Here is a 71,862-nt window from a genome sequence, read left to right on the forward strand (position 1 = left end):
GGCTCTCAGTTCCCAGCAGCACAACTTAGTGACAAGTGAGAATGGCAGAGCAAGGTTAGAAGCTGCTGTCACCCTCTAAATTCAGCCTGTGAGCATCCATCCCCTCCTTGCCCCTTCTCACTGGTGAGTTCAGGGTGCTGAGCACAGATGTGAGCAAAGCCACGTCCCAGCTCTGCCTGGAGCCCTCCTCTTCTGAGGATGGCAGGAGCAGCTCTGGGAGCTGATTTCTGGAGGGCAAGGCTTTCCTTGCAAACATGTTTTCGTGTAAAGAAACAAGAAGAGACTCCCAGTGTTAGTTCAGAGCAACCTCACCTCGTGGTTCCCCAAAACCTTGTGCTAAATGTTGTGTTTTCAGCTCAGGAAAGGCAACCAACTCCTTCAAATGCATTTGGAGAAATTCTGGGTACAAACAATGCTGAAACTTCTGAATAACCAGCCTAGGAAAACAACAGGTCAGCTAATTGCTGCAACATATACTCAACACAAGGAAAAAGTCTTCAACAAAAAATATTTTCATGGTTTGCAAAGGGATCCCTCTTGGATGGACTCTGCTGGGACAAATGATACCACAACACAACATTAACCCTCCCAAACAACAACAGCCACATTTGCACAAGGAGCAGCCCAGGTTCACCAGCTGAAAGGAGGCAACAACACTGGCTCCATTTACCTGTAATTCCACATGTTTTTAGCATGCTTACAGCAAATGTCATTACTGAGCTGAAGACAGGTCTGACTTTAGTCAAGGAATCAATCTGAGCAAGTAATCCTGTCTGAGCACAGAAATGTTTTGAAAGTGCCACAATTCTGCAGTCAGTAACAGCCATGAATGCAATTAGCTGAGCTTTTCTCTTGTTTACGTTGAGATAAACCATTGATTTGTTTTTGTGCCAACATTAAAGATGGGTATTTGGCATGGGAAATCCATAGCAGAGACAGGAAGAACTGGAAAGAGCAAGCCCAGCTGAGCAGAAGCACATGTTAGTGTTCCTATCTCCTCTATCATCTCTGCAGGAATCAATTAAAGGAGGCCTGAATGTAAATCACATATTTATAAATTGGAATCAGGCAAAAATACTCTGGAAATGCTCTGCTTCACACACTTCATTTAGCACTGATTTAGCATAAGAGAGACCACGTGAACATGCCTGAGTAACAATGAGCTATGTAAACCAGAGTTGTTTCATTTAAGGTAATGAAATAAGGTTTTAAAGTAATAAACTGCCTGGCCCATCTTGGGTGAAATCCAGATTAATAAGCAATTGTTGTTTTGTGAAGGTACTGAGTAACTAAATGAAGGCACTGGGAATGTGCTAAGGCTGTGTTTCTCCTGAGTACTTCATGTAGAGAAAAGTGTTATTTCAAGGTCTGCCTTTAGTGGTCAGTTTTGCATGCAGAAGAACACAAAGACTAACAAGGAATACAAAATAAAAATCCAGGCTTACATCAGTTCAGGTTCTATAAGCTGAGCTGCTTTGTTTCCCCATTTCAGAGAGATGGAAATACTCCTCAGCCCCCTCATTATCCCCATGGAACTGGTATCCATGGGCTGGCCCAGCAGTGGAGGACATATCTTCACCCAAATCAAAGCAGGAGAGTGAGGAGAAGTTGGTGTTTCTCAGGCAGAACAGCTCCCTAGAGGAACCAGAGCTGCATTAATCATACTGGTGTTTGTATTTCATAAACATAAATGTGTATGTATTTCTCAAGATGTAATGCTAATGTGAACCTCTTCTGGATAATCAGGTGAGCTCCTACCTTTGCTATGTGTGAAATCCAATTTACTGAGGCATGATGCTTCCATAAGGGCACCTCAGGCATTTGCAGCCACTTTTCCTCAGGTAGCAGCTGGCAAGACAATAATTCATTAAAAATGCAGAAATCAGTTAGATCAGGGAGCAGACCCAGATCCATCCTTCCCATTTTTTGGCAATAGTTGGTGTCTGGTCTATGCACTGGTTGCTGTTGGCTGTTGGGAAAGATTTCCCAGCTTTTTCAAGGCCAAAGTCTGGATTATTAGTCCTTGTTATTAGCAGTATTAGACAATTAAGGCCTGAGATGATTCAAAGGGATTGTATTTATCACCAGCCCCCAGTTTTTCCTGGCACTGAGGCTGCTCTCAGCTCCCCACACCCCTCCCACGTGGAGTCCATCAGATCAGTCACGAGTGGTGTTGAATCCTGTGGCCTTGACAAGTCTCATGTTGCCTCTTTGTCATTGCACCCATCATCTAGGGAGCTACAAACACAGTAAAACTGAGAAAGACATGCTTCAGAAGTGCCTAGAACTGGCTGCATTTGCTGCTGTGGGGGTGAGTGACCCCATGATTTCACCTCTGTGTTTGCCAGCCTTGGCCAGCCCTGCCTAAAGAGCCCCAGTGTGAGCCTGGTTAGGCTCAGTCTAACCTGTCCTACCCTGGAGAGGCTGCACAGCCCAGGGTCCAGGGCCCCTTTCTGGCCTTGCTGTGGCTCTGTGTCCTCCCCACTCGTTATCCACCCTGTTTGTTTTAGCCTGGATCCTGGCAGAGCAGGGGAACTGGAGCACAGCAGAGCTGGCACAGTGAAACTGGGATGTGAGACACAGCACAAACACAAGAGGCTTGGCCAGAAAAGCCTCATATACATACAGCTTATGACAAAACACCCAACAAGCTCAGGTTCTTCAAATCTAGCCATTTTTGAAGCCAATCCAGTCTTCCCTGTGCAGAATGACAGCCTGAAGGGAGGACAGGGAGCTGGGCTGGATCTCCCCGCTCCTGCTTTCATTCAGGATCCATCCTTGTCCTTGCCTCCAACACCTCCTGCCCTGGAGGAGGGTCCCTGCTAAAGGAAGAGCTGCTGGCTGATGCCCAGCTTGGATGTCTCTCCAGATTTCTGTTTCCTTGCATCCTGGTAAGTTCTTTACAACAACATGTTGTAAACATGCTGTCAACATCTTCCTTCCCTGGATAAAATATTGGCTGAGACTCCTTTCTCTGTACTCAGGAATCACAGTGCTCCTCAGCACAGCATAAATGCTCACTTTTACCTTTCCATGGGTGAGTTGCAAAGGTGCAGCTCAAAGGGAGAATTCTGTTTACAAGATTCCAGAAGGGTTTAAGATTACCTCCCCCTCATGAACATGGGTCATGCAAATTCCAAGCTCATCTAAAAAAAATGTTGCACGTGGGCAGCTGTCTCCATTGGAGCAGCTGGGAAATCACCACAGGCAAAGAGCCTCCCCAAACTCAGCCTTTCCTAGACCCATGTTAGCCAGGTATGAGCTGTACAGACAGCCTGGCTGTAAGAGAAGAAGGCAGTCATACCTTTGTAGCCAAAAGCTGTTTAAAAAGTAGCTACTTCCTGACTGCAGAAAGAGGCAAAATGTTCTGACCTTGATTCAGGACTGCCTTCACACCTAATTTAATTGCATTTTTATTTGCAAATGCACACACTGACCTCTGGATAGAGAGTGCAAACTTCTCCAAAATTAGGAACACCTTTGTTCCTAACCAGGTGCTCTGGGGCCAAACCAATGGAGACAGTGCTGAGGAAAAGGTAGGCTTTATTCTTTCCTGTAATCCTAGAAACTGCTGGTTGCATTTTGGAAATTGAAGAATACAAAAGGAGTCACAGTTGCCCCCAGTGTGACTTACAAAAGCTATTTCTCCACAGGATACTACTTTTAACATCATAGGAATAGCAGAACTAAACCTATAAATAAAGAAAAATCACCAATTATGCCCATAAAGTCAAATGAAAGCTTGTTCAGGCCAGGTCACACACTGCAACAGCAGAATTGGCAGCAGGGCAAGATCAGTGAGTTTTAGTGACTGTATAAAGCTGTGAGCTGGACATTTCCCCAAATGTTAACCAGAAACAGATGTACAGAAAACAAACAAGATTCACAGCAATCTATTGGGTCACAGGCTGCATCTACAGCAAGGAGAAATATTACTGCAACTTCCCCTTGCTTTGCTAAAATGTTTCCAGCAATCTTTGTTCCAGTTCCATCACTGGGGTAAGTCTGTGTCTGTACAACATATTTTTATTTTAAAATCACTTCTGCAAGAAGAAAGAGAAAAGCCCCTAGGCTGGCTGTAAACATTACTGCACAACAATCCCTGCCATCTCACTCCAATCTGAAAAAAAAGTGTATTTCTGTATCCTGTCTTTTTGGAAGGGCCAGAAGGAAAGTCTACTTTCAGCCAGATGTGGGACATTTTTCCCCACAAAGCTCCATGAATCTCTTCCTACAGCAGTGATTGTGGTACTGGCTTTGTTTGAAACATCTTCTTTATTTTAATCCCTCTGGTGCTGAATTTGGAGTTATCAAAGCTCCAGGAATGGAAGGAAGAGACTCAGCCACAGCTCAGAGCGACATCTCCAGGGCAGCATTCCAGCAGGGTGGGGCAGGCTGCTCCTGCAGATGCTGTTCCCATCCCCAGGCAGCTGCAGCCCTTGCTGAAACCTCACTGAGGGACAGCCTGAGAGGCAGAAGAACTGCACAAAGTCAGTGATTTTAAGAAACTTTAAGTGCTTTTATACTGGCTGACAACAGCTGCCCTCTGGGAGGGGAGGATTTCGTAGAGCTTCAGGAAAGAGGGCACAGCAAAATGTCTGAGCTCACTGGTAACAGACTGGTCACCCAGTTTAATTAAAGCCAACTACCCCCCTTTATTTTCCTATTTCTGGACAAGAGGAGCAGGACTGTCAATAAATGTATAAACAACCTTCTGGGTCTGTTCTGTGAACCTTCCAGGTGCTGTTCTGAGAACAGCCCAGGCCTGCTGGAGGTACAAATGCCTGAATGACATCAACTGCTGTGCCTTGTTTGGGGCAGCTCTGAGATCCAGCTGAGTGACCAAGGGGCAGCTCTGACACTCAGCTGAGTGACCAAGGGGCAGCTCTGACACTCAGCTGAGTGACCAAGGGGCAGATCCTGAGCCCTGGCAGCTCTGACACTCAGCTATGGGACCAAAGGGCAGCTCTGACACTCAGCTGAGTGACCAAGGGGTAGCTCTGGCACTCAGCTGTGGGACCAAGGGGCAGCTCTGACACTCAGCTGTGGGACCAAGGGCAGATCCCGAGCCCCGGAGCATCCCGGACCCGCTGCCTCGCACCGCCCCGACCCCTGCTCCGTCCATGCATCAGCTGCCGAGGTTAATGCTAATCCTCAATTCCTACCCAACGATCTCTTATCGTCAAAGAAAAAGGATCAATTTACTTTCAGGAAATCCCCAAATCTCTCTCCTCGGCTCAGGAGCTCACAGGCACCAGAGGGCGCTTCGCTCCATCCTGGCACCAGCCGGAATTCCGGGAACATCCTTTTTATTCCTCACTCCCTTTATTCCCGCAGCCCTAGGGACAGGTTACGGGCAGGCCAGGGGCTGTGCACCCCCGGCAGTCACTGCTGTCCGTTTATCGCCAGGACTCAGCTGCAAGAGGAGGAAAACGTGTCCAGGCTCCATCCGGACAGCGCCACGGGAAAAGCCGGGGCCAGCACGGGGATGCAGCACCCACCGCACCCCCAGGCCCTGCCCAGTTCTGCTGCTGCACAGCTCTGTTCCAGCCCCAAAGCCCCCAAATCTTACACAAATCCTACAAGTCGTTGTATTTCAAAGCCGATATCCTGTATATGTAGTTCTCAAGATGTAATGCTAATGTGAACCTCTTCTGGATAATCAGGTGAGCTCTTACCTGTACTATGTGTGAAATCCAATTTACTGCGTCACGGTGCTTCCATAAAGACACGAGGAAAGGCTGGGCACCCCAGCCACATGCAGCCACTTTTCCTCAGGTAGCAGCTGTACCTGTGCCTTGTTTGGGGCAGCTCTGACCCTCAGCTGAGTGACCAAGAGGCAGATCCCGAGCCCCGGCAGCATCCCGGACCCGCTGGCTCACACCGCCCCGACCCCTGCTCTGTTCATGCATCAGCTGCCGGGGTTAATGCTAATTAACCTCGTTAATGCTAACGCTGCTCCATGGGCTCTGCTCTCCCTGTGTCTGATGCCAGTGTGGAGGAGCAGGGTCACAGAGAAGGGAGCAGAGGCATTCCAAGGCTCCCAGGAGGGGGTTTCCAGCCAAACAGCACAGTCAGGGAACACAGGGCACACAGCAGCCCTGCCGGGGGTCACTGATTTTGTACTTTGGGCTCCCGGCCAAAAGCCAAGCCAAGCCATCCATTCTCTTCTGAGAGGAGCAGTTTTAAAAACTAAACCCCTATTCCCTTCCCCTCCAAAGGGATCTCGTTGCCAGACAGCAGCCCAGGACACTTGTCCCAGAACACAGAGGTTACTGGTGGTTTGTTTACCCAGATTACTCAATAGCCTGACAGCAGAAAAGCAAGTGTGTGGCACCTGTGACATCTCCAACCTCTCCTTCTCCTGGCAGCCCTCTCCTACAGAGCCTCAAAACCTTTGGATACATTTCCTCTCCCAGAACTTCCCAAAAGAGCTTTCAAGCTTTCCTCAACCTCACCCCAGTCCCCTGGGGCACCGGACACCCTCTCCACACCCTGCTTGGCTTTTCCCTGCAAGCCCTGTGCCCTGCAGTGACACAACAGCTCAGGCAAATCTGTTTGGAGAGGGAAAGCTCAGAAAGCTCTGGACTTGCATTGTCTCAGAACTGGTACTCCAGTAATAGATTTTCCTAATATAACTGAGCTTTTTGCACCCTCAGAAACATGCTTCTCCTCTATTTTAACTAATAGCGTTCAACACAGTTATTTTCCTCATTAATATCTTAGTTCATTGCACATCCATTTGCAGCAGTTCCCACTAAACCATCTTTGAGGGAATTTTTTTTTCCTTATTAGCATCCTGCTCACAGCAAGCTTCATTGAATAAATGATTTAAGGAAAAATGGGGATTGTAGAACAGATCAGTAGGAACCTTGTTCATTCTTCAGGCCAATGTCCTAAGAATTTCGTTCCCCTGTTTTCAGAGAAAGGCCATGTGATCAGAGGGAAGGTTACTCTGTCCCAACCCAAAGAACGTGCCCAAGGCTGCCTTCCAACTCCTCTCCCTCCCTTGCTCCCTCAACTTGCTGGTTTTTTGTTCCCACTTACCTGCAGTGCAGAGTCTCCACCTTAAGGAGTTCTTCAGCCCCTGCCATGCCTTAGGCCAAAGAGGTGGATTTTCACAGAACACAAGAGTCAGCTTGAAAGACCTTGACCACTTTCTGTGAGCTCACAACATACTATGGAAGGCTGTTTGGTTGAGAGGAAAAGCATCCTCTGGTGTGTAGACACAGCAGAGTGCAAGCGTTACCATGATATTTTCTGAAAAATCCCTTTGCCAGGATTTCTTCTCCTGGGAAGCTGAGAAGCCTCAGAGAAAAATGTAAATAATAATTATCTGATTCTCTTCTCCTGTGTTTGCTGCTTTGGAATGTGCTCTGGAGGTTGTTTACCAACAGGTGCATCTTTGATTGGTTCCATGTGAATTGTTTTTACTTAATGACCAATCAAAGCCAGCTGTGAGTGACTCTCTGAGGAGTCACAGGTTTTTATTATTCATTTTTTTCTAGCCTTCTGATGTATCCTTTCTCTAGTATAATTTTAGTATATAATTTTTTAAAACATAATATCATAATATAATAAATCAGCCTTCTAAGAACATGGAGTAGATTCTCATCTCTCACCTCATCCTGGGGACCCTCACAAACACCACACACAAAAGCAGCGTTTCCTGGCCACAGTTACAGCAGTAAGTGCTGCAGTACTGATTGCAGGCTGAGAGATCCTCATGGTACAGAGACACATCCGATGTGCTTGGCTGAGGGCAGTGAATGAAGCGTCCCAGTGGTGGCTCCTGCACCCAGGCTGCTGCTGCTGGGGCAGGAAGGAGCCGTGTCCCGGGGTGCTCCCTGTCACCCCAGCAGGAGCTGAAGCCCGGCCGGCACCACGATCCGGTCAGCCCGGGAGCGCTGGGGCCCCTCCCCTGCACGGGCAGGACGCGGCTCCAGGGGATGCAGTTTCACCCGAGCCACCACCAGGGCACATCGTGGAATTCGGACCCTCCTCACAACACCCTGCAGCTACAAAGAGGAGCAGCAAAGGATCCAGCACTCCTTTATAAGGGATGGCAGTGGAGGAGAAAGCATGATGAGAAACAAAAATACAAGACAATAAAGGTTAAGGTACTTTTATTATAAAAGTCTATACAATGAGCACCAGACATAGCAATGCAATTATATCTGGTTTAGTTATATATATTCCATATCTATATATCCATATAGATATATAGCTTTTGCTTTTACCAAAGTAAAACTGTTATATCACAAAATGCCTAGTTCTACCATTTATTTATTGCTCAACAAGGATGGCACAAAACACACTCAGCATAACTGTTGCCATGCTTATCTACTATACTGAATAAACAGCCAAACACTGCATAACAAACACAAAGCAGCTGTTAATTCTGAATTGGAACCAGTCTGATCACTCACTCACTTATAAAAATATTGGAATCATATAGATTTAAGCATTATAAAGGAGGAATATATTATTTAAAACATTTAAATAGTGCATATTGACATTTTGCATGTGGTATATAAAACACAAACATTCATGTACAACACTATACAGTACACATTAGTTTCAATGTTTGGATACACCCGTGTCTGCAGACTGATAGAAAAGGAACTGAAGTGTACATTGCACAATGGAACTGAATAAAATTGGTAAATGGTCTCAAAGACTACTTTAACCTCATAATTCTCTAAGGTCCCAGATCACTTTGCAGTTAAAAAAAAAAAAAGAAAAGAAAAAAAAGGCATACCACCAGTGCTCAATAGTTTTAGTGCTTTTTTTTCTGAATTCCAAAAATACATGCCTACAAGCAGAGTAAAACAAACCAAGAAGTATTCTACAGTACACAAATGAAATCTGAGCACTAAAAATCCTACTTGCAACCTATTTCATATGCTTCATGACACAACAGCAAGTCTCTGAGTTATGTGCGAGCCATTTCTTACATTGTGAGAAAGTTCATTTTTGGTCTTTCACAAAGCAGAGTGAATCATTGCTATGTTGACATTAGCCAGTCATAAAAACATGCAGTGAGAGTAGGTGCATGCAAAACATGGCCACAATCAAACTGATACACTGAAATAAAAAAAAAAAACCAACTGAGAAAGCACCAGCTGAAATTAACATTTTGATTTTGCCAGATCAGAAACAGCTGCGGATGGCTGCTGCAGAGCAAAGCTAGTCCCTAAATCATCATTCAGCACAGCAGATGTGATACTCAAAACATTATTTAGATTCAACTCTGAAGCTAAATCATGCAAGGCCCATAAACTGTTTTGCTTACATCGTAAGGATTAGATAATGTATTTTTATTCTCCAACTGTAAAACAAAACCGTGATAAACAGCAGTAATCTTTCCACTCCAAACCGACGGTTCTCCCTGTGGTGCATGTTAACTACACTGATTTTAGCCCTTGACACCATACTCCTTTCAGGTACAGTGGGATTTTAACTGTCCTAAGCCAGCTCCTTTCTGTGGAGCCACACAAGTCTGAGCACCACCAGATTTCCCAACCACCACAGTGTTCACTGTGCTCCTCAAATCTTCTGAAAGCGGAGATGCCGTATCCAATTCAGCCCAAACACTACGTCACCACTGGCTGATAAACAACAACCCAAAAAGGGATCAAAATGAACAACAATGACATGAGTCCTGTAGGCAGCATGTGATTGAACTGTTCAGTTTTCCAAGGTTTAAAAGCCACTAAGAAAAGGTCACTTTCTGGTTTGTCCACTGTCATCTTTATCAAGGAGGAAACGTGACCGCTAATGAGCAAAATCCATAGACGTTAATTATTAATGTGTACAGGTGCAATTTAGAATACCAAAAAATCAAAGTTGTTCCACAGCAGTCCTTTGAAAGGAATTACAGTCTGTTTAAGTGTTCCAAGAATTAAGAGCTGTACCCTTAATTTGCTGATTTTTTAGGCAAGAGGAATAGTTCGGTGTAGCATTACAATATTAATAATTTCTTCAACAATGCAAAAGGTTAGTAATAACAAAAGTCTCAAAGTTCTTGAATGCTAAAGATAAAAAAAAGCTATGGTTGTTTTGGAACAGGATGGATGCATCTGGAATACAAACTTCGATGGAAACTGTGTTTGCTAAAGTTGGATAGAGCAGTCTCAAACTCAGAAACCTTATCTGCTCTCTAGACAAGACCTACTTACCCTTCAAACATGTCCTAGTGGCACCACAGTAAAGTGCACAAACTGGATTCTTTCAACAGTGCATGACACATGAACACAAGCACCCAATAAGTACAGGGGTAGTATATGGAAACAGCATGTTACTCAACAGGTTGGAGGAATATAATTTAAATTGATTTTGAAGAATCTTGTTTGCTGATAAGGACTTCTAACAGCCTCAGTTTGGCTTTGATTTTCTTGTACTCCCTGTACTCATCCAGCATTGGGACCCGATCTTCTTTCTGTACATTCCTGTAAAAAGAAAAACATAAAAATTTCAACTAAATCATCCATCCTGCAGCAAGCCAAACACAGAAGCAGCTACAAGAAGTTATTTTAGGGCAGATGAAAATTATTATTATTATTGGCAGCTTGTTCACCAATAACAGGCATATTTTAGTTTATTGTAGTTAAAACTGCCATCACCTAAAAACTGAATTGAAAACCCAGCAGAATTTATTCTGTACAACTGCTGCAGCATTGGGTAATAACCACTGCCCTAAATTCTCCTGGGAATTTTACTAACAGGATATGAAGAGTTTCATTTCAAAGCCTGTGTATACGCTACAGAAAAAAACACATTTAAGTCAATCTACATTTTTTACTGTAAGTAGATTGACCCACAAATTAGCAGCAGAGCATTATTCTTACTGGACTATAACAAATAATCTATTAATATGATTAACCTCATTATTTGCCATTGAAGTCAAAAGGAGTTTTGTTCCAAATTCAGTAAGTGCACAATGAAGGCACGTTACTGGAATTTGTGTGACCAGGAGAAATACAGGAGAAGGCAAAGTCAAGTGAGAACATTTGCCAGTCAAGGAAGTGACTTGTTAGGAGTGTTGTTAGTTTTGCTCATGACATGAGACATCTCAAAAATATGATGGGCAGCAATGCAATCTAATTCATGACAAAACAAATTCAAATAAGAAACCTAAAAGAGCTAAACTATATGGAGAATAAAAATTATAAAAACCTCTACTGGTACAGCAAATATCCTCTGCCAGAACCAACCTACTGGAACAAGGGGCAAATGGGCAAATTTACCTGCCCTATGTTAAAGAACAGGGATAATATGGGGCTTTTAAAATAAAAAAAAAACATACTTTCTAGTAGGTATTTTTAAATGCTATTTTTTAAAAATGGAACTGTTAAAAATACACAAAGTTATCTCCCTCAGGAGATTATTCACAGCAGATCAAAACAGATCAGATTCCAGCTGACCACATTCAAAGTTAGAAAATGCACTTGGCTACATAATGAGGCTGCAGCCCAGCATCTGGTTTTGTGCTAAACAAACCTTCCATTCTGCTGATAAAATTCCTCTTCAAACTCTCGTAATGTCTTACGTAGCTTCTTCTTCTCAGCTCTGGCTTTCCACAGTTGCTCCAACAATTCAGGCCTAAAAATTTCAAGTGAAAGAAAAATATGTTGGCCTTACAATAGAATTTCAATTCCTCAGAATCAGCTGAGCTAGCTGCACTAATAATTTATTTGTCTGGTTCATAAGGAACATACTGTCAGTTTGAAAGTGAAATATTGAGAACAAACTAGCAGTTAATAGAGGGGTATAAATTTTCTGCTGTCTACACAGCTCAAGTAAGGCTAAAGAAGGTTTAGAAGATACTAAATAATTCACTGAGTACAAAAAGATCTTAGTCAGACATGTCAGAGCAAAGAACACTCATTCAATCCAAACATTTCCTGAGAAGTGCTGAACATGTCACTCCCTTTCACCCAACATCAGAGATTCAGTTATCATGACTCTAACTACAGTAATTACAACTACTATAATTAAATTATCCACTTAATTGTCCATACATAGAAGCAGCTCGGGTGCTGGAGAGCCTCAGGTCCCGGGTGAGTTTCTCTTGACCATCTTCAATATCAGACTCAGAGTTTTCAACTGGGCTTAGAACAGGCTGTGTTTGGGCAGCAGTTTTTAAGATTTCATTCAGATCTGTAGACAAACCATCACTTTCCTCCTCTTCCTCCTGAAAGTGAAAACAGAAATTCAGAATAATTATGATGTATTTCAGTTCCCTATTACAAGTGCTGGGAGTATTTTTTAAAGGCACTGCACCTACCTTAATTTCTTCAAAAAAATGGGCAGTTTCACCTTCAATAATGGGCTGTAACATCTGCCCCCGCCTCTTGGTTGATGGTGATCCCTGAAAAAATGGAAATTTGTTTCAAAATGTACAGTAAGACATCAAGTGCTGTTTGAAATCAGAATTACACTGAAGTCACCCAATATTTCCTCTCTGAGGTGAATAGAAGACAGTGAACATACTCACAGAGCACAAATAAAATAACCATACAACCCAAAAAGCTCAGGTACCCAAGGTATCCTTGACACAGAAATAATTGTTGTAGCTTATAATTTATTTTAAAATAGTCATTTTCAGACCTGAAATAAAAAGCATTTGCTCTCTCCATGTTTTGTAGAAGATTCATAAAGTGCAATGATAGCTCTGAATTTTGTATTTATTCTTGATCCTCCCAAACCAAAGCACAGTTACAGAGGCCAGAGCTGGTTATCTCCTGCAGGCATCCATTGGGAATAATCCTGCCTGGCTCCTTTTCCAGACCACTGTGAAGGCCTGCAGGTGGAAGTGTGAAATCAGAGCTATGTGTTGCCACCTCAGAGTCAAAATCCTTTAAACTCCAGCAGCCTAAAGCAGGTGTCCCTGTCCAGGTGCCTGCTGCACACCTGCCATAATGTCCTGCTCATCCCTTATCCCCAGACAGCAGAAGCAGCTCCAACAGATGGTCTCTGGACAGGAAAATGTGAAACACAAAAGCCACACAGACAATGACCTGTCCAAAACTGCAGTTCATGAAAGGTAAATAGTCTCCTGCTTTTCTGGACATTTCCATACAGGCTTCAGTGCATGTCCTTGGTGTACCAGGATACAGTAAGAGATCTCATGGAATTAATTGTCATACAAACCTAAAAATCAGTTCTTGAAATAGCTGGCACTGAATATAGACTACTTAGAAGTTACAACTGAACAATCCTTGGCAATATGAGAAAGCTCCTCATATTTCTTATAGGCTTCAAAAGCAAAGACCTGTGAAAAAAATTTTACAGGTGCTGCCTACAGCACAGGTTAGGAATCATGTTACTGACATCTCTCCTGAATTTAAAATCCTTCTGGTGAGCTATCACCCATCCCTTTACTTCACAGCCAGAAACCAGAATGGCTATGGTACAGTCATAAGGCTGCCCAGAATGTAAAACCCATCTCAGCTGAACTGTCAGATTTCTGAGGGGAGAGATGGCATAGAGTTCAATCAGTCAAGGGCACTACCAGAAAGCTGTGACTCACCAGTCACAGAGAAACACACTGGTGCCTAAGAGCAGCCTGTGCTTATGGAGTTCAGAAAGGGATTCTGATAAAAAAGCCCCTAAACCTGACTGTGATCCAAATTATGTTTTTCTTTAAAAGGAGCCACCAAAAACAGTGTACGTGCAAGAAAGGCAGAATCTTGACCTGGTCCCTTTATCTCAGTGTACTCCAGCTTAGAGGGGAGAGCTCAGAACTGTCAGTGACAATGTAAACAGCAGATTAAGCTCCTGCTGAGTAAGCCCAGCTACCTACCTGTGTCTGGGAAGAACTGTCTGTATGCAAAGAGATTATCTCATGTCAGCTATGCAGCCCCTTCCTTCCAAAAGGGTCAGCAGCCAACATCCAAACAGGTATTTTGCAAGTCTGGGTCAGTATGCAAGGCTTGGATTATGGCTCATGCAGAACAAAACCAGCTGGCTGTCATTCCCCAGCTGTTTTACAGGTACTATAAACAAGGTTACATCAATTTCCTTGCACAGTATGGAAACTTTTCTTCCTCATCTCTTAGAAGACCACAGAGAGAGGATAGAAAATTCAGAAGGAAATGAAGTGAAAACACAATGAAAAAGCAGGGATGCTGTACAGATGCTGCAGGTGCTGGTAACATGTCTCTCTCTGGGGAAGCATGAAGGAATGAAATGGTTCTGATGGCAATCCTGTCACTCAAGCCTCTGCTGACAGCAACCTGCACTGCAACTGGTGTTACTATTCTGGGGAGGACTGAAAGTACAGTATGTCCTTGGGATCCATACCTAGCACAGGCACTTGGGAACATCTCAGCCACAGCAAGTTAGCACAGCTCACTTACTTCCAGAGAGAATAATTTAATTCCCAAGAGCCATCAAGGTCACAGACAGCTTGGAACTGCTCTGTTCTCAGCAGTAAATCAATCAAATGCCTCAAAAGTACAATGACAACAATATCTTGTATCTTCCACAAGAAAGATGTTCCACAGAACAGTGTTACTAGCTCTTCTAAAGGCAGCCTCACAGTTCAAAAGTGGGGAAAATAAACAGAAATAGCATTTGTTTTACTCACAAGAATAGGAGTAATGCTTGCTCTAGTTAACATTTGTTTTACAAGTCTGTATCTGTCATAAAGTGGCTTCACAATATGTCTTTCTTCTCTAGTAACCTAGAGGCAGAGAAACCAGAGAATTAATGATACCGGTCACTCCATCACAGACAAGCAAACACAAAGCCGTGTGCTTCTCCTGCCAGGCCACCAGCATTCCAGCTAGGAATATAAAACTACCTTACACTGTGGGCATGAAAGGGGGTTTGTGCAGATAAAAGGGAATAACTGGGTGCTTTTTCATTCTCTCTCACTTTAATATTGTGTACTTTTCAGGGAAAAGATTTAAATGGTTCCTAAAAATTAGGGGAGCCTCAGCACAGGCAAACCCTGTATTCAAATATCCATGGAAAAGAGGCAAAAAAGGGACCAAGAAGTGAGGGAAAAGATGTGTGCCTGGCAATGATGATGGTTCTACAGAAATGAAAGGGAAAAAAGAAGAAGATGAAACTGTAGAGAAGGGGGTGGGAACTGTCCTTTCATTTCTGTTTCTGTGAAATCCAGAATAACATTTCTGGTCTTTTCTGAGGAAATTCAATAATCTTGTTTATTTTTCAGACATCTCTTTGCCTCACAGACATATAAGGCGCCAAATGACACCCAACACTTTGCACACTCCAATCACCTTCTGATTTCTGAAAAGGGGGCCTATTAATACATACTTTTTTTCTTTTTTTAGAAGTCAATCAGCAAGTTCCTCAGTTGGCAACATGGAGGCCAATAGATACCTTTATGTTTTGGAGAAGGAAAAAGAAGAACCCCCCACACCAGCATTAAGTTCTGGTCTTACTATTGCTCAAGAGTTACTGCTGTCCATGCACACATTAATGGCAGAGTTTGAAATAAAGCCAAGCATTACCGGCCGTCCATGTTGGCTTTCATAATACAGGAGGCTCTTCTGGAGAGATGTTTTCTCTTCCACCAAATGGTCCTTTGTCATTTTCTATCAAGAATAATTAGCATTTCATCAAACACAAGTCACTTTTATTCGCTATCCAGATGCCTAAGCCAAACTTAGGTTAGTTAACATCGTACAACCCACCTTCCTCCAGTTAAAGCTGTTCCATATTGTCAGCACAAACTTGTAAATATTTTAATACAGAGCAAGGAGAATGTGGTTCATGTTGATAATTTCCCCACTGAGTCTGAAATATGATGGCCTGGCAAAGGGCTGCTAGCCAGAGGCATCATGATGTTGATAAAGTGGTACCTCAAGTGCTCTATTTCCCCCTTATTGTCTCAGAAAGAGCCTATCCATGACCTCATGCTTACCTTTATATCTTCTGGCAAACATCTCTCAACTCGTTTTTCCTTTAATCTTTTCAAAATGAGTTCTAGTGTAGCCTCCTTAGTGGGCTTCTTCTCTTTCTGCACAACCCGCATCTCATCTTCATTTTCTTCATCCTCTTGGTCAAGAGAGGAACCAAAGCTTTTTGGAAGAGTGTTACTTCGTGGACGTGTTTGAGGTATGAATTCTCCCTCTGAGCTCCTCTGCTTTGCATCTGAAAAGAGAAAAACTGCTCAGTCCAAAGGTTTAAAATAACACAGTTTATTTAACTGCAAGTACAGGAACATAGCAATTTGCATATGGAAAGTTTCCCTCCTAAAGAACTAAAGCCATAAGAATAATTTCATTTTTGAATAATGCAGAATGTAGAAATGAAACATTTTTGTGTGCTGTGGAAGTTTACTGAATGACTTAGCCATTTCAGCCATGAAGATAATTTGTGTTGCAAGAGAAGAAAAATTGTAGCAATCTCTTACCTTTTATTTGCTTTCTCAATTTGGTAAGTTCAGTCATCCATTTTAAAACTTTTGGATTGGCTGCAATATCACTATAGGAGGGCTGAAAAAATACAAATAAACTACATATTAAAACAAACACACTAAATCTTGTTTATAAATACTTCTTTCAAGATTTGTGATGGTAAATGTGAACAGTTACAGGAATGCCACTCAGTATCAGTTCAGATCTCAGTGCCAACAAAAGGAAAACACTTCTGAAAATAAAACGGAAACAACTTCAGCAGCTGAACCAGAGAGTGGTAAGACACTTCTGCTTTTCCACACATCTGAAATGGCCTCAGTCTCTCAGCAGAACTGTCACTCTCTCCTCCTTTGGCTCTGGCGTTCTGGCACATTTTCTAATATTGCTGTTGCTCAGCTCCCTTTTGCAGTGTGTAACAAAATTCTCATTTGTGAACACAATTATTCAATAATGAACTACAGAGTCACTCAGCCCTCCTGTGCAGTCCTTTATCCTGGGTAAAGACAGAAGTGCTAACCTACCTTACTGTTTTTGTCTTTTTCAAACTGTTCCTCAAATTGCTTTATTTTTTTCTGTAATTTCTTGACAAGCTGATAAGGTGTCTTATCTTCCCTTTTGTCATCTTTTGAGCTAAAGGATGCTCTTCGTGTTCTGTTCAAAAATATTTTAAAAATGTCATTTAGATAATTAAATGAGCACAAACAAGATGTATATTGAAGTCAGAGATGAATAATTTCATTTTTTCTCCTGTTCTTAATCCATTAATTTCAAGTTTTCAGAGCTATTTACTCAAACTGCTTTGAGCTGCTGCCTTCAAGATGTGATCTTAGTTTTGTCTCCCTAACATGAGTAATATCCAAAACAGAAAAACTGTATTTGAAATTCAAGTGTAATGGACCATTAATTGGCAACTTTCTGGTGCCTGGGCTCTTTACCTAAATTACTATATACTCAGCTGTTCTTCAAGGACTGGGCACAGATAAAAGCCCAGGCTAGAAAATACCACTGAACAATCCTTGGTAATTAAACAGCTTCACTCAACTGTCTCAGGCAAGTTAAGAGATAATTAAGCCAAAAAAGTATCTATATAATTTGTTAGGCTTATAATAAATTTCTTTAGATTTTACTAACAGACTCCTAAAGTATGTGATTTTATATCATCTTTCACACAGCTCCTTGACATTTGCTGCTCTTGCAAGCATTTTTTGTTTTAAGACTGACATGAGAATTTTCCAGAACACTTATTATACAAAGTGCCTGAAACATCCCTCAACACAGCCAGTGAAATCTATGTAGTTCAAGATATTAGCAATACTAATCTAATAATCTACTAGAGCAGATCCTTATTAGTTTCAGAATGAGGAGAACAGCTATTATCATCAGCACTTTTCTGCAGGTCAGTCTTCTACATCATTTTTAACAGTACTTGTTAAATATCTTCTGTGGTTAATTGGACAAAACTTGCACAAGGATCTTTTTGCATCAATAAACCTGCCAGACAGACAACTAGAAACTCTAAACTTTTTCCAATCTCCTGTCTCAGGCTTTCACATTTTTATGAGATTATTTATTCCTTAACAAGCATGCAAATTCTTCTCAACTTCCCTTTCCCAGTAACAGGAGCAGACAGTACAAGTCACAAGTTATTTACAGTTTTGGAGAGTCCCACTGCCCAGTTCACAAATAGAAATAACCTGCAGCTTGTTTAGTGACAACTCTAATAAACTAGGTTAAAAAAATACAACTCTACTTTAATAAACCAGGTTAAAAAAATACAAGGAAAAAAAGCCAGAGCTTACAGAAAATCAGACCAGAGTCTAGCAAAGCCTGGTAAACAAAGGATATAAATACTACTTTCAGCCCAGGAAGTGCCATTTGTCCGAAGCCGTGACCAAATGCCAGGGAAAGCTCTGCAATCTTGTCCTATTTTTATCCTCTTTCCCTCAGCATCTGTCAAAGGCCACTTGGAGAGCCACGATCCCACCCCAGCTGAACCTCTGCTCTAACTCCCTGCAGCAGCTCCTGGGCAGGCAGAGCAGCCAAATGGTCACACAATGTTTGACCTTGGTCTTCAGTTCATTCAGATCATGAAAACCCGTGGCAATCTCAAGCAGATGTATTTTCATCCTGGCTTAACACATCCTGTCCCCCAGACTGCATTAAAATACACACCTAACAAAAGAAAGTGCTTTGGATGAAGAGTCCAACGTTTCTGGATCATGTAAGAAACGCTGGCTTTGCCCAAAATCCAAACTCCGATGTGACAAAATGGGATGACAGTCCTCTTCCAATGGATGGTTAGTCATCCTCCCAGCCTGTGGGGAAAGCTGAGCTTCTCCAGATTCACTGTCCTCCTGCCAAGACTTGAAAGCAGGAAATGGATCTAGAAGATAAAAAAAAGACACAAAATGGTACTTTTCTGTTACCAGAACTATCAACAAGAGTCGAAACAAAAATGTGAACCCAATGCTTAGTCTTGTATGCTCTAGAGGATGTGGTGTCATACACAAAGTGAATAAAAACAGTGAAATGCATCAGAAAGCTACAAATTCTGTCATATAACTGAAAGAAAAAGGTACTGAAATGAAGTATGCACACTAGGATCCCTTTTTCAAAGTGTATCTTGGGAGTATGCATTTCTGAGCAGTTCAACAGTGTAATAGAGCCTTATTTATGTATCAGAAATATTAAATAAGAAGAATATGTTTATCGTCCATTCCAGTATTTTGCTGTGGAAATTAATTTTCATACTGTATGCATGTACTTTGAAAGTTGGTCCTCTTGGTTTTGAAGAAGGTTTAGGGACAATGCCCATTTGCTTAAGTCATTTTCAAGGAGTGTTTTGGGGTTTTATGATAAAATCTACCTTTACAACACTAAGAAAAAGAGATTTCTTAATTTGTGGAAGGTGATTTTTTAGGAGGGAGATTCCAAAACAATCAATTCCTTCAAATCCCTATGAAAAGCTCCTTGCTAACATTTCTTATAATTGGCATGGTTTTCTTGCTGTCTAAAAAAAAAAAGCTGACACAGCCTTTCAATTACTTCAATTTAAAATCCCACCCCCCTTTTCCTTTCAGAGTTGCCTGTTCTTTTTCCTAGTTCAAATCAGAAATTTGAAAACTGGGTTCAAAGTGTGCAGAACAACAATAAAACCCACAAAGTAATCTTCAAAAAAAAAAATAACCCTTGTACCTGCTTTCCACTGCACATTTACTAAGTATGATTGGGAATTTTTTGTTGTTTTTCATCTGTGATCTTGCCTGTTTGCACAGTACAAGATACAAGAAGGGGACCTTTTTGAATCAACAAAAAAGCTGCAGATCAGAATATTCCCAAGATATAAGGGACAGCAGGTGAAGGGTTAGTTAGAAAGCAAACCATCAACTATCAAAAGGCAGATAACTGAACGTATGGCGAACCATACTTACCCTCCCCTTCTCTCTGCAGATGCATTGTTTTGAAATCAATGAGGGGGAAAGTGATAGGGCATGGCGCTAATAAAATGAAAAAGAATGGCAAAAATACTAAAGTGAACACACAGCACAGTCAGAACAAACTATACATAACATGTAAAGCAGGAAGATACAGTACCAGGGAAAAACATCCCATCTTTTTGGACCAGGCCCTGAGCACTCTCAGCTTCCAAGCAATTCCCATGGCAGGTAAGGATGCTCAGTCCTCAGCCAATTTGAACTTTTTACTGGAAAGGTTTACAAAGAACTGGTAGAGGAATAGTAAAGACTTATTGCAGTTTAATAAGAGACTCGTGCATCCTCACATGAACAAAGGCAAGCTCTAATGTTTTTGATTAGAGCTTGTAAATAATAGAGATGGTGGTGATTTCCAAAAAGCATAGTAAATGCAGAAGAAATACTCAGAAATATAAATCAACCATTCTGCATTTTCACCTTGGGCCAGCAAGCATTTGATGTTGCTTTTCAAGAACTCTGTTGCATACAGGCCTTTAGTTTTCTACTAGATTTGCTTTAATAACCCAAACCTTGTAACTGAATTTGGACTAGTACAGGTTTCTTAACAAAGTCACTCTGCTTCAATGGAATGCCACAAGGACTTGCAGTGCCTTGGAAGGCTGAGTTCCTAATAACCATCCTAAACAGGACTGAAGTACAGTCAATGTTCAAACACTTCACAGTGAGATTAAGACCTCTTGCAAAGAACATGATTTAATACCAAGAAGTTATAATATAAATTTATAAAGAGATACACTGCTCTATTTTCAAAACAAGAGTAATAAAGCTATTTGGGGAAGTAAAACCAAAAGCAACTTCATGAGCAGATTTAAGGAAATAATGAAAATGGATGCCACAAACCTTCTGAGAATACATATTAAGTCATCTTAACACAAACAGAGGATGCAACAAAATGTAATGTGCAAGTAAGCAATCAAACTAAATAAAACACTGAAAACATAAACAGGATTTTTATGTTTTAGCTTTTGTTCTTAACTTGGGCAACAAGAATGGAAACCTGGACTCAGTGTCTTTGGGCACCTGCAGTTTGACTTCTCTGTGCCATGACATACCCTGAATGTGCAGTTTGCTAGGGCTCAAGAGCACCAGCCAGCAAATATTGTACAAAACAAATGAAGCCAATCACAAGTTGCAAAACTCATTATTTGCAAAAGGGTTAAAAGAGAAGTGTGGGCTGATGAAGTCAATTAATTTGCAAGACAGTCAAGAGCAGTGACAAACCAACAATCAGTTCTCACCACTTGAGCTTCAGGACAAAGCTGTATGTGCTGACAGCTCGAAGCTGCACTGGTACAGAACACACATTCCAGCTTTACTTCCCTCGTTTTAATCCTTCCAACACTGCAACCACAAGTTAAGTGCAGTGATTCCTTGCTAAGGTTTCACTGTGACACTTAAAGGCATCTCAAGGAACAGCTGTCCCTGTTATAGAGCGGAGCCTGCTGAAAGTTAAAACCCTGTCCCTGCACAGTTAACCTGCATACATCTATCAAGCTGTACTGCAGGTTTTCCAAACCAGAACTGAGTGGCCTGTGGCCATTGCACTGGCAGTGACAGCTCACTGTGGTTTAGCAGCTTAGATCACTTGCATTTTTTAAGGTGTGATGACTCCAACACCAGGCAGAGGAAACATGATATAAGGAAGACATAAAAAGAGAAGTATTTTGAAAAGAAGGTATTGACAAGAGTGTTTTGCTCTGGTTACAAAGGACTTATGGTTGTTTTAAGTAAAACAAACAGTTTTACCAGACATTTGAGCAATAAAATTCAGTCAAGTCACAAGCTCAGGGGATTGCTAAATCTGGAAGGCAGTGAAGAATATGGTCACAAACATAGGGAATCCTGTCTGAGAGAAAACTGTTACAAGTATTTTTCTTCTCCTAAAATGCAAACCAGGGAAGGAGAAGGGGCACAGAAAAACATCCATCTGCAACTTCAGCCTTTATTTGAAAATTCAGAGTTGCTTCAAGTCCTCCAATGACATGGAAACCAAAACAACTGACAGATTTTTTCTGAAAAACTGAAGTATGAACTGCTGTGTTTGGCAGGTTAGTGATTTTAAGTCAAATTCAGTCAATTCAATAGTTTACACTTAATAAAACAAAGACAAACAAGACACAATGATAATTTTAACTAAATTATATAATTTGACAAAGTGTTTTTAAAGACTTGGATGAGAGACTCAGGGTCAATAAAAAACAAAAACAAAACAAAACATGCCACCTAGAATGAAACTTGGACGTCTTTGCTTTCTTTCTTTAGTTTTCCTTATATTTTTTAAGGTCCTTAATTAAGTTGCAGATGGTTCTGAAACAAGATGAGACCTATGTCATGACTTGGTTGATCTTACCATGTGTACAGGAACATGTTGTTGCCTCCTGCTTTTACTTTGTAAATAGTTTTATTCATCACTTCTCCCTAACTATAGTGTGAGCTAAAGAGTGAGAATTACCTTCCCATTTGTCACCATCAGACACATTCTTCAGATCCAGATGTGGTACTTGGACAGCTGGAGCTTCCTCAGGAACATGAACGCTGCCATCCCCCAGCCCCTCTGAATCAGGGTTTGCATTCAGATCACAAGTCTTGCTACTTGAATCCTGTATTTAAAAAACAGAACAATTTTATTATTACCTAGCATCTGGAAATCAGGTACTTAATCAGTTCCAGCACTTCTAGAAATTTTAAAGAAAAAAGAAATCTTTCCCAAGTTGAGGAGTTAAGAAGAGACACACACCCCAAACAGCAATCAATTAATCACATTCCAAAACATTTCTTACATGAGATGCATAAGCATGAACTTGCTGGGCTGCCCTAAGTTTCTGTGAAGTGACATGATGAGCTCTCTAACAGAGGTCCTGCAAGCCCTGCAGCACCAACCACTACAAGATGTTAAAAACTAAATTGATTGTGTTACTTCACATTTTTATTTCTTATAAGAAGCTGTGTATCTGTATATAAACAAAATCTTTCTTACCAGAAATGCCTCTGAAGATTTTCTATCATTGCCATCAAGCGATATACTATTTTCCCTAAAAAGAAGACACACACCTCATTACCATTTTAAATGGACATTAATCATTTAAATGGACAGGAAACACTATACACTCCCCTTATTTTTTTATTTTTTACAAATCCCATGCAGTTTAAGCAGACAGAGAGTGCATTTACTTCAGGCAATAATTAAAGCTCTGAGGGATAAAAGTTATATTACTTTTTTTCCACTTTCTGACCTTCACATTGAATTTCAAGTCATGGCATGTAAACAACAACTAGACTTGACCAAAGCTGAAAATAAAACCAGCTCAGACCTTTATTCTCAAATAGAGAGTCAACATTTTAAAACTCAACTGAACAAAACCTGAAATTTCAATCAGTGCTGAACTAAAGCTGCAAATTAACAAAGCTTTCTGGGTAGTCACTGTTGCTAACATTAATTCTTCAATCATTAAGAGCAATAAAATAGGCCAAAATATTTTTTAGAAAATAAAGTTTTATTCTTCTGCTTCTCTTGCCCAGAACATAGGGCTGTTCACAAAAAAAAAGCTGTAGGTTGATCATATAGGTTTGTATGAGTACAGAAAGGCACAAACCTTTCACTATTATTTTCTTCATCAACATCTTCATCTTCATCACATGGTTTCAATAATATGTCTGCAGTCTGTTAGGAAAAAGTATGTTTAGAAAGATTCAGGAATGGCTCTCTCAACAGAAAACATTTCTATAATCACGTCTGACCACCAAACACCCTCAAGAACTAAAACTTTCTGTGTGGGGATGGAAACCACACTTTTTAACCATGTGACATTTTTACATCTCAATTAAGGCCAGTGACCAGGTGTTTTAATCTCCAGAACTCAGATACTGACTTTGTTCTTCAAGAAAAGTTGTACCTAAAATTGTCACTCATGACATGAAGTTTGGGGTGACTAAAATCATGGCAGTTTGTACATCCTAGTCTCAAAAACTTTTAAGTTTTTGTTGTATCCAACATATTTGAAATGAAACAAGTCTGACAAACTTTTTAATGGAGCTACTAATCCCTGTTACTAAATAAAGCAGAAAGAATTGGAAGGGGATGAAAAAGTGCTGTCAGTTCTATGACACCATCTCACAAAACAAGTTCAGATGAACCCATGTCACCACTTTGTTCACTAAAAGTATTTATGCCAAAGCCCAGTACTTGATTTCTTCATAAAAGTGTCTTATTTGGGGGAATAAAAGAAATTTGAAATATAAAATATGTCACTTGGTTTTAGACTTCAGGAATTCTAACAAAATGATCTTGACAGTGCCTGAAGATAACATCAAGTTACCAGGAGACTTCAAACACACCAACAGTTGCCAGTTTTACGCTGCTGACAGCAACTGACACCCCTGTCAGAAAAAAGATCATTCTTCTGCTGATATTATTTCAGTCCTCAAGTCAAATTCCAATCTGGGGAAACAATTTTTAATTACAGTGCATTTGTCATACTCCAGCAGATAATTTCCACCCTGGAGATGAACTGTACAAGTCTTGCACAGTCACACTTACTCGAGTTGTGGAAACAGCTGCTTCTATTTCCATTTTGGGCCCAAAGGAGAACTCACATGCAGAGCTTTCTTTTCCTACAACCCTAGACACTCCTCTCAAACTCCTTCCACACAGGAGAATCACCACATTTCTCTTTAACCTCTCCCCAAATAGTACAACTCTCCAATTTGAAACAGTGGATTAAAAAGATGGAAAATCTAACATTGAAAAAAACAAAACTCCACACCAAAATGTCACCTTACTACTGCCAGCAATGGACAGAAGTCTATCAAAAAGCAAAAAAAGGCCAAGAATGCCACCAGGTGTGACAAGAAAATATTTCTATTGTGCACTCACAAGCATCATATTCCCCTTTATATCCAATACCATGTTTTATGCATTTGTGCTATAGGATAACAAACTAACTATTTTTTAGATCAAGTTTTGGCACTAAAGGAAAGAACAAGGACAATGAATACATTCTGTGAAATTTAATTTACAGAATGGGATTCCAAACCAATATGCTAGTTTGTGGGAACAACTCAAAAATTTGGCTTGCTAGGTGACTCAAGAGAGTCATTGGGATCCCCAAAAGCAAACAAAAAGCCCAAGAGCAGAACACATCACAATAGTGAAAAGCACTACAGAAACATTTTGTTTTAATAAAAATACAGATTCCAGACAGCTCAGTTTCACTGTGCTAAGGCATCCATTCCCATCTTTGCAAGTTCAAAGATCTATTAAATTCTTCTAGTTAATTTAAGCCTACTAACAATAGGTTTGCTTATCTGTTTATCTTTCAGGAAACTCTCGGGAAGATTTATGGACTCACAGGCAAGAAGCTGAAAACCATTGCAGAAACTCCTCTACACATGTGTGACAAACCTCTCCACCCACATAATTCATCATTTAGATTTGTAACAACAAAAGTGTTACCAAATAAATAAGGAACTATAGATTTGGTTTTTTCCATTGGAAGGTCTTATCTGACACCTGCATATGCTGATGCAGAGTGGCAGACTACTCTCTTCTCTTGCACTTTAACTGTTATCCTTGATTTCATTTTTGTCAGCACATATTTCACAGAATTCCTTGATTGCATCAACTAGGGAAGAGATAAAGATGTGCTGAAAAGAACAGGACATCTCTGCCTACCACAGAAGCAACTGGAAATAGAGAGGAAAGGCTGTAATTAGCTAATGACAAAACCAAACCTTCCTAGCACAAGCACAGCCAACAGGCTGCAAGGTCTCAAAGCAACTGCTACCCTTTCCTGATCCGTGCAAGGGGACTCTGGGCTGTGCTGCAATCTCAGCTCCACAGCTTCTGCTCCTCAGGAAGCCTTTACTAACACAGAGGCTGTTCCAACCAGTGCCAGTTGCATACACCAACTTACCTCAGCAGAAGGAAGGGCTGGTATCTGTGAAAAAGAATGGAAAAATATCAGTCAAAATACCCAGAGATTTCTCAGTGCACATGGCACAACAGGAAGACAACACAGAGCAAGAGCACCCTGTAATGCTACATCAGAGCTCTTAGGAAAACTTGGATCTCTAGAGCACTAAAGTTGCAGCAACTTGTGATTTGATATACAGGAGATTCTTCCTCTCACCTGAATGCTTTCTTCTTCCTCAGTTACAGTATCATGTTTCATAGCTTCACTGTCTAAATCAGTGCAAACCAATACTTCAGAGCAGTCTCCTGTGTTTTCACTGCTACCAGTGTCATTATCTTCAATAACATCATTCCTAAAGATACAAACAGAAAGACTTGAGAAACCTGTTGTAACACCTTTAAAAGAAAAAAAAAATAAACACTTTTTCCCTCCCTTAAACATTATCAAACATCAGGATGTTTTTTGCTTGGGTTTCTTTTTGAACAGAATTATTCTGACCTGTAGGCAAAATTAATAATTAATATGATGTTTTATACATCCAGACATGATAGACATATTAAAATGTATTTATTTGCTTCTTGTCTGAAGAGCCAGGCATACACCCCACACTTACTATACTAACCTAAGGAATTAAAACACAATAGCCTGAAGCAATGACATCCTGAAACTACAGGGACTCAATGACACTGCTGTGGCTACACTGCTCTCAGTACTGAAGCCAGTTACTTTATAGCTACTGTCACTGTGTTCCCCTCCAGTGAGAAATCCCATTATTTCTACCATTTAATCTGCTGAGACTTCAACTTAAGGCATGTAACATTACAGCCAGATTAAAACTAATTGACACCATATTTGTATTCACATAAATTCTTTATGTGCCACCACATGACTCTGTCATTCATCACAAGCCTTTGACTTCTTTGCCTTCCTTGTTCTCACTCAAAAAGAATTCCAGACAACATCAAGAAAGCTACCTTCTCTATCAGATATACAGAAAATAAACAGGATGGGTTGAAAATGAACATTTTAACTCCTTTTTCTTAATTCCAGCCATTAAATTAGCACTAAGAAATTGGCACTGGATCACTGCTTTTTTCAGTTCTTAATTTAACTGTGTATTTGCCTTGTGCACAGTCTGCTGCTTTAAAGAACCCAGACACCCCCTTGAAGAACAATATCATGTATCCTCTCTCACAGTTAATCCACAGTGGAATGATGATCAGAAGCATTTGCAGCACTGCCTGTGCCAGAGGAGGATACTGGTTTCAAACCAGCACTGATGGCACTTGGAGCCTCCCCCTCTGAGATCAGCCAACCTTTACAGCACTTACACTGGGACTGAAGGAATTCAGCTGCTCCAGGGCTGTGAGGCAATTACCCACTTACAAATTACTTCAAAGACATTGAATCTTTAGCACTAAAACTCAGATTTAATTGATCATTACCAGCAATGATTATTACTTTTATGATCCACTACAAAATTTATTCCTGTCTTCTAAAACCACTAAAGATTGAACAATTTAGAAAAGAGCATCTGAGTCACTGAACACTTCATGTATTTCAGGTTTTGTTCATGTATTCCAGCTCTGAGCAACAAAGAAATTTAGGTACTGAAATCTTAACAACACATTCTTGAAATCTGGGTATTAATCACCACTACTTATTTTTAATGAAGTACCAAAATGTACCCACTTCCAAATGCTGCCATGGCAATCACTACACTCAGAATCTGTCCTGATTTACAAGAAAAAATAAAATCTGATCAAATAAGGTTGGAACTGTATGCAAATAGACCCACATTCTATCAATTTTTGGCTGTTTCATTGCCACTGGCAGCCAGAGCAATAAAGTAGCTACATTGACATGGAAAGACAGGGTTCTGAAACAGAATCTACAATAGCTTTAAGATGTTTTTGCACAGAATTCAGCAGTAAAGCAGATACTACACTTTACAGCATTTTCAGCTACAAGATCAATTTAAAATACTTGCTTCAGGAGCTATTGATTACTGGCACCTGATGGAAGTCGATTTGCTTTAAAATAGATAAAACTGAAGTTAAGGGCCAAAGATGTAGCTTTTGGGTGAAGGTGGGGGATTAGGGTAGGTTTTTTTGGAAGACTTAAGATACACAATCCTACAGAATTCATTACAGACACAACAAAATCTTACTGGTTGTTAGATCCTTCCTCGTCCCCACTGGGATTTTTTGTTTCATTGTTACAGCCCAGTCGTTGTTGCTGTATGTGTTTCAGATCGTTGTCTAAGCTGCTCTGCAGGTCGAAAAGATGCTGTTCCACAGCTGCTCTGATTGTTCTTTCTAAAATGCTAAAAAAAAAAAAGATGGAAAAGTCCTATTAAGAGATCTACTTTTGCATTGATCATGTAGACAGAAAGGCAGAGATAAACCTTACACGACAATAATATTTGATGGCAATACTTCAAGGCAAAAGAGACTACTATTTCCAGAAAGCAGTGGAAATGACTGATTTACATGAAGTATTAGGAAGTTTATCAACAGTATTTTAAGAGTAATCAACACACTAAAATAACTAACCTATTTTTTAACAACTATACACAAAAACTTATAATAGCCTCCTCTATTAATGTGACAATAAAATACTGTGTGTATAACAGGTCAGAATCAACCCTGGAGCAGGCTCCACTTCATCACATGTGGCTGCACCCTCTCCTGAACAGGGCTGTCACCTTAAAAGGCAAAAGCCAACAAACAGCAGCAACAATCAGCAAGTACCTGATGAAGGACACAGGATACACCCAAAATTTCATTAAAAAGAGAACAGTATTCTTTAAAAACAGACTGCTCTGCTGAGCACCTCTCAGGCAGCTCATCCCCAACACAAAAGAGGGCTCTAAAAATCTGCCTGTAAAAATCTTAAGCTATTTAATCCCATTTTAACTGAAATGGTGCTTTTATTTTTTTCCTCCACATATGTACAAAGAATTCCACTGAACTTTATTCAGCATCACTTGTGCTAAAATTACAATATGAATTCTATTATAAAATTAAGTAAAAAATTTCAGATGTAACTAAGTGTAAAACCAAAGTTTTGGACTCTGGATGCAAGCACATTCTGCTCTCATGCTCCTGCACTCAACAACACTGACAGGCATTTGGTATTTCCTGCATTAGTGTTAAATGCCACCACACTAAAATATGCTCCTTCATAACTGTAATCAAACCTGCTGCATTCATTTGAAAGGATACATAACTTCTATGCATGTTCTAGTAAGAGCACAATTCAAACATTTTATATTTTCATTATACTTACTCTGCAGAGGCTGGCACGATACTTATGGGAGAGATATGAGCACTGCAATAAAGAAAGAAAAATTATTATAATGCAAAAACGTATCACACTAAATAGAAGTCTTGAAGTCAACAGAAAGCAACTGTTGACTTCAAGATACTAAAATATACTTAAATATTGCATGTGATGCAATATTCTACTTCTAACAGAAGTAGAATAAACATGAAAGGAACACCCTGATTTGCAGTCCTTTATTATTTAAATAACAAAATCTTAAGGAGCAGCATCACGAGGCAGAAAGTTGTAGAAGTAGCAATGCAGATTTCTGCCTCTCAAGAGCCAATATTTGTTGTGTTATGAGGCTCCAAGCTCTCAGATGTATGGTCTTTCCCATGGGAAATACTAATCATTTTGTAGTCAAACATTTCCTGACACCTTGCTTAAGAATGCAGATTTTAACCTTGCTGCCTAAAGCAAATTCCAAATTACTCTGCTTTCCTCCACAGGTTCTTCCCACTGTTGCATAATTTTGTTCTGCAATGCTCAACAGATCTACAACACTCTCTGAGCAGAGCCACAACATTCCAAGTAGAAGGCAGATTTTGGGACAGGAGCCTGATTTTTATAAAGCATCTGGAAATCTCCAGGCAAAGCCACTTCAGCCTAGAAAGCTCCTCGAGGAGGGGTGGGAGGGTGGAAATAAACACAACTAACACAAGCCAGTTAACTCATGCATGCGTGGTCCCTCTACAATTTTTCATTAATATGATTAAAATCTTATTATAAGCAGAATTCTTAAAACTTCAGACAAAGTGACAAAGAACAAAAGATGAGAAATCTGCTATAAACAACCCTGAATTGCAACACACACATCTCACTCAGAAAAAAATTAATATTAATTTCAGCTTCAATTGGAGGCAGGGAGGGAGGTAAAAAAAGGCTTTTTCTTTCTATTACAGATAATTAAGCTCAAAAAGCTGAAGAAAATGTTATTCTACTCTTTACCATGCAACAACACTGCTACCAAAGTTGATTAAAAATATTATTTTCATGAATGCATATGGTAAACCCTGAAATACAAGGGAGCTTGCCACTCCCATGGAGAACTGAGCAAGTTATTACCTCTGTGAGGTGTCCTATCAGTTTTGACTGCTCTGAGCCTTGCTTGCACTAAAAAATGCAGTCTCTATTTACCCAAGAATAGTTTCAACACAGCAAAGAATACCTTGGTTGGAACTTAGAAGGTTTATTAGTAGTTCCACCACCAGAGAGAAATCACCTCAAGCAGACTCTTTATTTTTCCTTCCTCCAAGTAGGTGAAACACAAGCAATAAAGGGCTTTCAAACATAAGGTGATAAAGTGGTTAAAGTATTTATTTTAAAAATAACTATACTCGTTTGCCTTAGACACCTTGTACTGGGCCAAGAGCAGAGTGCATAGCATTTAAAGCCCATATGACACAAAGTGAACAAGCAGGTGCTCACAGATGCTTTTAATTTCTTTTCTTCCCTTTTTCAAAAATGGAAACTGGCTGACAAATCAAGTTCATCTTATGATTTGTGTGTGTGTTTGCCTGGTGAAAAGCCAAAGCTGATCTATTCCAAATGCATTGACAGAACAGGCAACACTCCACTTCTATTTCAAAGCAGACACAGCTTCAGGAAATTAAAACACCTGACATAGAAGCCAGATCTTGTAGCCACTGATTCAAAGCTGCAGATCAAATAACTGAGGAGGGACACACTGACATTTTATATTTTTCTTACCAACAAAAAAATGGCAGGAGGGAGTTGACAGCTTAGGATATTTACATGTCATTTGTATTTCCATGCACAGAAGTTCAGCATAGCCCTATGACCTGTACAAAGTCAATTTCCTGATAAACATACTTTGTATTAGCAATACTTGAAATAAAAAATGAAAATATGAAGCTACCAGTTTAGCTTCATGAACAAAGTAAGGTAAAAGAAGCATGATCTTGGAAAAAAATCCCAGTAATATTTCAAAATATGACACATGTGGTTTTAAGTATCCATCTCAGTAAGTTCTACAAAGTTGTATTATGAAAGGTATGCCTGTATTCTAAAGGTACAAATACACAATTGTGTAGATTGAAACTGAATTACTATTAAAACAGTCACTCCTTGGACAAATTGGTAGAAAAAAATGAGGCAATTAGAGCACAGAACACTGCAACACCCTAATTGCAAAAGAGAGCAAGAAAAACTCAGTCAAGGGCACAAGTACAAACACTATTTATAGGAAACTGATGACTTGAAAACCTTTTCTTCTACCACTTGAGACAATGAGGAAATGTGTCAAGAATAGGGAGAATCAAACTCATCTCCAAAGAAACCAGATGATTCCAGCCATGGTTCAGAACAAAATTTTCCATCCTAGTGTGTAACCTTCAGCCCCCAGCACAGGATGGTTCTCCAGTGCTTTCACTCAATACCTTTGGGAGCATTAGAGGTACTCAGCAAAAGCTGTGCATAAATCAGCAGTATTACAAATCCTAAAGAATCCTCTTACTACATGAGGAATATCTTACATCTTCAACAAATCACTTTAGCAATTAAGCACTTTCTGAAACAAATATGACAACCTTAAGTGAAAAGCCATTACAACTTCTAAGCCCATCTCCCACAGTTCAAGGATACTTTTCAAAAGCTGTAATTTATAATGCCAGACAGAGCCCTAACGCAGCATGACACAGCAAGAGACAGAAAGGTAAACATCTTTGTTTCATAATGCTAACTCCCTCCTGAGAATCCCTCCAGCATTAGCTCCCTAACCAGAAAAGGTCCCAGTAAAAACATATCTCGAGCAGAAAAATACATTAACTGGAGATAAAACATGTCCAAGTTTTCCTTGGTAATCTCCTGACTGAACACAGATTCTTTCTTCTCATTAAAATCATCAGTTGTGGTATTATTTCATTTTGTATCTCCAAACCACATTTAATCTCACATAATTTTAAAAGTTAAAGCCTTACTTACGATCAAACCAAAATTACATTTTCTTTTCATATATTTACCTGTGCAGCAGAACTTTGCAGGCCATTCTGATTATTCTTGCTATGCCAAAAGAGCACTTCAGGTAAAAATGCTTCATCTGGAAGGCAGCAAAGCGTGCTGAGGGCTGCTGGCTGTGCATGCTGCTGCCTGTGCTCCGGGGGCTGCCTGCGAGCGGCACCTCTGGAGTGCTGCACTAAACCCTGCAGTCTAAATAGAAATCGACTGCAACATGAGGTCACTCCTGACAATAAGCTGCCCAATCAACACTTGAAAGCTCTCCTAACGTGTTGTTTACACATTTTCCAGGATGGAAGGAGGAAAAAGTATTTGGATGCTAAAAACAGGACTACATTAAAATAATAATGTATTCTCTGGCAGGTTAGGCAGCTCTTCTGTTCGGTCAGCTATACCATGGATTTTATCTCCTTTGGCAGGTGTTAATATCATCACTTCTCTCTGATCAGAGCTAATTAAATAACAAAAGGGTTAACAAAAATATCCCAGAAGCAGTGAGGATGTTGCCCTTGTCACTGCATTTAGTAGAAACAAAGTAAACTGTTTATGTAACTTACTGCCTGTCACATCTCATATTTTTACGTATATAATTTTGAAAACTCCAAAACCAAAGAGATTTTATATTAGGCTTCTGACTGACAACATTTGAGATGAACTGCCCAATTAAAGCAAATATTACTTGGCAAGGCTCAGGGATGAAAAATTGGGAGTAATGAGAGAGAAAGATTCTAAAGTACTTATTTCAACAGCATGTCTTTAAATTCAGCTGCAATGCTGAGTCAGTAATTCTTTACTCCAAAAGTCAGGACAGCAGAAGGGAAAGAGCCGTGAGGAAAAGGCTTCTGGTAAAGGAGAACCAATTTCCTTTATGTGCTCAACACCAACCTGGGAGCAACAAATGCTCCCTGCTGGGTAATGGGCTCAAAGATCACTCCCCAGGTTTATGAGAAATACCATTTTCAAGCAGTCACTAAACCCAAGTGCATTAATGATTATCCACATTCTCACAAGATCTCTAACTCAAAGTCAAATTAACACCATGCAGTGCAGGAAGGTCATAGGTTTCAGCAAGAACAAACAGAATGAGTGGAGAAAAAAGACAGTGAGCAAAATTAGAAGCAAGTTATAGTCCCAATAACAAGGAGGAAGGTCAGATGCCCCATTGTACAAATCAAGATAAACAATCTCTTTTAGTACTCTTCATAGAGACACCAAAATACACAGATATTTGCTTCCCAAAATCTGACAACAGCAAAAAGGAAACAAAACCCCAGCTTAAAGAACTACAAGACTCATGTTTAAGCTTACTATATAAGCTGCCACAGGCTCTACATCTGGACAAAGATAAATAATCCAAATAAATCCAAATTAACATCTGCTTTCTTAATTAATTTTTTTTTTTTTTTACATTGAGAAACTGAAACCAGAAAAAGGCCACTAAATGTGTACATAAAACCCATCAGGTTTGGGAAAATATTTATAGTGGTTAAACAGTATTTATAGTGGTTAAAAGTCTAATAAAGAGCACTTTCTCATTCACTTAATTTCTTTTTAACTGTTTCCTGCAGTTGTTCTGGTTTTACAGTCAAAATTCTCCTTCTTCTAAAGGATTCCTCCTTTTACTTCCCAACAAATTATTTAAAATGCCAACCATAATTAATGCCTATTCATTTTTAATTAACCTTAAACATCTAGTAAAAATGTTTGTCTCTCCAGGCTATCCAATTTAAACTCTCAAACATGTTGAGTTTGTCACTACTGCTGTGTTTACACATTCCAGAAGCAACCTAATACCTGCGAATAGTTAAACTGCAACTTTTTTCAATTTAGTTCAAACTAAAAACAAGAAGCTTTATTACTGATAAAGATAATTAACTATTAAAATATAAAATTATTAAAAACAGAATAATCATACCATCATTATTTGGTATTTTACAGCTTCTTGCCATGAAGCAGAATAAAGCATGCAGCCAGCAGCTGAACACATTCCAACCAAAAATCCACATTCTTGAAACTACCCATTCTTAGGCAGCAACTTACTAGTGATTTTGCCTCCATTTCTTCTGCTTTTAGTCCCATTTTTATTATAAATTCCTCCTCACTCATCCCTACAAGTTCTTACATGCAATGCCCATACCAAACACATGCTGCAGAGGGGAAGAGGTAAAACTCACCATCTGTAGAATGTAAACTCTAAGTACAAATAAAGCAGACTTAACAATAAAACCCTGCATACTACAAACAAGTAAAATATAAATCTGTGTATTAAGCAAGCACCAATAAGCTATAAAATGAAAGTATGATTTTATGTTTACACATTCTTTTATGGGAACTGCTCTTAAAGCTGGGTCATCCTCCAACATTCCTGCCTATATCACATTTTGCAACTTCCAAACCTGCCCACAGTTCTCCAGCAGCACCTGACAAGAAACAGTCCCAGGATTTCCCATTGGAAGGATGGTACAGAACAGGTTTGGATCTACCAGTATGCAGATTCTTCTTATTTCTACTGTAGAATTTACTGTTTAAATACCACTTTACAGTTTCACTAAAATATGCTCTTTTTAACTTTCCCTGCATAAATCCCCATCCTTAATCTCATCTGATCCTACAGGCATTCCTCTGCTGAATTTGGGAACAGTTATTTTAACCCACATTTTACTATTATAAGAACTGCACCTACTTCTGAAGCTTCACTTTGCAGACACCAACATTTATCTCAAAAGTCTGGCAGTTTCTCTCTCTGACAGAATAAATTACAATCCAAACCTTAAATCCAAACTCCAAGGCAGAACCAATTTACCTTGTTGATGCTGTAACATTCCTGGAATCTGAGAGACTCCCTGTCATATCTAGATGCACCACAGCTGGCCTTTCCACAGGTTTCTCTGTGCTGTCTTCTGGAAGTTCTTCTGACTGCTCAAGCTTTACATCTTCCTCTTCTTCCAAGAGATCATTGATCTAAAAAACATTTAATCAAAGTTAAGGTCTTGAAAAGTTCCTTTCAAGAGGTCCAGGGAACTAAAAGAGCATGAAAGGTATGAAAGTAACATGAAGAAGGAAGTAACTTTCAATTTTAGGAAAAAACAGGCATACTAGACTTGCTTTTATGTAAAACTGTAAATTCTACACCATTAAAATGCTGCTCTTGAACACTGGACAAAAACTGAAAAGCACGAAGCACCTCTGATGCCAAAAATGAACACAAGCAGAATGAAGAAACAATAAAATCCCAACCACACTGAAATACTGAACTACACAACCTTTCTTCTCCTATGTCTAAAACTGATAATTCTCCTCTCTTCCACAGGTAGCCTTATTCATGCATCAGAGCATTTTCAAACCTTCCTAGGGAAGGCAATACAGAAGTCTATGAACCCAAACTTCAAAGCTCTGAATGAACACTTACAAAGTTTCTGTGCTCTCGTCTATTTTTGTTTCTTTGTTTCCAAACACAGATGTTTTTACTAAAGCAGCAAAATACAGCCAATTTAAAAAGCAAAACAATATAGCCAAGTGGTAACTCAGGACAGCAAACTTTATTTTTTAAAAAGCAACTATGTCTAAAACATGAAAAGGTAAAGAGAAAAAAGTGATTCTGTTTGACTCCCAAGCTGCCTCTGTGACTGATTACCGATCTCCCAATCTTGCAAACTCAAAAATTAAAGCAGCAGCCTCAAGAAAATATGCTTTATAGTATCTGTCACCAGTGTAAAACAAAAACACCAAATTAAGAAAAATTGAAACTTCAGAAGTTTAAAATTACACAGAAGACAGAGAGAAGATATTTGTTAGTTTTTCAAAGGGGTGTAGCGTGTTACATGGCACCACATTCCAGGCAACAAATGCATTTATCCCTGATTTTCCCAGTGAAGCAAAGGCAAGGCCACCCACACACTGGGGCAGCTGCTGTGCCCTGCAGGGACCGCGGGCGGCCCTTCTGTCCCACCGCTCTGGCCTGACAGAAGTGCACTGTTGACATCTGGTGGAGACACCACGAAATTAAAGGGACACCCCACCAGCCCTCCAGCTAAGGGAAAAAACAAACAAAACCACACACCAAACAGATTTTGTGCTTTTTGCTGAAACATGTAACGAGGCACAGCCAAGGCAGTAATTTCAAAGCATGAAAGCACAGAGCACCTCTGGTTTACAGAGCAGTGATCCCAGCCCAGTGACTCCTCCAGCTGCAGGAGCCCCAGCCCAGCTTTGCTCAGCAGCTCCCTGCATGCAGCAGGGCTGGGCAGCTCTCAGTGCCAGGTTCCTGCAGGGAGCTTTGCAGTGTTTGCTCCAGGAGCTCTCACAGCACACACTGCTCACTCCAGAACCTGCTGCCCAGCCTGGCACACCAGATCAGCACCTACTGCAGGGGAGAGGAAGCAGCCAAGTGCCCCAGTACTTGCCTTACCTGTCTTGCTAGAGGAGGGGTTTGTGAGACAGCCTGTAAAATTCAGTACTCTTTGTTACCTACCTCAGCAACTGCTTATTTTTCCCCCTTTTCCTCTTTACAGAAAATCCATCATTTTCAACTCTTAGAATCAGAAACACCATTCAAAAACTTTGGCACAAGAAAGCCCCACTGATAAGATCATCAAGTGGAGTGTGAGACCCTGCATGTTCTGTAAGACACACCTAGAAACACTCTCGACCAAGACCAACAACAGAGTTGATCTTCATTTGATCAAAAACCAGTTATTTATTCCTAAATTGGTAATTAGAAAGCTGTTTATAACAGTGTCTGTGTTGGGCAGGATATCACTGTTGGTTTAGTTCCTATGTATTTTTCAATATAGTACAGCTACACTTACTATAACATCAAGAATTTCATAAGCACTAAGAAAATGCCAGGTTTTGTCAGTTGGCAACAAACTTCTAAGTCATACTAAAGAAAATGTACTTCAATAAATCTTTCATAAACATAAATGTGTATAACAGACAGTTAAGTGGTAACATATAGCCATTCAAAATATTCTTACCTGCTCAGTTATTGAGCTTAAATCATTAGTAGATGAAAAATCTTCCTCTTCATTTTCAAAAAACTCATAGTAGTTCTCCAGAAGTCCTGCCATTATTCTGCTAACTAGTTCCTGTTCTTTCAGATCCTCCACATCTGTGTAAATGCTGAAGATTTCAACACTGTTTTAGTTTAAAAATCTAAATGCAACATTTCCCCAAAGAACACCTCTGAATGTCTTCTATGACTAAGTGCTATACTTCACACCATTACCCCCTACCCATTGTGAACACACAGAACTTTAGGCATGCCCTCACACTACTGCCTTATAAAGCTTTATACTATTTTATATTTAAAAATCATGAATTAGCAACTCTTCAGTCAACTAAATTTTCAAGAGGAGTATTTAAAAGTCAAATATTTTCCTGTGGAGAGGAAACAGCAGTATAAGCTGGTACTTTACCAGCCTTTTCCCAGAACTGTATATTTGTGCTACAAATAGTAGCCTTACATATTATCACTAAAATATTTGAGCCTCAGAATAAATACAATAATGCAACCATCAAAACAGTGGTTTCTCATGCCACAGCTCAGAGACAAGTTGCTGTTTAAATCTTAGCAAAAATTGTAAAACCAAACTGGGGTGAGAGAGTGGGTGGGAACAGGAAAGGATCCTGCCTGAAACATATTGTGCACTTTGTTACTGTTGCTCAGGGACCAGGAATGACTTTGAATTACAGAGAGACACTCAAATTCCCATAGAAAAAGTGTATTAACATTTATAATTAACTTACTGAAAAACATCCGGGCCAAAGACTGCAGCTAAAGAACTTGCTGACCAAATTTCTTCATGATGTGATGCTACGTTAGCTAAAAATTTACACAGAAACTTTAACAAACTGTAATTAACAGGTGGAAGCTGCTGCAAGAGGAACCTCAACTTTCTTCCAAATTCATCTTCATTATTATAATCTGAAAAAGTAATAAAAATATTTTAGTCACAAAGAAGGTATCTTTTCCTATTTGATAGTGATCAGCTTTTTGCCTCTGACAATTACTTACTTCTGAAAAGACAACTGATTTGATCAAACCACAACCTAAAATGTGAAAACTTTCTTGTATTATTTGTTCATTATTATCCACCACATTCTCTTCTGCACGTTTTCCCCAATTAATGCCCACTCAAATTCCTGATTTCAGAGGGCAAGCTCTGTGTATTTTTGTCTCACCGTTGTTACATAACAACTGCTCCACAGAAGAGCTCTGGAGACGGCAACAGCTCCAACAGTGAGTTAACTGCCATCGACTTAAATTCTTCTGGCAACAAGCTGCTTTGACACCTCTTCCTTTACAAGCATCCCATTCTCACCACTCTACCTGCTTTTATAATACTGAACTGATAAATCCAAGCTATCCAATGTAATCATCTTCACATGTGTTTAGCTTGAAGCCTGCTGATTCAATTTCAGATCTGAGAAAGGGTCACCATAAAATCTCCTCATTCTCACCCCATTTAACTATACTCTTCATCAAAATATGTCCCCATAAATCTTATTTGTTACCTCATCAGCCTCACAGGCAGCAAGGTTCCAAGATTTACAGCTGTTTGTACCTAACTGAGAAATTTCATCTATAGGAAAAGAAACGTCAGGAAAGCAAAATGGGAGAAAAATTGATACAAAGAGGCCTCTCTTTCTTTCTCAGACACTTGAAAACTCTTCTAAGATCAGTTAGAGAGGGAAAAGCAGGTTTGAAGATGATGAACCATCTCTGCCCCTCTAGATGACAGGGCAGAGACATCTAGTTCTTAATATCAAATCAAGGAGTGTGTAAAATCCCTGTTGAGCATGTACAGGAGCACCAAGCAGGATCTGCAGGATTTCATTTGCTCAGACACAGTCAACACCTAGAGCAGCTGAATACAGGCAACCAAGCACAGAAAATGGTTGTCCAAACACATAACACATTAAAATGAACACTTCATTGACAGTTCTTACTCTAGAAATTGCACTTTGGAAACAGAACAGGAAAAAAAAAAAGGCTTTGAAAAGTACTTTAACAATGTAGACTTTTATAAGAAAGGGACCACAGCAAGGTGATAATCAGACCACTGACGTGCACATCTCCATGTTTTGTCTAACCAATCCCTCCTGAAACCTAAGTTCTAAACAACCAGAGACCCAAAGGCAGAACGTTCTTACCCCTCACTGCAGTCCTGTGGCACTAAAGCACGGACACAGGGCCACGTGCTCTGGGATGGCCACATTCCCACCCCAATTAGCCAAATCACCTCTGTGAGGAACCACCTGCCTGCAGTGAGCTCCTAACGATGCACACAGACCACACCCTGCTGTGTAATGAAGGCATCCTGAGGACTTAGCCTGACCTAACTGCAGAACTAACACACGGCTCAACAATTACTACCACCTTCTGCAGGTCTTTAAGCAATTCCTCTGCCTCAAATGTAGCTGATGATGTAATTCTGAAAACTGATTGAGATGTCTATCAGACAGGCAAAACCCAGTTAGAAAATCAAAAGTCTCATTTTAGCATCTGAAAGCACTGTTTCAGGGTTTATGTGGTTTGATTTCCTTGTTACAGATAACTCTAAATTTTCTGAAATAACTTTTACACTTTAAAAAAGTCAGTAAAGACAATAAGCTGCAAGTTTAAGTGAAGTTTATATATTTAACAAAAGGGAACTTGCATGCTAGAAACAATCCAATGTAAACCTATCCACAGTGATCCTATCCAAAGATGAGAGGAAAAAAATAATCTTCACACTACATTTTACAGTCATCAAAGGGGATTCTGCTGTCACACCAAGTAAATATACTTCAGTCCCATTTCCAGTCCTGAGAGCTAACATTGCAACCCAAGTGCACAGCAGTATAATCACTATTATTATTACACAAAGCACCAAAGACACCTCAGTGCCACTACAAATCTCAACTCAGTTTTACTCTTAAAATCATCAAATAAAAACACTGAATCAAAAAGAGTTATCACCTTGAGAAAGTTGCATCAAATGTATGTGCAAACTGCCTGGAATAACTGGCTCTGGAAGTTCTTGAAGAAAAAATCTAAGAAGGCTAATAGCTGAGGGTACATCTGCTTCTTTAACCAGGTCCACATCTTCTCCGTTATCGTATCGTTGCCGGAGCCACTCCACTGTCTCAGCATTCCCATTGACTTGGAAAAGTCCTTCTTGTTCCAGACCCCCTGAGTCAGAAAAAAATATTTGCAGAAATAAACTTTTAGCTCAGGTAAGGACAAATATGTCAGAAAAAATATTGATAATCAGTATGCACAATTCCCATACCGACTGAAACATTTTCTGGACAACAGTTTTGCATGAGTTCCAGCAGTTCTCTTCCCAACACATACATTCATGTGCCCAGTAACAATAAAACAACATGGGAAATGTTAGCAGTACCTAAACCACAGCATTTCCTATGAGGTGCCCTGCAGAGCTGACTACATTACTGCTGGCTAGAAAACATTGATACACGTAACAGAAGGAGCAAAGAAAGGAAGTAACCCAAAACAACAAAATCACATCCAGCTGAATAATTAACTTCAGAAACAAGTACTCTTCAAACCCCCCACACAATCCATTCTGTAAGAATCACAGTGCATTACATTATTTTAAGTACAGCAAGGTGATACATACCATGTTCCTCAATATAGTCCACGACATGGCGGACTATGAATGGAACCTCATTGTCTGGTTGCCCTTCTTGCTGCAGCTCATCAAGTGGAATTCCAAATATTTTGTTAGCAAGAACAGAGTTGCAGTTACTCAAGGAAGGGGAGGAGCTCTTCCTCATATCTTTTTGCAGCCAAAAATCAAAGCTGTCTTTTCTGTCAATAGGAGAAATTAAAACCAAAAGGCCCACTTCAATGTATGTTTTTGAAAGCATTAATCTGTAACACAAAGTGTTTTAATTACCTAATACAAATACTCTCTAGTCTGTCTCCATCCATTCACTGGTTTAATGGACAGCTCTGTAATGACTCCAAACACAGCCAACTCAATAAATGACTACCACTGAGGTGTTCTGTACAACCCTCAACAGAGGACTGAGAAGAACATATATAGCAGGAAGGAAAATGCAGAAAATTCTAGTTACCACATTTCTAATTAAGTTCTAAGGTATTTTGGTAGATTCCTCAGTACTTTTTCTGACAGTATTTAGTAGCCAAGCTTTCAGAACTCAGTACAAAAGCCTCTCAACAGGAAATGAAACCAGTGGATTCAAACCAAAACCCTAAGTTTCAATTATATGAAATGATTAAGTATTTTGTGATACTCAACTGAGCTGTAATAATTTTAAAATATACTTGGCCTTTTCTGGTCTATATAATAAAGCTTTCAACACCTGAATCAAATTATGTTTTTTACTGAACAGGAAACACCTAAAGCTAGTTTCTAGATGCTCAGTGATACCATTCTATCATGCCGAAGCTCGAGCTTCACTTGCAAGTCTTTGCTTGATAAAGGATCTAGATCAGTAACAAAGGGCAGTATAAGTCAGTCAGGCTGTAATCCTGTCAAAACCAAAATATTTCTTCTAGGAAAGAAAAAACTGTCCTTTCAAAATAACTATTAAAAAGAAAACATACTTGTTTAAATGCCAGCAGTCACTTTGACAGAAGCTGGCACACAGAACAAGTATATGCTGTTAGTCAAAGCACTGCAACCAAACTAAAATTCTCTGTTTACCAAGAGGTAAATTCTAATAGATTAGACATTCTGAAATTCACACTTGCTTTTCTTTTATTTTTTCCCCAGCAAAATAAGTTAAGGAACCCACCTCAGAGTACTTAAACAGCCGAGTTTGAAAAACGCTTTCTGCGCCAGCTGCCCTCACTGACCAAGCATTCTTCTGTCATTTATGGTTGTTTAAGATTATGGCAAAAGATCAGCCTGTAGTTCCTCATTGAAGAATAGCAGAACTCGATCAGTACTTCAGCAGTTAATCTGAAAATAAGGAAAATATTATTAGATCATAAAGTTTTCAACAGTTTTAAACTCAGTCAGGAATCCAAACATCACGTTAGAGGAATTCTTGTCAAATCATCAGTTTCTTGTTCTGAACAAGAAAGCATAAAGACCACATTAGCACAGCTTATGAGAGAGCCCCTAAAACAGCAAATCCCTCTTTTCATTTATGAGTTAACCAAATCTGAAGTGAAACCTAGCACTGGACATCTAAGTCTTAACAATTATGAAATAATTTGCAGACTCATTCAATCCTCTTCCAAAGAATCAAGGAGAGTTAAGTAGGTTACACAGAGTGTTTTAAAGTACCTACCATGCTAAAATATTTACTGGCTATGAAATTTTTAGAAGGATCTCAGGCACTGTTCTAATAAAACATATTTAAACAGCAAGAGCAAAACCAAAGTCCTAACTAAGGAACCTTTACAGTCAACCAGTTTTTGATGGTACTGACCATCCTTTCTAGGAAGTTACTACGTGTCCTAACTGCCAGTTCAAAGTCCACGTGATCATCAGGTCTGGATACAGGAAGCAACTTCCCCCATGTCAGTTCCATACAACCACCCACATTTTTGCCACCTTTTATTTAGAATCCAGATTATCTGGACATTTTTCATGTTCTCAGCTCTCAAAATACCTACAAACCACAGTAAATCGCCTTTCTGATTTTCTGTGGTATTAAAAATTTAAATTGCAGCTTCATGGCACAGTGCAGGCAATGTAATGCCCAGAATCAGTCAAAGATTCAAACCAGCCCCTTGATCTCCCCCCTGCCTGCTCTAAATAAACTCAAGTGGCTGTGATTGGGCAAAACAAGCTTGTGACATGCACATAACCACAACACTCATCACCAAAACTAGATAACAAACAGGCTTTCCCCAGCTTAAAAAAATTCACTGAAACCTTTTGTTTCATAACTGGAGATTGATATGACAGCCTGGAGACAAGTACCTTCCCTCCCTTTGTTCTCCCACAGCTCCTGCTTCTGTTCCACATCAGGACAAATAAACTTTATCTTCACTTGCAAATTCCTGACAACCAAGCCCTCAGCTTTCAGTACCAAAATGCCAGACCATTCATTACCTATCACAACAGGAGCCCAGAGTACTCTCAGTAGTCTGAATAGAGCAGTTTTGCTGCTCTCAACCCTCCCCAAACTGCATCCATGTGCTAAGGGAGTTGGTCATAATCTCTACATAAGATTGCTTCCACCTCCTCAGCATTTTCTTGCATTGAGGCCTAGAGGAAAAAATATTTCAGGCTTAGAAGTGTTTAAATTGTCTTGTATTACACACAGGCTGTAAATCTCTTAAGCCTCACACAAGTGAATCCTGGTCTGAGATCAGGACTCCAGGTGAGCTGACAACAGAAAATGAAGGGTTATATTCTAGTCAATACTTTTTTTTTTTTTCATCATATCATATTCAAGTCTGTTATTGCAAATTCTTGGTTACCAAAAGATCCTACCAGATTCCAACAATGAAGCAGCTGCAATTCATGACCCCCTTCGAATTTATGGAGGACTTGAACAGCCATTTTTCTTATTGTTCTGGTATTTTAAGTGAAAGTCAACATAATCTTTGCATGTAAGTAGATTTCAATCAATCCAAACATATCAAGCAAAATTTAAAGTATGAAGTTGCACACAGTCTATTTTCTCAAGCTCTACCAAAGTCAGCTTGTCCACAATGAACAGAAAGCCTCACACTGGCAGCTGTGGGGTTAAGGGCAGCTGGGAGACAACCTTTGATGGATCTGCCACAATGCTTCAGGCTGACTTACTACAACCAACAACCAAACCTTCAAAACAAACATCACCTCATAAAATGACCAAATCAGAAGTAACCACTTCTTTATAATTCTGCACCAAATGAGCAATCTTGCAGCCCAGCCTTCTCAGCAGAGGCAACTTTGTGCTCAGTTCAGTGACATGAAAGCTCAGCCACTTTTGCCAGGTGCAGCAGATGAACAGGCTGTCTGAATATTAATTTCATTCAAGAGGCATGAAAAAAAGAAAAATAATAGAAACTTCTATTTTAACTGGCTTGGCAAGGGAAGAATGAAGCTGAAACAGCCTGGCTGTCTCATTGTTAGAGCAAAACCGGATTTACAACCCAGGTTTATACTTTGAAGAAAGCTTTATATGGCTTATTATCACCTAGAAAAATTAGTGAAAGCCTCATTTTCACCTTCTCAGACACACAGATTTCAATATATCATTATACACAACAATCTATTTTCAGAGCATTTCAGTCTTTTCCCTTTTAGTTCAGGCTTTGGTATCTCCACAGGCTGTGATACAATTAATCTGACATGTACCAAATCTAGAAAGAGCTAGAAACTCTGAAAGTTATTCAAGTTATTTCAGCAAGTTTTACTTCCTGCTATTTCCAACATTGTAAAAAACTGTTAATAATTAAGCATTTTATCTCCCCTTTTTCTATGGATCAGAAGCTTTCCTGCTTGCCCTCCCATGACTCAGGAAGTGCAGCACGTCACTGCAGACACACATGAGAACTAGGACAGGACATGGAACTTTCAGGATTACTTCCAGAGTCTTTTACAAATTCTAAGCAATGCTGTGGAGTTGTTTAATTGTTTTTTTTTTGCCCCAGTCAAACAACTGAGGAAACAGGAGCTAACCCATTCAGTCAACTCCTTCTTCTTTTGCCCATATTATCCTGATCCTTTTGAGCACATGCTTCTCCCTCATAATTCCAGAACCTAAATGCTTCACAAGTTCTATCAAAAAAAAGACAAAAAACCAGCAACTAAAAAAAAAAAAACCCACACAAAAGAAAATTACCTAGCTTGAGTTTAATTATAAACATTCTGCTTGCATTTTTTTCAATCTACTTCCCCTCCTTGTTACTACAAACATTTAAAAACATCCTTAAGCTACAATCATGTTCTACAAAACATAAATGCAGGAAAGTAAAAATACATCTTATTATAACCACATATTACACCACAATTTTACAAGAGACTGAAAAGAACTTACTATGTCCTTTGCAACATGTTGAGCCCAAGCATCTTAAATGAGGGTAAAACAGAGTTTTGTTTTGTATTGTGGATTTCAGTGCTCTGGCGTTATTGAAAAAATTTTGGGTTGCTTTTTTTAATTAAGGCAAGTTCTTCATAGAGTCTGCTGGGAAAACAGCACCATGAGCTTCATTTTGCCATCATAATAGCATTCACTTATCTTGGCAACTGGAGAAGAATTTACACCCACACATGAAATGCCACTAAAAACCCCACAGAATACATGGCTAACTGTTAATATTTGAGGAATACACACGGAAATTTAGACTTACATTGAGTTCAGCTTTTACATTAATGACTGAAGTACAAATATTATATGGGCATCATTTTGAATTAAAGTCCTTAGGGATCCACCACCTTTCTTTAAAACAAAGGAATGAAGCAACAAGCAAAAATAAACAAAGAAAGGCTGCAAACTGAAACTGTGCCATAGGAATGAAAACATTAATTCTGCGTGTACAATGTCTGCCACAAGTCTCAACTATTTAAGCAATTCTTTTATTTGCTCATTTTACGTAGCAGGAAAGTCATATTGTCTCTGAAACAAACCCAAAGCTAACACTGACTGCTGTTTTGCTCTGGTTTAATATATTATTTCGTGGCATTAGCAAACATCACCAGTGAATATTTTTTTTTTAATACATAAAAGTAAAGACTTTTTAAGATTTTTAGATAGGGAAAAAAGCAACAAAATGGCCTGTCCCAGCTTCTCAGGAAACACACCTCAAGTTTTTTGGCTTTTTCAGCCCATAGAGCTGTGACCCTGTGAACCATCACATGCCTGCAAACCAGGTCCTAACAGATCACACACACATCCTCCAGTGCAAAGAGATCAATGCTCCTTGTCTGCAACAATTATTTACAAATAAAATTCCACAAAAACATTAGAGTCTCAAAGTTTTTGATTTCTTCCTCTATATTTGATGAAGAAAAATAATGTATTATGTTTACTTAAATGACTTACAGCTAGACAAAACCTGTGATGTCCCCCTGCATGCCTACAGCAAACATAACTGTTAAATCCAAATAAATAATTGATTTTTTGGCTAAGTTGGAAACGATCAAATTCTAAACAGATTTTCTAAGAAGAATTTCTAAAGGATGGCCAAAACTGAAGCCCCAGATTCCAAGCTGGAATCCCAGGAGCTCTCCTCATGCAATCGTGTCCCCATGACATCACCCAGAGGCAGCTGCCAGGCGAGGGCAGGAGCACGAAGCCTTCCCTGGGAACCTCCCGAGTCCCAGCTCGCTGCGGAGCGCACGGAGCCGCTCAGCAACTGCTGAGCTACGCTCCCTTCTGTCTCCAAACACGGCAAGCAGCACTCTTCATCTCACTCTGAAGTTCTGCTCAGTTAAAAGGAAACTGAATTTTATAACAATTAGCACGGACTGATTTTCATGCCATTTGTATACTCAAATTACTGTGAGCATTCCCAATGGATGAAGTGCTTTTGGGCAAAAGAGCTTTTTCCTCGTCTGATTTTCAGCTTTTGCTCAGCTAACAAGTAAAACCAGAGCATTTTGCTTGTTTGAAACAGTCCAGTCAAAATTAAAAAGATGGCCAGGCTGGGGAGGGGACATGGCTTGCAGTAAATTTATACAAAAGACAAACGGAAATTAATCCCACTAACTCTACCACAAACCCAAGACACAGAAAAGGACAAATTTGTCTCAAGAGAACAGTAAAATGCATGCAGAGATGTGCCTGTGCTTGAACAGACACAGAACATCCTCTATGTAAAAAGAATAATCCCATTTAAGTACTCATTAATACATTTGAAAAGTCAAAACAATAATTATTTAAAATAAAAGTTTTAAAACCAGCAAGATTAGCTTAAAATAGACTCTTAAAGCAAGATTTCCTCTTTCTGGCTCAGCGAAATCAGCTATCAAGAGGTATTTTAGTCACAAGTCTAGACTGGCAAATTTGGCTCAGTTATTATTTTAAATTTAATAAGCTGCTCTTAAGAACACAATCCCCATCCCCACTAAGGCATACTGTTTGAAATTAGGTATAACTACAAAATTTAACTTGCAGTCTTGAAGGAATCCATGTTAGAATCTCTTCTCAAGCAGATGTGACTTTCCTGCTCCCTTTGTTTCTCATTATGGTTCCCAACTCACTGCCCTGTTTGCTCTCTGGTTAAGGAGCAATCAGAAGGAAACCAGCCCACTGCAGTTTTGCACACAATCAAAAAGGAGTCAGCAGAAGCATGAACAGCAGCTCTTCAATTAATGAGCAGTTTGCCTGTGGATGCCTTCACATGTGCATTCACACACACATTAAACCTCAATGCTGGTAAGCAGAAATTCTCCATCATTTGCCACCAGCACTTCTGAGATAGTCTCCAAAAGCACTCAACTGACAAAATACTGGTTATACTGACACAGCAAGTAGAAGCACAAAAAATACAACAGAAGATTTAGTGGAATGCAATTCTAATGCAATTTTTGTTCCCTGGGAATGTGGCAGCAAGCCTTCTAATTTACAAATTAGAACAATTTAAATTAAGCCTTTATGTCGTTTCTAGGCAAGAAAGGAACAAAACACCTCATGAAAACTCCTCTGGAAGAGATATAACTAAAACTAATATAATTTTGGAATTTGTGGGGTGTTTTTTTATTTATTTACAAGCCAAGAAACTATAATACTGATTAGTAGTTATTTTCCAATCATTAGAGTTCGGTCTACAACTTCAGTTGACAGAACCTGAGCACATTCTGAAAACGCCCATCGCTTACGGACCTTCACGAGAGACAGATCCTATCTATTAGAAAAACCTCAAATACAGTCACTGATCGAAGCAACATTCCAAAAATATTCTACACTTTTAAAGAACAAGCTGAGAGGTCATCAAAATGTTAGCTGGTTTTGATAAGCAAAAAATAATGTTTTATATTCACTTACTAGATAAAATCCAAAGGCTTTTCAACAGCATTACAGCAACTTAAAATCCTCCAACTACATTGTAGCAAGAAAATAAAACCATCAGCGATACCAGAAAAAGTAGATGTTTGCTCAGTGCCTCACACCCACCACCACACACTGCCAGATTTGCTCTCATCTGCTGCTGCCAATGCACATGTGCAGAATTCTAAAGAAACTTCCTGCTCACACAGATCCCATCACACTCTTAACAACAGTAGTTAATAAATAAAAAGGCTTTTGTATCTTGTGTAACAGCTAATTATATTCATCCTACTCACCACCCCCCAATGCAAAGCTCTACTCCACAGCCACACAAATCTCACTGCCCCTGCATCAGATAATGCAGAACCTCGGTGCAATGGCATTATAAAAGTACAGTAAAGTAACAGACAGGAAGAAATTATCAGCGAAACCATGCAACTTGTGAGCTTCACATTATAAAACCAAAGCAGTTTAACAATTGCCACTGCTGTTAAAAAAGACTTTGGAACAGAAGCCAAGCTACCTCAGAGACACCAAAAAAGCAAACTATAAATATATAATGCACTTAATTCATTATACATAAGTTATCCTATTACATACATTTATCATCAGTTTGTTCCTCCCCTCCCAAACAGGTCAGCAGAAATACAAACTGGAACTCAGCAGATCACAAAATGGTTCACAGCCCCTTCGCTATCCAAACGCTGCCTCTGTCAGAATCTTGAGCACGTGCCACCAAAATAAAGGACAGGCTCAGCACCCCCCGTGCGGGAGAAAGACATTTCAACGAAGAGTTCAATGCTGCAGCAATGATTCTCTGGATTTCAAGAGATGGGGAAGGAAAGAAGAAAGAAGGAAAAAAAAAAAAAAAGAGGGTCTGGTACTGAGGTCTCCCATCAAAACTTGATTATGACTAAATTTGAAGAAATCACAAGGTTAAGAGTTACATTGCAGACTAAAATTAACTAACCTGATTATATTTCTAGAGTACCAAGACAACAAAAGATTTCATTAAATGTAAAGTTCAGCAGAAAGGAGAGAAAACCTTTCAAACATACACACTTAAAAAAAGGGTATAAAGGAAGAAAGAACCACATTGATAAGATTCCAGCTCTCACCTTTTCAGTTTTGCCCATGTATTATTATCCTACACAGCTGAGCACAAATTTTAATCCTAACACACTGCAGGGAACAGTGAACAGAAGAGACACATGAGGAGAGCTGCCAGCGGCACTGGAACCTGGACAATCAGTGCAGGGTTCCCACCACATCCAGGGCTCAGATCCAGCAGATGCCCCACCCAAATGTCCTTAGAAATGTCCAAAAAGCAAAGAAAATAAAAACCATTTAAACCTCTCTATAGGAAAAAGCCTCTGCAACCAGAGTCTTTGTTGCAAGCTGTTTGAACACAAACATAAAGCCCTATCTGTATTTTAAGCTCAAATGGCACATTTTTCTTTTTTTCTTAAGACAAACATACAGGATTTCACACATTCACAGGGGAAAGACCACAAGAGTAGAACTGTTAATATCACAATAGAACTATTTTCCCTAATCAAAATATGGGCCTGCAAAATATTACCCATTTCTTGTAGTGACTGACTCCACCCATATGTTGCAAACATAACAGGTTTTGACCTTCTAAACTATGTTTTTAAGACTTCAAAACAAACCAGCTCTAGAGAAAAAAAAGCCTGGTAGAAGATGCAGTAACCAATATATTATGTTTTAGGGTGCAATAACCCACAGAATTCACTTGAACCAACAGAACTTCCACAAATCTCAAGAGCTGGCTATCAAGCCAGTACAAACTGTGAAGATAAATCTGAATTTACCAAGCCTTGAGACAGCTAGTCATTCTCAAACAAAATTTTTGCAGGTAAAACCTCTCACCTTACAGAAAATAATAGTCATCAAGACTGAATTGCTCAATTATACTAACTTTCCAGGGAGCAATGTAAAATTCTTGTATTCTCTGCCTGAATCCAATTTTGACAAGAGACATAGAGCCCCTCTGCTGAAAAACTGATAGAGCCATCACTTTACAAACTGCATGACAAGTAACAATCTCCCTCTTCTGTAGCCCTTCACAGAAGATTTAATATTCCTTCACTTCTGTATCTCCTCATATGTTTTGAGTAAAATGTTATTTTTCCATTCTTAAATAACAGTCCTCACACCTGAAATGATCAAAAAATATACATCTAGGCCTGCAATGCAAGGAAAAGAGTTGAAAAAGTTTGCCATCCTTCATCCTTACAGATGGAAATGATGAATTGCCCTGCATTAGTTAATTCACTCCCCCCTAAATGGCCACTAGATTTTTGTGTGCTAATATGGCAGTAAGGTTAACCTGCTGCTATGCACAGAATTAAAGGACAACTTGAACCAACATCACTTCCTCTTCCATGTAGCTACAGCTTCTTTTGTGGGGGATGGGGAAAAAAGAGAATCACCACACAAAAATATAAAAAAATCCAAACAAAAAAAAAAATCACCTCAGACTTGGCAGGTTTTTCTTACTTTCCCCCTGAAAAGGGACATCACTGCTCAGCTGTAGCATTTGAGCAGAAATCAAAAGGCTGAGTATTAGAAAAGGAAAAAATCCTAGCCCATAAAGCCTTCCCACGCAGCAAGCAGGGACTCAAAACTTTCTGATGTCTGTTCCAAATGCACTGAATATTTCTCCAGCCTCACCTGCTTTTGCAAACATACCATGATATCCATTAGAAAGCAATGCTTCACTGCTTGCACAGGCTCTCAGGGTATGAGCCACACATGACAAATGTTAAATTAAGTCTTTTAATGAGCGCAAGGAGATCCTCCAGTGTTCCAAGTAACACAAAAATGAAGTGCCCAAACTAACACAGAGCAGATAAAAACTATCATTTGCCAAAGTCGGACATTTTGACATGTTGTTCATGTCAAAATCTGCAAGCATTAAAAGCTACCAGGAGCCTCTCCGAGTCAGCTTCCTTAAATGCAACCATGGGACACTCTACTTGATTGATTTTTCTAAAACAATACTGTAAATTTCCAGTTTGATGCTTTCAAAACATTGAGGTATTTAATTTCTTATTGTTACATGGTCGAGACAAGGAAAGAATCCCTATGGAGCCAAACAATGTATAAAATACAGACAAAGAAGACTAAAAAGAGATCTCAAACATCTTCAAGTCTATGCAACAAAGAACACATAAAGCAATTTACTAGTTATGAGCAGTAAAAAAAAGAAAGAAAACAAACAAAATAGCTAAACTGCTTATAATATAGGCCAACAAATCAGCTTTCTATTCTTTTTATACTGCAGATTAAACTGCATGGAAGACAGGAAAACTTCAAACCTAAACACTAATCCAGTTCAACAATTTGTTCTAAATTCACAAACTAACAATTCCATCCCTGAGGACATTCAGGAACACATGCCAAAAAAAAAATAAACAACTGTGTAGTTTTTTATATATTCACTTTCTTTTTTTTTAACAGGCAAGAGTTATAATGTGGTATTTACTTTCTTCATCTGTTACCTCTTTTCCCCATCTTGAGCCTGGCAGCAGTAAGAAATTTTGTACAAATTTCTTAAAATGCAGCCAGACCAAGGAACTTGAGAATAAGAGAGCTGTGCATGAAAAGCTGGCATTGCAGTATGTGATGGGAGGTTTTTTGTTGTCAGGTTTTGTTGTTTTTTTCCAAACCTTGAAGAAGCACCCTAACACTGGGCCATCTCATATTAAAGCAACTTTTTGACAGCAAGAAACATTTCCACTGAAATATTCAAATCCCTAAGGAGCTTCCATGAACAATGGAAACTCACAGCAGCAAACCCCTCGGAAGATACGTTTGGTCACAGCCTGGCGCGTTCAGTCCATGACCCAGCGCGGCCTTGGTGACCCAGGCGATTCAGTGACCGCCCTTGTGCCAACTTCGGGGACCCACCGGGCTGTCAGGGAGCGAGGCCGGGGCTGGCAGGGAGCGAGGCCGGGGCTGTCAGCGCGCCCTGCCAGGGGCACCCGGCCGCTCCGTGCCAGGAGGGAGCAGCCTGGGCACACAACTCCTGCAGGAGCCGGGCTGTCAGCGCTGCCGGCACGGTCCCACCGACACCAGCCTCGGGGACGCTCCCGCCCCTTGACAGCTCGCGGCTGCAGCGGCTGGGCTGGAGGAAGTTCCGCGCCCCGCTCGGGCCGGTGCCAGAAGGTTCCTGAAGCCTGACGTGACACCGAGCGGCCCGAGCGGGGACCCCCGCGCATGCGCCCCGCGCCCCTCACCGTTGCCGGGTGACTCGCCCTCCCCGCCGTCCTCAGCACCACCGGCAGGTTCCTCCGCCTCTTCCTACCCCGGGGACCGGCGCGGGCCTCTCCTCGCCGCTCCGCTCTCCTCGCTGCCCTCCTCCGCCGGCCGCTGCCCGCGCCGTGTGCCGCGGCCGCCGCGCTGCCGGAGCCGACGCCGTCCGTGCCCTCACAGCCGCTCCGAGCTCCGAGCCGCGAGCGGGGGTCCCCGACGGCAGCGGCGGCGACGGGCGGAAGTGACGCGCTGACTGACAGGTGCAGAGCGCGCGCCCCCCGCCCGCCTCCCCCCGGGGGTCACGTGCCGCGGGGCGGGGCGGGCGCTGAGGGCGGGCGGGACCCGCGCCCTGAGGCGGCGGTGGCCGCGGGCCGCCCGGCCCGGGTGGCGAGCGGGGGTCGCCCCAAAATTAACGTTTTCATCATGTTCTGTCACTGTAACTCAGCCACCCGCCCGCATCGGCCTGTGCGGGCTCCGAGTCACAGAGTCAAACGGCTTGGGGAAGACCTCTAAGCTCATCGATCCCAACCTTGGACCGAGCATCACCGCGTCCACCACACTCGACACTGAGTGCCCCGTCCGGTGTTTCCTTAAACATCTCCCTGGGCAGCCCGTTCCAATGTCTGATCACCCCTTCCGTGAAGAAATTCCTCCTCCCGTCCAACCTAAACCTCCTCTGGTGCAGTTTAAGACTCTCCTCTCATCCTAAGGTGCCCAGAGAATGACCATGGCCAGCAGTGGCACCATGCAGGCTCGTACCCTGCTGGCTTTGGTTGGACATGAGGAGAAATTTCTTCACGGAAAGAGTGATCAGACATTGGAACGGGCTGCCCAGGGAGGTGGTGGTGTCACCATCCCTGGAACTGTTTAAGACAAACCTGGATAAGGCACTCAGTGCCATGGCCTGGTTGACATAGGTTGGACTCAACGACCTCAGAAGTCTTTTTTGGCATAATTGATTCTGATATTCCACTTTTGCTTTTCTGATAACCATATTAAAATATTTCCTGTAAATCTTCTGAACTGAAGCATCAAGAGCAATCACTGCCAAACGTTTCCCAAATGCAAGCGTGCCAGAAGTAATGAAGTGCCCTTTGACAAAGAGCTAATGCATTTTGAAACACAAAATTTAGCACCCTTAAAGTGAGTTAGCATAAGTTAGAGAGGAGATACAAGCTTACACCCGAAGTGTTAAAACCAGTGCCTGGCAGTCTGTGGTTCCCACATGCCACGCTGAAACTACAACAGCTTTTTCTGTCATGCAGTGCCAGCAGCCATAGGTGGTGGGTTTAATAAGGCATTTAAGGAAACTTAGATTTAGTTAGTAACAATCCTCTCAGGAAAAGCTTTTTTTTTTTCTCCCGTGAAAAACTGACAAAGAGTATATGAAAGGGGGAAAAAGATTATACAGGCAGGATGGGATTAATTGAAACCTCTGTATTTTCAATAGCTGGGAGGATTTTTTTTTCAGGTTTTCCAGCATGGATTCTGAATTTTATCTAGAGATACATTTATAAGACTCATTAAAAGGTTTTGCATTAAGAATCCAGAGAAGGGAAAGTCACAACCCCACAGTTAATTAACCTGGCTCTAGTCAGATCTAAAACTCTGTTTTCCTGCTGGAAGATTTGGTGTCATTAGGAGGTACCACACAAACCCAATAAAACGTGTAGGATCGGGGGAAATGGTCTGTGTGTGCTCTCTGTCTGTTTCCACAGCAGACTTCTCCACTTGAAGCACTAATAAAATTTCCTCGCATCAGGATGAGGTTTCTGAATTTGTATTTTGTATACATAGCCGTGTTCTTTCTGATTCATTTAGCCTCATCAACAACAATAAAGATACTGAATCAGAACAAGCTGGCAATTTTGTTGATGAAACATGGGGGAGAGCGGACTCCAGCTGGCTCTTCAGCAGATCCATTGGCCGGCTGACAGCAATAAAACTGCAAGAAACCTGACACAGAAAGCACATGCGGTGAGAGGAGACAGGCAGCAGAGGCAGGCAGGTAGGCAGGCACTGCACAGCACCTGTTTGCTGCTTTTCAGTCCAAGGCAGTGGTTTCTCTCCTCTGAACTGGCTCTGAATACGCCATTTCATGCCAGCTTATCCTACCTCCTTTCAAAGGCTTCCAAGCCTCTTTGCAGGGGGCAGACATATGCAGTCCCAGGCTGCCATTTTAGGCTTTTCTGCTCACTTTGTGTTCTTGCTGTCTACTTGAAAGGTTGAGGACAACCCAAGAATCAGAGGGTCATAGAATAACTCAAGTTGGAAGGGGCCCATAAGGATAGAGTCCAACTCTCTGCTCCTCACAGGACTGTCTGAAGCTAAACCATGTGACCAAGAGCATTGTCCAGATGCTCCTTGAACTCTGGCAGACTTGGCACTGTGACCAATTCCCTGAGGAGTCTTTTCCAGTGGCCAACCACCCTCTCAGTGAAAACCTTTTCCTTACGTCCAGCCTGAATTTTCCCTGGCCCAACTTCATTCCATTTCCTCAGGTTCTATGACAGGTCATCGAAGAGAGGATCAGCATCTCCCCCTGCCTTTAAGGGAAGCTGCAGGGTGTGGTGAGAGCCCCCCTCTGTCTCTTCATCTCTGAGCTGAACAAATGCAGTGAGCTAATCTGTTCTTTGTAAGAATTTCCCTTGAGACTTTTCACCATCTTAGTCTCTGTCTGGTGCTTTAGCCACATTTTCTAAGATAGTAAATAGAGAGAGAAGAGAGGCAACAACTTAATGAGTGGCTGCATGGTTACATGCCCAAAATTCAATTGTTGAAAGCTTCTGCCTCTCAGATCACGCATAGAGCAATGTCCATTAGCTCTTCCCACTGCATTTTGCACTGTCTCAGGCACCCCTGAAGTGTGAAGGCAGCATTTCATATTCCTCCCTCTCTGGTGCTGTGCAGGCATGGAACTCCCACAGCCTCGTTTCCCACTCCAAACCCAGGGCACATTCAGAGCAGGGATTGCAGGGCAGGGCTGCAGTCCCACCATGTGACAGTGCACTGTCACCCCAAGTCAGGAGGTGTGACTGCCCTGTACAGTGACACAGCCCCAGTGTGAGGCTGCTGAGGAGCAAAGGAGCCATTGCCCAGCTGCTGCACCATTACAGGAGCTTGGCAGATGTGACTGGTCAGCATCTGGCCCCTAGGACTTGAGAGCCAGAGTGCCATGGCATCCCTGTCTCATCAGTAAATCCATGTCCAGAGCCACACCATGAATGGGGAGCCATTTCTGCAGCTCAGTGTGTTTTCTTACAAATCCTTGCAGAGACTGATTGCTAAGTGCTTACAAAGTAACTCAGTAGATCTGAAATAATTACTGGTGTAATTCCTCTCTTTTCAGGAAAAGCCATTCGTAAGCACAAATCATTATTGCCTGTATGTGTCACAGAACTAAGCCATGTTTCCTTCATGTATCCCCATTCCCATCATGACCTAGTATGGCTTTAGAATAAATATTCTCTGAAGAATTTAGCTTCCAATTAAGACTACTTCCCGCAAGAGCCCTGCATTACACCTCATCAGAAATTGAAGAAACTGGAAGAAAAATATCCTTTTCACTGTGCTCAGGGTTGTACAAGGCTTAGTACAAACTGAGCCAAAATACTCCAGAACTGAAAGCAGCTTTGCAAAGCCATAGAATCCATGGAAGGTTGATAGCCTGCCATGCAATTCCTTACCTTCCTATTGGGTTATTATCTTACAAGGAGGAAATGGGAATCTGACACGTAGCAAAACAAGATGTTGTGTTGTAATACCTGTGTATTATATGACAAACAGTTTTTCCTGGAGATTATCTGTATGTCAGCAAGGTGTTTGCATTGGGTTTAGTTGTTCACCTAAAAATTATTTGATACATTCTTCTGAACTTGGAAGTGCTCAATTTTTTGCCTTTAGTGGATCCCATTGATACCTTGCAAAAAATACTGACAAATGTGAGTCCTTTCAACACCAAGGGAAAATTAGCAAACCCTTTCCAGCTGGATGCTCTACAAAGAGCTTTCCTTTCCTGTGTATTTCATCCACAAACAGAGACATGTCCCCAAGCTGAGTCTCTACTTTGTTCTTTTCCAGCATTATAGCATTTTCTAACAAACATTTTGTTTCAGGATGCCCAGCACATGACACTTGGCCTAGCTGAACATCCATAACTCTCCATGGAAACTCTCATATCAGCAAGTATACAGTTGTTCTAACTCATGGTGTCCAAAAGGGCACCTAAGAAGCAAAGATCATTTTTAAATCTTTGCCCTGTATTAAAAAATGAGGCTTCACAATGCTCAAGCAAACAGGTTAAAGGATCTGTTTTATAGAAACACAAACTCCAGCCGAGAGAAAACCATTCATCATTTCAGACTGTCAGCCATTACTAGACACATATGTAAGGATTTTTTAAAAACTGAATTCAGTATCAAAGGCACATGTTCTGCGTAAATGTCAGACATTTTTACTCATTTTTCTACTAGACTTCTGTGATTAAAATAAACATTTACAGCATGAGATTTTTTTCCCTGCCTCTGAACACTTTTTGGATCTGAATCTCGGTTTTAGAAGATCTGTCTTTAAAGTAGAAATCTAGGAATATGGGTCAAATGTGTCTTTTAAGGCTTGTTCATATTTTAATTGCATGGTTGCAGACTTAACAAGAGATGGTTCTTCCCTCCTTGAAATTCAAGACATCGAAAGGTTAATTCAGTCTTCTCAGTTCCATTTCCTTCCGTCTGTTCCCCTTCCCACACTCCTCCCCACCCCCCATCTGTAGACAGCTGAGTTATTTGAATTTTGTGCAAGCTAGTATTCATCCAAAGGGGAAAATCACTCAATGTATGCACCAGGCAAGCGAAAATTGCGGTACTGCACACTTGCATTTTTTACTTCCTGTTTGCTTTTCTCTACATTCACCAGCTTGGGCTGTGGACACACACACTCATGCCCCAAGGATAAAGTTAACTCAAATTAAAGCTTGTGTGTCCCCATCAGTGTTGAATTCCCATTCTTTGCACTCACATGGAATATGTGCTCAAGCTGCTGTGGTTACCTTGGGTTGAGCAAAGGCTGCAGTTCCCGTTACCACAATTTGTCAGCTGCCAACACAATCACTCTCTGCTGCTCCCATGTTATTTCATGGTGTGGTCACTCATACTCAAGGTACACTAACTCCAGAGGAGTTACTTTGACAGAACTCAGGTTAACCCTGGAATGGAGACAGAGCTTTAATCCAACTGATTTTGGCACTTCACATTTGTTTGCAAAAAAAAAAATTCATAAAAGTACTCATTAAAAACGTTCTAGTTCACTCAGGTTCTGAAGAAAGAGATGTTCACTTCAGATGCCAGGAGAGGTAAACAGTATCATCTTTCTTTATTCTCTTTTTCACATTTTAAAAGAGAAACACAGTGTTTAAGGTAAAATACTTGCAGCTTTCATGGAAAAGGTAGAAGTTAACAGATGTAGAACTCCTTACCATTTTCTAACATAATTGTTGACCTTGTACACAACATGTAATACCTATGTGTTTGACTTATACTCTATAACAAGCTTATAAAATTGGAAAATTATTTTTGGAAAGGATAATGGAGAAATACAAGTTTTAATTCTGTAAATTGCTTAGAGTAATCAGCTAGAAAAGATAACTTGGCTGCCTTTTCTGTTCCTCTGCTTCAGCAGCCTTGTTTCCTTAAGCCGCTGAAAAATTTCAGAGTTTATCTTCTCCCCAAACATAAAACCACTCAAACTACCAGGGATCCCAGGCTATTGAGAGGGGAATGATTTGGCAACACAAAGAGAAGTTCTAGTGAGGTGCCCCTCAAAATTACATCCACAGCCCAGTGGAATGAAGAATTCCTCACCTCTGTAGCTACCCCAGCACAGCATGGATTGTAACAACAGACCCACCTATTGTCCTTTTTCCTCTGGACAAAAGAAAATCTAAAGTTAACATAAAGTTAGTAGATCTCTGGATTTTATGATCTTTGATCTGTCTTCTCCTGGATTATGTTGGTTATCTATTTGCTGCACAGTGGGTGTCACAATTTGAATGGTAATGTTTTTCCTCTCTGAAGCAAAGAGAGGGAGAATCTCAAGAGTGGATTGTGTAATTTCAGAGCAGCCAGCTACACTGAGAAAAGCCATGTTTGAGCACACTCCCAATGCTCATCCAAGATTTCCCTGTCTTAATTCTTCCCTAAACTGCTGCTTGCAGGACATGCTTCTGTCCAGAGACAGAAAGGATGGAAGAAAAAAAAAGACTGTTAAAGACTCAAAGTCATGCTAAACTTGTCTCTCTAGACCAGTATTCATCACAAACTGTCATGTGCTCTGTAGCACTACCTAATGTGACTAACACATCACATGCTTTGTTCCCCACCCTGGCTTTGGGGAGAGAAGCCTGTGCATGGACATTCTGTATTAATTCTAATTTTTCCTTTAATAATTCATGCAAGGGTCAACACATTTTGCTAGAAGGGGCCAGGCCAGAGCCAAGTGCTTTGTGCTGGAAGACACACTTTTGGGTCAGTTATTGAGAAAGCTCTGTTGCAAGAATCTCCTTCTGGTTAAACTTTAAAAAATTCACCCCCATATCAAGTTTTATAAGATTAAAAAAAAAAAAAAAAAGAAAAGAGAGAGAGAGGAAATTTCTACTCCCACTAGCTTATGTTTTCTCCTTTTGCTCTGTGCTGCAACAGGGCTTCTGGTATAGACTTGTCTGAACTCCTGAGCTATTTGGAAAACATGGGGTTGGTAAAAATAGCCCAAGGAGAAGGACTATCTACAACTGCCTCTCCTCACCCCTCATCTTCTGCATGCACCTACCCTCAAGGTTCAATGGTCTTGGTAAGGAAAATGAAACACCTTAGGTAATGCTAAAACGTCCAGTGTAAGACAAGTGTGGAGTATTTACTGAGTGGCAGTGCAGCATTACAGCAGAGAGCCTGCCAAAGAGGGATCAGTGCCTTCCTTACACCCCCAGGATTCATTGTCTCTTAGCCTGGGAACCTGTCTCCGTTCCCAAACAGGGATATTTTTTTTGGCAGCAAGACGGAACAAAAGGCACAAAGAGAACTAAGAAAACCCTTTCAGTGAAGCTGTAGTCTTTTTTTTTTCCTGTTCCCCTGAGGACGGGAAACCTTCTAAGGACAGCTCATAATACACCCAATCCTGCTACCTGCCTGGAAGGTGCTCAGTGCTCACAGGGACCTACAGGAATTAGGGTCTGTGCAGATTCCAGCCCAGCTTTCAGCCTTGACAAATTGATCCTCTACCTTTAGCACCAAAAATACCACAGCATTTTGAAAATGAAATCACTGTTATATTTGAGTGGGCGTGTTATTTCGAGACAGCACTAATGTGATTATAAAATCAGTTGTGTCAGCTTATTGGCTCAGCTACAGACACTGATCTGCTCGAGCGTCTGTTCCTCTACCCGCCTGCTCGCCTTAGGGTGCTTTGTCCCCCCTCAGCTCCCCGTGGAAATTGAGACCATTTGGTTCCCACTAAAGAGAAAGAAACCCCTTCTTCTGGCAGTTGCCCACCTCATCTCTATGAAACTTGGCACTTCCAGAGCACCTCTTGTGCCAAACATGAGCACAGCATCCCCCAGCCCACTGAAGGCTACAGCCCACATATGTGTGTGTATATACATATATATATATGTGTGTGTATATGCATGGGCTGGGCATGCTGCTTCCAAGTGACAGCAGCCAAGGGAAAAGGGCAAGTGGCAGCAGCATCCAAACCTCCCAGGTTCACTTTTCAGACTTTCACTTGAGCTCTCTCTAAATGTTTCCTCTCACCTATTACCGAATCCTGGGAGCAAGTGTTTGTTTTTCCTGCTGCTCTGTGGGTGTCTGACAGACTCGGTGCCTTGTGCTGCCAGGCATGGTTTGATGCTGTCAATGGCAGGTGACTCACTGGTATCAGAAGTGTCACTCCTAGCAGGTTTGACTCAGCCCTTCATCTTTTGGCAACAAATTGAAATAAAATAGAGTTTGCATTGTATGAGGCAGCTTTTCAGGCACAGCTATAGCAGTGTAGCTTTATATGCTTTATGTATAGAGCATCTGTAAAGATTCTACAGTCTGCATGCTCCACTGGTTTCCTGGTTTTTCACATTTCAATACATTTCATTCTTCTGCCTCTGAGCAACACGAAGAAAGTTGAGGTTTTCGTTGCAACCACAGCCTTCCCAAGGCCAGGTAAATGCCATGTTCCCTTACTGAAGACAGTGACTCTGAAATCCTGCAATTAAAAACCTGACAAAGAACAGCTTTGCTGCTCATATACCAAAAATATTTCCATTACTAGTGAAAGGAAAAGGCATCTGAGTATGATATTACCTACCCATCTCTACCTCAAAGTATGCAATGCCCTCAGGCCAAGTTCCAAATTTTCCATATGTAAACTGCATCCAGCTGTGTGTGCTGCACTGAATATATAAACACGAGGTTTGAATCCCACACGAGCTGTGTTTGACCACAGCACTGAATTTACAAGCTGAAGAAACTTGACAGGCACTTTATGCAATGGTCAAGATGTTTGTTATGAGATGAGTATCTCCTGATTTCAGCAGAGTGAGAACTTGTAAGTTCTCATCATTATGTTTTTTCTCTCAACACTGTTGCACCTTCCTCACAAACACAACCCAGTATCAATTGAAAACTTGGTCATCTTTAGCCTAAAAACCCAAACAATGTATCCCAAACTATTTAAGTATTAGGTTGGACAATATATTGGGCAATTAAAGTGGTAGTGGTGGTGAAAACAAGCATGCTCACCCTGTCTTAGCATGTTTAGAAGAGCCTGAGTTCTGCTGTGGATCCTGGGGGCAGAGTCTGTGACTGGACACAGAAAACCAAAAGTGAGGTTCTTCTGCTTTCCTGTTCTGAACACTTTGTTTGCTCTCTACAACTGAGAGAACTTGGGCTACTATTGAAGTTTAAGAGGTTTTGTCCTTTTAGTCTCTCTTCATAATCAGAATTATAATGGTTATTTTTTAAAATGGACAAATATTAAATATTTTATTATTAAATATTAAATATTTATTAAAAACTGAAAATCATTGGCTGCCTGCATTCATGAATCAGATTATGTTTTAAACTCTTTCCTGATCTAAATCTTGTGTTCAGCCAAACAAGAGGTTAGTGCTCTCTCTCTTTAAACAGACACACAAAGACTCTTCAGTGCCAAATCTCAGCTACAGCTTACACCAAATATTCACCCAGTGGCTGCCTTCCTGCTTCTTCCCTGGGGGTTTCAGTCAGGAACACAGCTTTCTGTTTGTGACAACTGCTTGGATATGTGGGATGGAAGCAAAGGAACTGAGTCCTGACATTAAATATGGTGCACACACAGAGTGATTTGGTGTGGTCAGTGCAGATGCAGAGATAACCAAGCCAGCCTGCACAAATCCCTTGGGCTGGGAAAAACCTTTAACATCAAGTCCAACCACAAACCTGTTCATTGTTTTAGTTTAAACAAACATTGTAAGAAGAGATCCTTAAGACACATTTAAGCACATTAAACCCATTTTCTCCATGCACATGTGCCAGACTCAAACCCACTCCACTTAGGCCTGTGGTGCCAACAGAAAGATCCACAGACCTTCCAAGGGCTCTCAGTCAGCTGAGACATCTCTGTCCCTCTGAGCTCACTGCTCAAGCTGCCCTACAGTCAGTAGAGAAAACCAGCTACTCCTAGGGCACAATCAATTTTATCCTAACTTCATTGCCTCCCTTGTGACTGCCATGGAGTCTAGACAGGAATTTCAGGTGGAGACACTAAAAGGTACACAAGAGGAAACCACACCAGTATCCAGGAGGATGTACACAGCCCTTCTCTCCCTGCTTCCAGAGCTGTGGGCTGAGGGAGGCACCAGCAAGTGAATTAACAGCCACCAAAACAGGCACAAGCAGAAATTCACTGTACATCCCTTTAGGACACATTCCTGGGTGTCACTGTGGTGCCTGGGCTGTGCTAATCTCAGACTTGGCCCTTGGTCATGGCAATCACACCAAGGCTGTGCTGAGAACCCTCAGAGCCCCAGGCTTGTGCTTCTGCCAGCCTGGGCAGGGGGGGATGATCCCCAGGAGTGTTGCTGAATGCATCTACAATCCCCCCTGAAAAACCAATCTGGCAGCAGCAACCCCCAAACCTCAACCTCACCCCAAACCTCAGCACTGGGAAATGGTGGGAAGGGAAACTTCAATATGATTGTCATGGTAAATGAAGAGAACAGAATAAAAGAAAAATCAAGATGTAATTTGGCAGTTTTCCATGTCAGTTTTCCCATTTCCCTCCCTCGTGCACTTTCTACAGGAGCAATCTGTCCTTTCCCTGAACGCTGAGCAATCCCAGCACTAAACTAATCAATATTAATAGCGATGGGTTTGGGAGGGGGGAGGAGGGGAGAGGAGAGGAGAGGAGAGGAGGGATTACCCTGACCTTTTTCAACTCACACTGCCTCAGACGGCCACCAAGCAGCTGAAGAGAGAGCAGCCAGACGGTAATGCCATGTGGTTTTAGTAGCTTTTCTTTTTTTTTTTTTTTAATTTTTTTCCTTGTGAATATTTACTCTGTTGTCTCAGTGCAGATAGCAATGAAATCTGATTTTCTGCAGGAAGGAAAAAATATAATTATATCAGCCATCTCCGGGCCAAGCCTTGCCTTGATGGGAAACTCCACTGAAATAAGGGGAATAATGCCCAGGCTGGATTTTAACTTGAATTTCTTCATAAAAAGAGGAATTGGATTAGGGAAGTTTTGACAGGTGAAATGCTGGTGTGCTTTGTGGAATTCTCTTTATTATAATAGAGTACAATCAAAGCCATTGAGCTGTGACTGGGATATGGAGCAAGAGCAAACAAAGGGCTGGGGGAACCGGTCCTCTATTGTTATGTTCAAGTGTCCACAGCAGCCCAGGGGATGGATGTACGCAGTACAGGGGGCTCAGAATGAAAGACAAATCCTATTAATTAAAAGAAAATCATAATTGAAGCTCTTTGTTCCTGTTGGATTGGGGTTTATTGTAGATTTTCAGTTAGCAGCATTTCTAAAATACAGGTTTATGTCAGGGGGCACTGTGGATTACAGGCAATTAATAATTGTCTCTTTTATTACTGATTATTCTTGTTGCCATGTGCAAAATATGATTTTTAGAAATTGCATCTGAGAAATCTAGGGAAAATTCTATTTATGTCTTTCTTCTTTTGCTCTGAAAGAGCCAAGCCTCAGGGAAAGGTCCCAGATTGAGTGTTAGGTTTGTGGAGGTTTTTGAATAAACATTTTTATGGTATTTTAATATATTTTCTCTTGAGGAGAAAATGCTTTGCAGATGGCTGGTATCACAGCACTAGCTAATGAAGCCATGGGTGTGTTTTCCCTTTCTTTGTCAGGACCCATCATGTCCGACAAACCAGATTTTGCAGAAATTGAAACATTTGACAAGACCAAGCTGAAGAAGACAGAAACCAGAGAGAAAAATCCACTGCCCACTAAAGAAAGTAAGTGCTTATGAGGCTATTTGAAGTACGAGTAGCAAGGACATAATCCATATTGCAGTTCATATGCAAAATGAATACTAATCACAGGATTACAGGCTCAAACTCATCCCTGACTTTAAGTGGGGATAATACTAAGACTCTATGCTGGGCTTCCAAGGATATCAGTAATTATAACTAGCAGTGCATTTTGTCTGAAAAACCCTTTCTGATGGGATTGCTCTTGCTTCTGCTAAAAGCAAGAGCAGTGTTCCCAGTGGGTGCTGGTAACAGGATCAGTCTGTTTGTAATTACCTTGTTACCAATCCCCCTGGAGGCTCAGGGGACCCTTTGCCCATCCCTGGCAGGCCAGGCAGCATCCCCAGAGGCTGCTGGGCTCTGCATTTAATGTTATCAGGCAGATGAGCTGCTGCCTCCCACTGGTACCTGCTGTCAGCCCTGGGCAGGAGACCTGCAGGCACCTTCTCTGGGAATAAGGCAGCGAGCAAACCCATCATCATCCTCATCTGGCAGGCAGTCTCCCTCAGGAAAGCACCCCTGAGCTGTTCCCATGCGGGGTCCTCTCCCATACCCGCTGTGCACAGGCAGCCAGATGAGGCTGGGATTCATGTGCAGCTTCAGACATGAAAAGAGCTTTTGGAGCAGGTTTTGTGAGCAGTTTCCTTCAGAAGAGAATTGCTAATCACTGTGGATGTGTGTGCTCATAGCCATGCACACGCACAGGCTCAACATTAAATACCTGGTTTTCCCCCTGGTTTTTCCCCTGGTTTTCCCCCTGTTTTATTATCCTTGCCAATGCTAAAGCTGTAAATACAAGAGGAGCTTTGCACACCATGAACTGCTCCCTTCTAGGTATGGGAAGGAGTTGTCATTTCCAGGGTGATCAAAACAACCAATTATGGATTTCATTCTCTGGCTTTGAGTATGACCATAGAAATTGGTATCCTGCAGAACCATTATCATTGAATCACAGAATGATTTGGGTTAAAAGGACTTGAAAGATCATCTTCTTTCAACCCCATACCGTGGGCAAGGACATCTCCCACTAGATGAGGTCACTCCAAGCCCTCTAACCTGGCCTAGAACAGGGATGGGGCAGCCAGGGCCTCACCACTCTCACAGGGAAGAATTTCTTTCTCACATCTAATCTAACCCTGCCCTCTGTCAGTGTGAAGCCATTCCCTGCTTTTCTGTCACTCCAGCCCCTTGTCCAAAGTCCCCCTCCAGCACTTTTGCAGCTCCTTTTGGTGCTAGAAGGGATTCTAAAGTCTCCCCAGAGCCTTCTTTTCTCAGGCTGTACACCCCCAAAACTCCCTCAGTCTGTCTCTATAGGAAGGCAGAGTTTATTGCTCATAAACAGTAAAGTTTACTGATGGTGTTTTTGTTTCCTGTTTTTCTGCCAGCTATTGAACAGGAAAAGCAAAGTGAAAGTACAGCCTGAGCACAAAATTGAAGATGTGACTGCTGCTTCTTCAGTGGGGTTTTGGCTTCTGAGTTGGGTTGTTGTTTTATTTGGTCCCTCCCACCCCATATTTGTTGCCCATTTATTTTAGGAAACATTTTTTCATTTAATGTTCCCTGGAGAAGTTTGTTTTGTGTTTGTTGAAGAAGATACTATGTATTTGTATTCTTAAAATTTTAATTCCAAGTTCTGTATCAACCCCATTACTTGGCAAAAAAAAGAGCAATTTGCATAGAAATTGTTTTCCTAAACCTCACAATAAACCGTTTCTTCTGACCAAATGTCTTTGAGCCTTGCAGAAATCAAGTTTACGCTGCAACTCTTACCAACATCCTTCCCCCTTTGTTTGCATTTCCTCAGCAGCTCGGGGCTTTGGGCAGGTTGGGAAGGGTCACCCCAGCACTCTCAGGGCCCTTGGCTGGAGCCCAGCCCCTCTCCATGCCCTGTATCCTTACCCCAGCACTCTCAGGGCCCTTGGCTGGAGCACAGCCCCTCTCCATGCCCTGTATCCTTATCCCAGCACTCCCAGGGCCCTTGGCTGGAGCACAGCCCCTCTCCATGCCCTGTGCACTCCCAGGGCCCTTGGCTGGAGCACAGCCCCTCTCCATGCCCTGTATCCTTATCCCAGGCACTCTCAGGGCCCTTGGCTGGAGCACAGCCCCTCTCCATGCCCTGTACCCTGTGGAATCACAGAGCCCCAGATGGCACCAATCCACAGGAACCCCCCTGAGTGCCCTCGCTGCAGCCTGGAGACTTCACCCCCATCCCTTGTGGCACTCAAGGTGTTTCATGGGAACCCTGAGGGACAAACTGTGGGTGCCAGGAGCTTTGAACCCCCCAGCCTGGCAGCAGGCATGAGGGGAAGCCACTGGCCTGCTTCAGTCTTGCCCAGCAGTAGATTAGAGGTTCCAGAGACAAGTACCCACTTACAAATTCCATGCCAAATTGATGGCTGGGCTGAGGACATATTCAAATTAACATTCCAAATGAAGAAAAGGGCTGCACCACCCTTTCCAGAGCTTTTTTATCTCTCTAACTTGCAAAGATCCAGTCAACCTTGTGATAACTGCAGCACAAACACAGCCTTTGGCCCATCTCATACCGAGCAATACAATAATGAGGGAAGGTGGAAGGAAGAAAGAAAATTAAGCATTGCATTGATTTTTAGGGATGAGAGAAAGATCTTTAGCAGCACAGGGGTGTAAGACACAAACCTTCAAAGCAAGAAAAGATTCCCTACCTCTTCATCACTGGTGGACCAATAGCATCCTCACTGGTCTGCAGAGGACTAGGCAAAAATAGACTCTGGTAGCAGCTCAGGGGACTCTCAATTACATGGTATCACATTATCTCTGGAATTAATTTGCAATCATATTAGAAAAACAAATGCTTACTCTGGGCAGATAAACTGCTGTCCCTGGAGCTTTAGTTTGATCCTACTTGTGCTGTGAAGTGAGAGCAGCTCTGTGTGCTTCAGCAGGGTTAGTCTGGGCTTGTACCTGCATGAGGTGAGGCAGGGAGCAGCCTCCAGGCCTCAGGAAACAAAAGGGATTGGCTGGGGTGAGGGACAGAAAGCTCTTGTTTGCTTAAGGGCTGTTTGACACTTGACATTGGATGTGAATAGTCAGAACTGCAATTAAAAGTAGCAGTGGATCCACAAGACTGTGACCTCTGGTGGCAACAGAAAATAACCAGAGGTGACCAGGAGACCAAAGGAAAACACAGAGCAAGAGGAGCAATGATTTCTGCCAGAGCTTTGCTAATGTGGTGGTGTCCAAAGGGATGAGATAGCTGCTTCAATCCATGTTCACCAGTTCAATACTGATGATGTTTTCATTTAATGACCAAGGTTTTTTTCACATTCTCATTTGAGGAGCCCTTGGCACCTGACTCAAAGGGGTATTTATTTTCAGGTCAGCTGGATTTACTAATACTGATTTTTTTATAAAAGGAATGCAAGAGGTTGAGCAACAAAGAAAACAGTGCTCTTTTCTTTGTGACTCATGGCCTCCCCTCACCCCTGCACACTTCAGGGTCAAGGAGCCTCTGACATTATTCAAATATTTGCTTTGATGATGGTTCCTTCATGGAGGAAGCATTTAGAGATAGCACTTAGAGCAACACCACCTATGGAAATCTGTAGAGTTCCTACTGTTCAACCAGATTCATTCAACCTGTTCCTCTGCCCAGGATGGTTTTTGAGCTCTGTATTGCACTCAGCAGTAAGGCCACAGATGAGTCTTTCTCCTTGGTTTTGTCTCACGTGATGATCTCCCTCCACCTCTGCCAATGCAGAGCATCTGCCAGCTCACTCAGCAAATACACTGTAAATCACCAAAAACCTCTTTGGCATCACTGAAACTGGGGCAGGTCTCTGTGCCCACAAGTTCTCCCAAAAATCAAAGGCCTGGGCTGTGCCCTCAGCCTGCACTTTTTGGGCAGAAGGGAAGGGAGGTCTGGCCAAAGCAAGAACACAACAGAGATATTCTCCTCTTGTGTTTGCAAGGTACAAAGGATTGGCAGCACAGCTCAGGTTTGCCCAAGCACTTGGCTCAGGGCTGCTCCTGGTGCTGCTGCAGGGCTCTGTCTCCCCCCAAAAAGCCTGCTCCCAGTTTAGCTGTTCGAATTTAAAGCCTGAAACTGTAAAACCAACATCTCTGTGCTTTTATCCACACATCTCACCCCACTGAATAGGCTGAGAAGAACTTTAGTCACATTCCCCACCCCAGGATCTGACTACAAAGGCTACAAACACCTGCTCACCTGGAAAAACTCCTCAAGGTTAAAGGCCAGATGTTCCCAGCTCTCCCCCACCTGCCCCAGGTGGAGCATGGCTTTATGGCAGGGCTGGGGAGTGCTGCTTTCACAATCAGCAGTTCAGAGAGGCTCAAAGTTACAAACACAGAGCTGCAGCACTCTGGTTTGAGGAACATCCCTCTCTGCTGCTGGGGGAGACCATTTCAACCCAGGAACTGCATCAGGAGATTAAAGTTTGTCAAGAGCAGGGACAGGTTTGGCTCCCTGTTATCTTAAGAGCATTGAAGGCCTTATCTGTGGGGCAAACTGGGGACACCAACCAGGAAACTGCTCATTACTTCAGGCTGAGAGAGGGAATTTTCATCCTTCCAGGCATTACACAAGGAAATATTTGTTGCTGCCATTGAGAGGGAGATACAAGCAGAGCCAAGCTAAGCTAAACCAAAGCAAACACCTTACCCACACCTAAGAAACACCTTCTGGGTGTTAACCTGACCTTCACTCCCTGGAAGAGCATCTTCCAGCTCCAAGGCTCCCCAACAGTCACCCAGTCCAGGAACTGAGGCCCTTTCCTACCTCCATGGTGATGGGCAGCTGAGCTGGAGACAAACTCATCAATAAACAGAGCCAGTTCCAGGTGGGAAACTTAAATATTTCTGCCAAGTAGCAGCAGTCCCTTGCTGTTATGTAAAGGTACAGAAATGAGGTATTACCTTGCAACTCCTCCAAAGGAAAAATGCCTCCCATGCTAATGCAGTTACAGCAAAGAAAAATCATTATATGCAGCTGAACATTATATGCAGATAAACACCCACCTTGTTGGCATCACCATGAAGCCAGCTTTGCCCCCTGGGTCCCAGGGATAGGGCCAGGCCTCTCAGGATCTTGGCCAGGTCCACCTGCCCCTGTGAGTCACCTCTGATTGCTGTGCACAGTTGCAGCAAGCCCCGGCCGGGCAGAGAGATCTGCATTCCTGTCGTGGTTACACCAAAGTGAGTTGATTTAATATATCTCATTAGGCAGGCATTTGATAGCAGTGAAAGCCAGGCAGAACAAGCCCTGAGCCTGGTTCTCCTAGGCAGAGGGCATTTGTGTGTTCCACCACAGCTGGAGCCTGGTGAAGGCCCTGCCAGCCCCAGCTCAGGTACCACGGCCGAGTCTCAAAGCGCATGTGGGGCCTTTTTCAAATATATTTGGGTGTTCCTCTTATTTGGGTCATTAGCCCCAAATGTGACTGCTGAGACATGCCACAGCTCCACAGTCATGAGGGCAGTGGGTTTTGGCCAGTGCTTGGCCACCACAACAAAAGCTGGGATGCCCATGTAAGGCCAAGGCTGGAGAAGTCTTTGGAAAATGCCTTTGTGTGTTTGTTCTGCCCTAAGAGCTGGTTCTGATGCAGCAGAGACCTCTCTGAGATCTGAGCTGAGAGAGGATCAGGGAAAGAAACCAGGGAGAGATGTGAGCAAAGGAAGATCTGCAAAAGCTCTGTGGGATCAGGAGTCTGAAGCACACCACGTGGGAAGGAGGTCAGGGCTGGGAGTGCAGCCAGGGAGGTGCCCACGGCAGCAGAAACCCCAGGCAGAAGAAGCCAGGGTGGTTCTCATGCCTCTGCCTGGCTCACCCCTTGTTTTTCCAAAAACACAGGGTGAAAACAATAGTCTTTTGAAAAGCACTAACCTTCTGGTGCCAAGCTGGGGGAGCCTCCCACACTGTGCAGGGGCAAACAAAGGCTCTGTGTCCTCCTGGAGCCCTGGCATGGGCAGCAGCCCTGGCCTCACCACCTGTCCCTGCCCACCCAGGGCACCGAGGTGTGTCCAGCAGCACAGCCTGCAGCGAGAGCACGCTGGGGCTGAGCCAGGCGGGCTGGGAGCAGGTGTGCTGGGGGTTCCTCAGCTCCAGCCCAACGCTGCTCAAACTGACAGCAGGGAAAGCTCTGCTTCCATCTCCTGTGCCCGGAGAGGCGGCTCCGTGTGCTCCTGCCTTGTCAGGAGCGCTGGCTGGGGAAGGAACAGTTGCTGGGGATGGTTGGTGCACATCTTGTAAGCTGTGCTGACAACAGCTCTTGACAACTCCTACCATCAACTGCAAATCTCCCTTTGCTTCAAGGCCCGGGGCCAGAATTCATTCAATCTGTGGGGAATTGGGAAGGGAGGAAGAGGAGGGGGGAGCAAAAGGGGGGTTCTAGTTGCTCTGGTCAAAGGGACACGTGAAAATGAGGTCTCTTAAGGCTCCAGCAGTATGCACTGAACAAAAATAATGAGAATTTTCAAAATTTAAAAAAAAAAATCAGGAATTTTAAGCTGGTCTCATGAATTCAGAAGCCAACTCAGTATCAAATTTTTGATTTGGCGAAGTTGCAACAACAAGGGAGGAAAAAAATTGTGTGTGACTCCAAGTGGGTGTTGTCAAACAGCATCTTGTTTGGGGAAAATAATCCTCCTTGGTCTGCTTTGTGTTCTCATGATGCTGGAAATAATTCTTCTCCTCAGAGAGAAGAATTGGGGTTTTATTTTTCTATCTAATCACGGGAGCTACCTCAGGTTATGCCTGACCACAGCTGGTCCCCCCATCCTTGAGCACACTGGGAGGAGTCACCACCACAAAGCGTTAAAGAAACACGTGTGCAGGTCCAAAATCACACATTTCATTTAGCAATGAAGAAATCAGGCATGAGGAGCCTTGGCTGAAGGTGTGTGCCTGTGGGGCTGAGCCCGAGGGCAGTGATGGAGGCAGCAGGGATGCCCTGGGGCAGCAGCATCACTCCCACTGCCAGGACTCTTCTCTCCAGGGAGCAGGAGTAGCAGTAGCTATATTGTAGTATTGCAATAGCTCCATAATGGCTTTATAATAGCTCCAACCTCCTCACTGCTCCCCCAGATTCCCTGTTTTATTTCTGTCCTCTCCAGGCTCATTTCAGTGGGATCTGGGTGCCCCAAGGCCGCGGTGCTGCTCATGGACTGCAGCACAGCCCTCAGCCGGTGCCAGCACGGGCAGCAAGGAGGGAAGAGGTGTCACACAGCGTGTGCCAGCTGCAGCCCCTCGGGCTGGCAGACATCCCCAGAACGCCGATGGCTTTGGGGGCATCAATCCAGAGCCAGATGGGGGCAGTGACAATGAAGTGACCCTGGGGCAGGCGGGTGCTGCTGGAGGATTGCTCTTGCCCAGATCCATCGCAGAGCACAGAACCCACATGAACCACAGACACACAGCAGAGGGCTTTTTTTTTTTTTTCCTCAATACATCCTGAAAATCCCAGGGTTTGCCCAGCCAACCCTGGGCATGGAGAACCCCGCAGGGGCTGTACGGGCAGCGGGATTGCTGCACAGCTTTGGGTGCTCGGCTGGGGACACTGCGGGCTGTGCCACCCCCTGTGCCCCGGGCACTGCCAGCGGGCACGGTGCGTGCGGGACGGGCTGGGGACGGTGTGCGGTGCGGGGATGTCCCACAGGGGGGAGCCTTGTCACCAGCCTGCGGGGACACTGCTCGGGCACTGCCCGGACACTGTGGAGACATTGCGGGGACACTGCGGGGACACTGTGGGGACACTGTGGGGACACTGCGGGGACACTGTGGGGACACTGTGGAGACATTGCGGGGACACCGTGGGGACATTGCGGGGACACTGCAGGGTCACTTCAGGGACACTGTGGGGACACTGCGGGGACACTGAGGGGACACTGCAGGGACACTGTGGGGGCATTGTGGGGACACTGCCATCCCCAGCGTCCCCTCCGCTGCCGGCCCCTGGGTTGGTCCCGGTGCTGGGGCTGGGCTCCGTTTCCACCCCCCAGAGTCAACAATGCAAAGCCAACCGTGTTCATCCTCACGGGGCAGGGCAGAGAC

General features: G+C 41.8%; 2 protein-coding genes across 7 annotated transcripts; one reads left to right on the forward strand and one right to left on the reverse strand.

Moving 5' to 3' along the window:
- Positions 1-8,109: 8,109 nt before the first annotated feature.
- FAM13B (family with sequence similarity 13 member B) lies at positions 8,110-52,515 on the reverse strand. 6 transcript variants are annotated; one of them, XM_036391452.2, is made up of 25 exons: positions 52,352-52,515; positions 41,878-42,044; positions 40,734-40,924; positions 40,070-40,282; positions 37,855-38,032; positions 37,083-37,227; positions 34,910-35,067; positions 29,095-29,136; positions 27,974-28,129; positions 26,020-26,155; positions 25,804-25,827; positions 23,485-23,552; positions 22,869-22,923; positions 22,344-22,491; positions 19,829-19,894; positions 18,570-18,780; positions 16,919-17,048; positions 16,394-16,475; positions 15,902-16,131; positions 15,489-15,572; positions 14,594-14,689; positions 12,290-12,373; positions 12,024-12,196; positions 11,503-11,604; positions 8,110-10,451 (listed from the first exon to the last, which is right to left on the reverse strand). In XM_036391452.2, the coding sequence occupies exons 3-25, from the start codon at positions 40,888-40,890 to the stop codon at positions 10,328-10,330; spliced, it is 2,862 nt and encodes a 953-aa protein (XP_036247345.1). In that variant the 5' UTR covers positions 40,891-40,924; positions 41,878-42,044; positions 52,352-52,515; the 3' UTR covers positions 8,110-10,327. The 6 variants fall into 6 exon arrangements, with proteins under 6 accessions (XP_036247345.1, XP_036247343.1, XP_036247346.1 ...); XM_036391450.2 differs by having other exon boundaries at positions 52,284-52,515; XM_036391453.2 differs by lacking the exon at positions 52,352-52,515 and adding an exon at positions 48,016-48,033.
- Positions 52,516-62,696: 10,181 nt separating this feature from the next.
- LOC118692101 (thymosin beta-12-like) lies at positions 62,697-65,547 on the forward strand. The gene is made up of 3 exons (XM_036391711.1): positions 62,697-62,806; positions 63,696-63,803; positions 65,204-65,547. The coding sequence occupies exons 2-3, from the start codon at positions 63,704-63,706 to the stop codon at positions 65,239-65,241; spliced, it is 138 nt and encodes a 45-aa protein (XP_036247604.1). The 5' UTR covers positions 62,697-62,806; positions 63,696-63,703; the 3' UTR covers positions 65,242-65,547.
- The last annotated feature ends 6,315 nt before the right edge of the window (positions 65,548-71,862 follow it).

The sequence above is a fragment of the Molothrus ater genome, chromosome 15, assembly GCF_012460135.2.
Source record: "Molothrus ater isolate BHLD 08-10-18 breed brown headed cowbird chromosome 15, BPBGC_Mater_1.1, whole genome shotgun sequence".
In the NCBI taxonomy this organism is placed as follows: Eukaryota; Metazoa; Chordata; class Aves; order Passeriformes; family Icteridae; genus Molothrus; species Molothrus ater.

Excerpts from the sequence above, each read along its gene's own strand:
- LOC118692101 (XM_036391711.1), top strand. The coding sequence starts at position 63,704 with ATGTCCGACAAACCAGATTTTGCAGAAATTGAAACATTTGACAAGACC. Across the intron at positions 63,804-65,203 it reads TCCACTGCCCACTAAAGAAA|CTATTGAACAGGAAAAGCAA; the intron begins GTAAGTGCTTAT and ends TTTTTCTGCCAG.
- FAM13B (XM_036391452.2), bottom strand. The coding sequence starts at position 40,890 with ATGAGGAAGAGCTCCTCCCCTTCCTTGAGTAACTGCAACTCTGTTCTT. Across the intron at positions 29,137-34,909 it reads AATGTTACAGCATCAACAAG|TGCTCATATCTCTCCCATAA; the intron begins GTAAATTGGTTC and ends TCTTTATTGCAG. Across the intron at positions 12,374-14,593 it reads CAAGCATTACTCCTATTCTT|GGATCACCATCAACCAAGAG; the intron begins GTGAGTAAAACA and ends CCATTTTTTCAG.